This window comes from Henckelia pumila, chromosome 1 (genome assembly GCF_033568475.1).
Source record: "Henckelia pumila isolate YLH828 chromosome 1, ASM3356847v2, whole genome shotgun sequence".
Taxonomy (NCBI): Eukaryota; Viridiplantae; Streptophyta; class Magnoliopsida; order Lamiales; family Gesneriaceae; genus Henckelia; species Henckelia pumila.
Window position 1 is genome coordinate 79,933,489 of NC_133120.1, and position 60,948 is coordinate 79,994,436.

A 60,948-nucleotide genomic window follows, 5' to 3' on the forward strand; every position below is an offset into this window, starting at 1 on the left:
ATACCCAGTGTGTTTGGAATCCAGGATTTCAATGGGATTTGATTAGATTCGAAATTACAAATATTATTTTAGTGTTTGGTAAAATAGGATTTCGAAATGAGATTGGTATTTGATGGGATTTTAATGAGATTTCATTTAATTAAATAAAAATTTTATGAAATTGGTCGGATTTAATGGGATTTAATAGGATTTGATTTTTAAAAATTATAATAAAATTTTTAAAATGAGTTTAGTTTAATTATTTTGAAAAATGAATCTATATATTTTAATTATTTTGAAAAATGAATCTAGTTTTACTAAGTTATAATAATTTATTGAGTGGGGGAAAATGACAAAGAAATGGTATTTTAGGATTATTAACTTATAAATAGCTATATTGAATAATTTTTAACAAAGAACACTATAAAAATAGCCAATTTACATGGGCTAGAATGAGTAGATTCTCATATTTATTTTAATAAACGATATTGGTCGGATTATTTTTTCGAAAACTAACCTCCCCAAACGTATATATATATATATATATATATATATATTTTTCCAAAAAAAAGTTCGACCAAAGTCATTTTGCTTACAGTATTTTATATTACTGATAGATATTAAATTTCCCTATCAGTGATGCTTTAGCGATGAAGCTCTTGTTACAACTTGCAATTAAAGTCTCACCAATATTCAATTAGTTTTCTCAACATTTATTTTGTGTCTTATAAAACAGAACTTGTATTGTGTGTATATGTTGGTAACATGAACATACGGAAATTCTGTGTTATATTGAATGTGTCAGCCCAAGAGTAAGGCTTAATTTGAAAGTGGGCTAAACGCCCAATAAGCCGCCGAGCAGTTGATTTGGGCAATTAATTTATGGTGTTGAAAGAATGATGTCGGGGAACAAGAACACGAGTGGACCGATCTTTGGAGGCCAATCACAAAATTATCAATCACTGATGTATAAATATAACTCAAGGATTTTGATTTTGATTTTGATTTGGATTTCGATCCCAATAGTTTTAGCAAATTTCTTATAAATATGTTGTTTGAATTCAAACCTACCTATTTGATTAGACTCCTTGATGTGTAAATACTGAGAGTTTTTTTTATTACTTATTTATTATTTTATTTATATTTATTTTTTTATATGATGCATGAACTTAAAAATTAGTTTGAACATGACTCTATCTCTTATACAGTATCAACTAAATATTCATAAAAATTCCCCGTCATCTTTATTATTTTTTATTGTTATTTTTCTAATTTTTGCAATAAACAGGTAGGAATCTGCCTAACTTCCGCCACAACAGGCGGCTTCCTAAAAAAAATAAAAAATACTGAGAGTTAAAGAAAAACTATATTAAAGTGAGCTGAATCTAGAGCATAAGCTTTTATTGTGCTATTGACAGGGTGGGAACAAGAATATATAAGAGGTGAAGCATAAATAAAATTAACTCTAAAATAATCAGGGTGATAAAAAAATATCGAATTTTCGATACCCCAAGGTTATCATACCAAAAAAATATCGAATTTTTGTTATACCGAAGATTTTGATATGGTAACTGTATGAATTTGAAAATTTGGGTATATACTGAAATATTGAAATAATATATAAAAATTTTAAAATATATTATATTTTTAAACAATAAATTTTTAAAAATATAAGATTTTTTTCGGTATAAAACAGTATATATCGACACCGTACCACAATCTCGATATACTGAAAGTTTTGGTACAATATTGATATAAAATTTTCTTATACAACAATTTTTGTTGCGATATGCGATTTTCGATACGGTGTATCCTCCTAAATGTAAATTTTACGCATCGAATGTATGGATACACAGTGTGGTAAACGCCAAAACAAAAACTTGAAGCTGAGAAATATGGATAACTGTATATATATGTGTATATACATAAAATTTAAATTATATATAGCTGTCAATTTGAGGTAAAAATTAACCGGTTTGATACTTATATATCATTTACGTGCATTATCTTCAAGACTTCAAGTAGCTAGGTTTATTTTCATGGACACAGTTGCATCCTATATTACTGAAAAATTTTCAGAGAAGTAGTGGGGAGATGATTACACTTGGAAACATGTGGATGCTAGAACGAAAAAATATATATATCTACTAAGACGAGTTTGTGATATAAAAAATAGAGGGCATGACAGAAAAACTATAAAATTGTATACAAGGGCGTTGCACACGTGGTGAGAATCTACCCACCAACTAGTAGTGTGAATTTGACTGTATGAGCTACATGAAAAAGAGTTTGGAGTGATTCTTCGTGGCAAAAGAATTCTAAGATTGCAAAAAAGAACAAAAACACCGAGCCAACCGGTGTAGGAACAAGTGTAGTAAATCATATCGGTGGTTCACGCTCATACGTTGAGCATGCCATTCAGATGGTAAGTGAAATACTTTTTGTACTTTAGAAATCTAATATAAGTTGGATTTTAAATGTTACGACCATTTTGCAGCAGAAGGATTTGAAACATGATATAACAAGTTATGAGATCTTCAAGCATACACACATAAAAATGATGAAACTTTCGTAGATTCTAAGTCACAAGCGTTTGATGTGCAACTATTTGATAAGTGCATTTTGTGTGCATTATTTTGTGATAGGGTTATGTCTATTTTGTGTGCATTCATATTGTTTTTATGTTTTTATGTGTTTTAGTGCATGCTTGTGTATTTCACTCATCGGGTTAATTTTGTAGGAAAATGAATTGTTGAAGAGTGAATTACAGAGCAGCTTTGTTCAAAAAATCAAATTTAATTTTAGAGAGATCCAAATCCGATCTCCACAGTTCAGAATGAAGTTCAAGATTTTTGAAGCTGCTGTCCAAATTTCAGCTCGATCCGACGGCTAGATCTTGAGATATGAATTTTTCAAAATCGTTGCTCGCAACAGAAATTTTGTACTGCACGCGCGCGAATAAGAGTTTTAGAACTCTGTTTTTTTGTTGTGCGCGCGCGCGAGTCCTATTCCGCACGCGCGCACGTGTTCCGGCATCAGATTTGTTCCGAAAAGTCCTTGTTTTGAAAGGAAATTAATTGGTAGGCGTTCCGGACCATATAAATAGAAGATATAACATATTTTTGAGGGTTCGGAAGTTCCAGAACGGAGACAACACAGAGGGAGGCGGCTACAGGCTTGGGAGAGAAGATTTCTCTTTTCTTTTCTTCTTCTTATTTTTATTTTTGAATTATTGTTTTTAATTATTGAGTAGTTTATTTTCAACCAAAACGGTGTGATTGGGCCGAACAAATTTATTTAGAAAACTTGGATGTTTGTTTGGGATTTTTCAGAGTTGATTTTATTTTATTGATTATCAGATTTATATTTGTCTTGTGAATAGTCTGATCAACTATTTGCTTGCATGTTAATTGATTCCAAGTCGACAGAGGAGGTATTGATTTTGGTCACTTTGATAATCATCATATTGTAAAACCGATTAGAAATAGAATTCGGTTTCAGTGTGCGGTTTGGGTGTAAACTGAATTTTCACAAATATTTAATGCATTCAAATTTGATTAGAATTACGAAAGATTAATCCGTCAATATTTGAATATGTTTGATTGTTCTAGAAATAGACCTTTGAACAAGATAGGAGAATTCCCGTGATCTAAGATTAAATCTGAGTCCTGAATCAACTACATGTTACATGATTTGTTTGGTACCTACGTGTGTCTTGGTTGTCTCGTTTTAATTATTTTTATCTTCAGTTATTTTAATTTTTTTTCTTTAGAAGTTTTTATTATAAATTCTTATTTTATTTAAATCAAATTACTTTTTATGATTTTGTCTAGATTAAGCTAAATAATTAATTCTTGAGAATTGACTGCACTTCCTGTGGAATCGATACTTGGACTCTCTGTCCGCTTTACTATTACTTGGCCTGGTGCGCTTTCCAATAGATTTTTATCAAACCGATTTAGCCAGTCACTATTAAAGTCCGCATTATCATTATATTATCTTTTTTAAATGTATTTCTCATATTCTATTGATTTATTTACTTTGTTTCATTTTTCAAGGATGAAATGCATGCGAGAATTCTGCAAGATTCACAACTTCTTGTTGAGGTGGGAAGCCAATTATCCCCTCACCAGATGTCATTGATAGTATGTATTTTGAAGCTACTGGTGGACTACAAAAGAATCATTTTCATGGCAGAGGATCTTATGTAACCTCAAGTCGCTATTGCTAAGGCTATTGCAGTTGCCAAGGCGGTAGTTGCCAATGCCGTCATAGCCAATGTCACTAATGCCGCTAAGGCCGTAAATGAGCTGACATAACAGAATACAATCTTATAATGTCGTCTTGTGTCACTGAAGGATTTAGTAAAAGATTTGGTTGCTGGCTTGAGATGTCACTCTTCATCAAACACCATACTAGTAGTTCCATTGGAAATATTTTGTTGGTAGGTCACTCTAATCATTTTGGTGCATTTCTTAGTGGTCATTCTATTGCATGGATTAAACTGAAATTAATTAGATTGAGTTGGGTGATTTGGTGCATGAGTTGAACTCAAATGTAAAATGCTTTTGGTTGACATTTGAACAAATATTTATCCATATATTTTGATGTTGTCACTTGAATATGGGTGCTTTTAATTTGTGGTTGAATGTGTTCTATATTTGATGTTGAATTGTGGTTGATTGTGTAAATTGAATTTTAATATTTTATTTATGAGTTCGGCAATTGGTATAAGAGAGAGAGAGAGGTGCATCACTATTAGTTACGGAAATCGGATTTCCGTAATAATTAGAGACGAAAGTAATATTATTGTCACTAAAACTAGTGATAAATTAAAATTTTTGTTACAAGTATTAATAAAAAAACATAAAAATTTTTCTGTGATTGAACAATTACACACAATATAATCGATTTTGAGAAAAAATCAGAGGTGAGATTTGAAGCTGCTGTACTAACCCATTGAAGAAAGCAACATCGACCCGAAATTGGCAACTATGTTAGGTTCTTTTATTTCGAAATCAAAGGCCATTTTGTTTACTGCCTTACAAGCGTACGAGACCATTTGAAATATAGCGTACGAAACCCGTTGCGAGATCGTCACTTACGAGGCTACGCATATTCACTTAATTACGAGGTTACACCTTACTGCTCTACGCTTACAAGACTACATATTACTGCTCAACTGTTAGGTTATAAACCCATGAGGTTTTCATCTCAAAAGGCTTGCCTATTGGGTGGGGTTACCTCAAGGGTTTATAACCAACTCTTATTATTTTAATTAGTATTTTAATGTGGGATATTGTAATATTGCCGACCCCTCGAGAAGCCGACGTCCGCGGTGCCCTACTCTAGACGACTTTCACTCACCCTTTTTGGCAGTAGCCCTTTCCTAGGTCGCTCATTCCGCACAACGACCCACTCTAGACGGCTTTCACTCACCTTTTTTTTTTATGGTACCCCTTTCCTAGATTACCCCTTCCGCTACGCCGAATCTCAACGAGAGCACCAATGTTAGGTTATAAACTCATGAGGTGTCCATCTCAAAAGGCTTGCCTATTGGGTGGGATTAACTCAATGGTTTATAATCAAATCTTTATTAGTTTAGTATTTCAATGTGAGATATTGTAACATTTTCAATGATAGAATGCCAATTCAAGATGACCGGTCTCCTATAGAATTAGAGAAGAGCAGAGAAGATAATAGAGAGAATTTAGAGAATAAGGAGAAGTTCTATTCGTATTCATGTTCTAAATGAGGTACATTGGTACAGTTGTATTTATACAGTTTATCTACCCACTTTTCTAACTACTAACTCCCTCTAACTTCTTTCTAACTTCCCCACATATGTCTAGTTATATTTGGTTTTACCTCTTGTATGTCGATTTCTCTTTTATGCCGCCTCCCCATTTCTTGTCGTATAATTACCCACACCATCAAGAAACACCTTGTCCTCAAGGTGGAAGTCTTGATATAATAAGATGAATGACGATCGATCTTCTCCTGCGGCCTCTTCCCATAGTAAGAGCTCTGGTGCTAGAGCTACTGAAGTTTCTGTCTAAAGGTGAATGGATGGGTCTAATTGCCTTGTGATTTCCCTTTGAAAAGCACCAACAATTTGTTATATGGATGTAATGCTTTTCTTCCACCATATCTTTTGATTAAGTCGATCTGAATTTGTCGCACACTGACCTCCAGAACATGCATTCGGAGCTTAGCTTGTTGTCCGACCCTTAGTTTCCATCGAATCAAGCTTGTATCATCTACCATAAAAAAAACCAGCATTCACTCAAACTTGTTCCCTATAGAGTAGAATGGTTTAGTTTTCACTAGTTTGGGATGACTATCCGATGAAGGCTTCGGCAAAAGTGATGGAAGATTTTGGCGTCTTGAATATGATATGTTCCCTCCTCTGTAAAGATCCTCCTGCTTTTTAAAACTGAACCTATGTTTCAAGTACACCTTCTTCTCAACCCATCATTTCCTAGAGATGTGTAACACATTTGGTGTCCCTTAAAATTTATGCGACAACGTTGGCGCAAGTGCATTAAAGTACGCAAACGAATCTCGTCGACGGGGTTCCATGACTAGTAATCCTTCTCCTTTGTCAACTGACACCACGTTCTTAAAATCCTCTGCATTAGATTCTTCCTCATGCTTCTCTTGGAGAAAGTGGGAATCTCTTCATACCATTCTAATGCATTTCCATCCAAATAATACGAAGCAATTATTAATCGTCGATGACCCGAGGTAGCATAATAATCAAAATACCTTTGCATTTGAGAAATCCATGCCGAAGGATTGTCCCCGCAGAATCTTTGTGCTTTGGGTTGCATTGATTTGAATGAACAGCGAGAATCAAACTATAAATTTGGTCTTTGTTGCTTCCATTGGAGTTGAATCGATGGATCAACAGGTTGTTGCGGTTGAATCTATGCTGTACAACAGTTATCATGAACAACTGCCGCATCAAGAATTTGAAATCCAAGCATGAGATCTGTTAATGAATTCCCAAGAACTGCGATTCTCTGATTTTGAGGAGCCCTCAACCGCGTCTGGTTTTCCTGTAGCAGAGTGAGCTTTCTCAAAATGTCATCAAATGTTGTTGTCCTTGATCCTTCAGCTATGCTCAACAAGAGAAATAAATCAACGAGAGCACCAATGATAGAATGTCAATTCGAGATGGTCAGTCTCCTATAGAACTAGAGAAGAGCAAAGAAGATAATAGAGAGAATTTAGAGAATGAGAAAGTTTTATTTGTATTCATGTTCTAAATGAGTTACATTGGTACAGTTGTATTTATACATTTTTTCTACCCACTTTTCTAACTACTAATTTCCTCTAACTTCTTTTTAACTTCCCCACATACGTCTAGTTATATTTAGTTTTCCCTCTTGTATATCGATTTCTCTTCTTTTACGTCGCCTCCCCATTTCTTGCCGTATCATCTACACTTACGAGGTTGCAGCTTACTAGCCTACGCTTAAGAGGTTGTAGTTCATTGGTCTACGCTTACGAACCAGTTTGGCTCAATATATCTTTTGGCTACGTAAATATATATATATATATATATATATTTATTTATTTATTGTGTAGGTAACATGAGCTGACGCCCATCTTGCGGGGTTCTTTTTTTTTAAAAAAAATATTAAGTGAACATCTGAATTTTTTAGACAGTATGTATGTATGTATGTATGTATGTATGTATGTATGTATGTAATCTATATATTAATCAGTGTTCTAAAATCCCCGCCTAGGCGCTGGGCAGCGACCCGCCGCCTCGACTAATGCCTGGGCGGCGCTCTGGGCTTCGCCTGATTAATTGGCCGCCTAGACGGCGCCTCAGCCGCCTAAGCGGCCTGGGCACCGCCTAGGCCACCTACTGCCTAGTCGGTTTACCCATTAATAAAAATTAAAAAAAAATTAATTTTTTTAATTAATTAAAAAAACTTAAAAGTAGATATTTTAATTTTTTGAAAGAATTTTACACAAAAACTGAAAAAACATAAGATATAATAATTATTTTCCATAGTGGAACTCATAAATATTCCAAAATTTTAATTTTTTTAGGCTAAAAAAAACCGCCTAGGCCCTGCCTAGGCGGGCTGCCTAGTCGGCTAGGCGCTAGATGGTGGGTCGCCGCCCGACTACCGTCTAGCGCTTTTAGAACATTGATATTAATAATTCTGTTCATTTTTGACGTTGATTCGATTAAATTAGGTAGACATGGGAAGTTCGACCCTACCCCATGGGTATTAGCCCATGGAATAGGTGGAAGCATTTTATTGGTTCAAATCATATGGACCCCACATAATTGAGTGTGGTCCACATGATTTGAAACAATTAGTGAGTGTCACCTACCCATGGGATAATACCCATGGGGTAGGGTCGAACTTCCCGGTAGACATTGAGTTGTGTGTTAGGAATCAACTTAATTAATTATATTTCCGTTTCTTGTTCTAATTTTTTGGTCAAATCAAGTTCGAAACTGATATTATCCTAACCAAATTGTGTGGGCAAATCAAGTTCGAAACTGATATTATCCTAACACACTTCCTAATCAACTTAAAAAATGAACGGTTCTTTGCATGTTATATTATCGACAATGGTCACACAATTCCATTTCAGAAATGATTTCACGGTTTGTTGGAAATTAATTTATTAGGTCTTTGGATAGGAAATAGCGTAGCAGCATCGTGAGAGTCCTCTTAGGCAGTGTTTGGACAATTGTAATCATCTTCTACACTTCCTCCTACATGTGTAAGTTAAGTAAATAAATAGATTATATCATATATTATTCAATTAATATTTCTTTCACATCTTACCTTTATTACAATAAAAAAATATGAAGTATTTATGGAAATATTGAAATATAATAAAAAATTGTACTTAAAATAAATTTTATTTAATTGAATGATATTCACATATATATATATATATATATATTACTGATAATGAAAATATTAAAATATTGGTTAAATAAATAATTAAACATATATATTCATATTCAAATATAGTAAAATAATTTCAAATGTATTGTGTAGCATCACACTTCCATTTATTGAATTAACTAGTTTTCTTTTAATCGAATTTTTTCTACATCCTAGGCACGTAAAAAATTTTCTAGTTAAAACAAACGTACGCTCCCACACAGACAGCATTATAAAAAGGTTGGTTAGCTTCCTCGTTTATTCTCCATTTTATGATCCAAAACTCAGAGCTTTGAATCCTTTGATCACTTCCATATATGGCCCGAACAACTCCAAATCACACGCAAACTGTCTTCGGTTGGGCCGCGCTTGATTCCTCTGGCAACGTAGTTCCTTACACCTTCAAACGCAGGTATCATAATTTTATCAAACAACGTGACTGGATTAGAAACTTTCCCAAACACTACCTGAATATGATCGTCTGCTTTCTCGAGATCTTGAAATCGTAAAATATAAAATCGGAGTTCAGCTTCATGTACATTGTCCAATAATTAGTGGTAATCTGGGAATTCATCATATTTACTGTTAGGTATCCACCTTGAGCTTGAGCCGATTAGCCATCCTCTATGTACCTATCACCTGCACAATTACAAACCAAAGCCAGTAGCAGAAAATAGACAAGAAAGAAAACCAAAGGAACAAACAGAAAAATAAATGGGAAGAAATCAGCGAGCTCGGGCTCAGATAACTAGAACCGTCTCTCTCAATAAACCAGCAAGCCAAGGCAAGACACACAAGGATTCCCACGACCCTGCTGTTCATGCTTGAACCCCCTACACAGTAAGAGAACACCCAACGACACCAGGGAGGAACGAGAGAGAGACTCACACAGAGCAACACAAGGCTCAAGGAGAAAACGAAGGACACAAGGTCACCTGAGTGGAAGATGGAACGCTCACGAATAAAGCCACGAAGGCACAAGTTCTTTTTGCGGCTGCTCAAGCTCTCCATCTCTCGATCTCACACTCTCTCTCTCTCGATCAATCCGCCGATTAGGTTTTGGGGAAGGCTATAAACAAGGGCCTTACTAATTGGGCTGGTGTTGTGAAAATTGCTCGCAAGCGTACGAGTGTCAAGTTTTAATATAGTGAATGAATCAAGTGTCGATCCCACAGGGAGTAAATTGAAAATAATCAGTGCTTGTAATTAAAATAGTCTAAAATTTATCTAGAAAATCAAACAAAGAGTTATGATTTCAACTTAAAATAAAATTCAGAACTTTTAGAAAAACTCACACACAACTTCCGAATAATATTAATGAGAGAAAAATGGTCTAAAGGTTTTGATTTCACCTGGTTTCGACAACAACTACTCCTAATTAAATTATTTTCTTGAATTCCATTCAATTAATAGCCAAGAACACTTAATTATATTATTTCCCTCTCCTGAGCAACAAATAATGTGTATCAACTAAGATTCAATTCCAATATCCCTATTAAAAATCTAGTCTTAGTGATATATGTAAAACGATATTCTCCTAAAGCTCCGTTAACGTTATACACTCTCCCGAGCTATATAAACAATTAACAGTGTAATTTCTAATGATCTTATTCAAAATCCCCTCTCCCGAGCATTGATTTGAAATAAGTATAATAATTCAATTAGTGATCAAGTAATTGGAAAAACAATCAAAGCTAGAAAAATAATTAATTTAGGAGAATTCAATCCAATAAAATTAACAATTCGTAAAAGCGTCTCAACCAGGCTACATCAAACCCCTAGACTACGAAAATTTAGTTCATGATCAAAAATAGATAAACACCAGTCATATTCAAAAGTCTAGACATCAATTCAATGATAACAAATTCGAAAGGAAGAAAACAAATCCGAATATTCGACGCCGTGTTCGGTCGACGATCTTCTCCTTTGTTCTTCAAATTCTTCACGTTGATGCACATAATTTTCTTCTCCAATTGTCACGATCAAGCTCTCTCAATTTGTGTTGTGTTGTCAGGCGGCTCTCTCCCTTTTATGTTGTGTTGAAATCTCTTTTATATGTATTCAAAGCCCGTCAAAGAAAGCCCGACAAATCGAGAGTTTTAAAGTTGCAAAAATCTGCCAATTTTTCGCACAGAGTGGCGCGGGCGCGCAATAGAGTGGCGAGGGCGTGCCTGAGCCTCGAATTTACACTTTTTTTCACGTCCAGGGACAGCGCGGGCGCGCCCTGCTCTCGCATGTCCAATTCTGAAACGCGCGACAATTTTTAAAAAATCATATCTTCCTAACTAACCGTCGGATTGAGCTGAAATTTTGACAGAAGCTTCAAAACATCTTAAACTTTATTATGAACAGTGAAGATCGGATTTTGATGTGTCAATAATTTCCAGTAATTTTCTGAAACGACCCTAACTACTAGACTAAAAATAATTTAAATGAAAATTTGCGGATTTTTAAAAATTTTTGCCATGACTTGTTTGCAAAGCAAACAAGCCATCTTAACCCAGTCAACAATTCAAATAAGAAAAGAAAAACTGACTTAAAAACTCAAGTGCGCTAATCATAAACATGCAATCCTAGTAACCACCTCCCGGCTACAGCATAAAGTAAACTAAGGCATTTAAAAGTTCGCAATAATCATAAACATGCATAGGTGTAGACATACTACAAATTCATCAACTGTAGCACAGGGAATGCACATCCTGGTTATAAATACTGAAAGTACTCAAATAACTCTTTATTATTACATAACAGAGTAATGTGCGGAAAAACATAAACATAAAGAAGCAACGGTCACTGGGCCTTGCACCGCCGATGGCCTCATCCCAGTAGATCATGCCCCTCCATCTCAACAACAGTCTCCTCACCTGCAAACATTCAAGTATAGTGAGTCTAAAGACTCAACAAGTATAAACAGTGTAATAACAAGGGTTTAAAATACGTGATGCAATAGCTCAACTTTAACTGTAATATGCATGAAACTAGAAGGTATAGAAAACATGCACTGATGAACTCACGCTATAAAAGACTTTCAACTTTCTTAACATCAACCTCATACTTTACTTAACCTCATGCATGACTGACTGACATCAACGTAAGACGAGTCAACTGAAATAATGAAACTTTAACTTTTAAACTTTTCTTTTCCTTTTCTTTTTCCTCATAGAAATCAGTTCCTTGATTTGTGACCCTCTGTTTCGATCATGATCATGGCTGCAGTGCACTATGCCGGCAAGACGACGAGATTTCTCCCGACGAACTTAACCCCTCTGTGGCAAGGAGACCGAGATAACTCCCGATCCCACATTGCCCCTCTGTGGCAAGGAGACCGAGATTACTCCCGATCCCACATTGCCCTCTGTGGCAAGGATAAACAAGATGTCTCTTGCTCCCTACCTAAACCTCTATAACCTCTTGGTGAGTAGACCGAGACATCCCCCGGCCTATCAACACCCCTCTTTGTCACAAACAAATCACTTCATTCAAAAACATTTACTTTCTTTTCCTTTTCATTCATTAAGACTCGACTCACACCTCTTTATAGCATGCAAAACAAGAAAACTTCCTTTCACTTTATGAAACTCAAGAACATGTCATATGCACACGAATAGGCAACCTTTAAGACATGAGACTCAACTAAAAAATGTGGGTGTAAGGTGGATGAGTGGCTGCTCCTAAGACAAAAGAAACACTTCACTCAACAATTTCCCTCAAAAACTTGACTTAGCCCAAGCAAGAGAACCGTAAGACCCTAAACTTTGTCATGCCTTAACCAAAACCCGTCCCGCTTGAACCGACACTTAACAAACACTTCAAATTACCCCTAGGAATAGGTGGTAACATCAAATGATCAAACGAGCTAATTGACAAGACAAGAAAATTGGACAGCCCCTTTTTACAAAGAAAAATCTGCACCTACACCTCCAACTTAAAAGACTCATAACTTGGTCCAAACTTATCCGAAATAAGCCCATTTTATACCGACACGACCACAACATCATGAACTTTACTATGGTACAGCCCTAACACTGCCCAGACCTCAGCCAAGACCTGCCCTGCCCCATGAACAGTACTGCCCTGCACACTCAACAACACCCAACTTACCTCTAACTCAAAAATTCAATCCCATTACCCTCTTTCCTCAACTTTTCTCCATACCAAACATCAATACACCTCAAATAACATCACTTAGGACTTTTTCCAAGCACTTGGACAACACCCAACCACACTTTCACCTCACATTTTGAAAACTTCAAATTTTAAGCATCAAAAGCCTCAAAATATTGGGTATCAATCAAGACTCATGCAAATCAATTAAATGCCTCAACATCATTTCAATTCCAGCCCTTACACATGCAAAACTTCAAAATTTAGGGCACCTCACTTCTGAATTTTCGAAATTATGCAAACCCAATCATAAAAATCCATGCCATAGCTTCTAAATTCATCATTTAATCACATAAACACAACTCAAATGCAATACTTAAAAAAAAAAAACAGCCCTACCTCCACTAAATCATGCAAAAACCGAACCCTACATACATATACATCATGCATTTCGAAATTTTGCAAAAGAAACTTAAGGGTGGGGATAGATATTGCTTGAATGAAAGCCCAAGAACAATTTATACTTGCCTCTACCAAATATCAACCAAAAACCAAAATAAAAGAGGGAAGGGGAGCTGAAACTTCAAGCTAAGCTCCTTGGAAAGCTTCTCCGGCGAGGTAGGCGGCGGTGGACGGCGGCGTCGGCGGCTGGAGGTGGAAGAGAGGGGCGGCCATGAGAGAAATCCAACAAGGGGAAGGGGGCGGCTCTTGTGTTTAAAATGGGGGCTAGGGTTTCTATTGTGTTGTGTACAAGATATATATATATATAAGAGTGTAGTGTTTTGTGTGTGTGTGTATGTATCTTGTACTATAAAGGTGCTAAAGGACTTGTAAAAGTGCTTTTGTACTATCACAACTTTTTACCTCAAAACTTTTGCACATTTAAAAAAAACTTCTAAGTTGAAAACTTTAACTCTAAAAATTTTAATTGAAATTACACTAGCCCGGATTTAATAAAATCCTATTCTATGAAAAGTTTAAGAAATAATCCAAGAAAATGATAAAATTGCTTTTTGACCCCTTAAAAGTTCAAAATTCACATTTTTGGCCAAAATCCCCTTTTTCCTCTAACTTAAAATCTTAAAAAACGAAAGTCTTGAAAATATACCACCGAAGCCCACCATCGTCGCCTGCCGGGATAGAAACTCACTAACTAAACAATTCAAGGCGTTTAATTCAAATAAGTCAAGCAATGCTATCTTTAACTGAAACTTAAACAATTAACTTCAAGAAATTAAAAATATAAATACTGAAAATAATTTTTAGGCATGATATTCAAATTTTAAAGGCTCTTGGTGCTACAATTCCTCCCTCCCTAATAAGGAATTTCGTCCTCGAAATTAAAACTTACCAAAAAGCTCCGGATAGCGACTCCTGATCTCTGACTCTGACTCCCACGTAGCTTCAGCCTCCGAATGGTTCAACCATCTCACTCTAACCATCGGAATAGACTTGTTACGGAGTCTCCTCTCTTGCCTCTCCAAGATCCTGTCTGGCCTCTCCTCGTAGGTCATGTGCGGTGAAAGCTGCAAAGACTCATAACTCAGCACATGAGAAGGAATTGAGATATACTTCCTCAGCATGGACATGTGGAAGACGTTGTGCACTCCTGCCAGATTAGGCGGCAAAGCTACTCGATAAGCTAACGTCCCCACTCTATCAAGAATCTCAAATGGTCCTACAAACCTCGGAGATAACTTTCCTTTCTTCCCAAACCTCATCACACCCTTCATGGGTGCAATACGGATAAAGACATGATCACCTACAGAAAACTCCAAATCTCTCCTCCTGTGATCTGCGTAGCTCTTCTGCCTACTCTGTGCAGTCCTCATCCTATCACGGATCTTAGCTACTACCTCGGTGGTCAACTGAACAATCTCCGGACCAAAGTCTGATCTCTCACCTATCTCATCCCACAACACTGGAGATCTACACTTCCTCCCATAAAGTGCCTCGTAGGGAGCCATGCCAATAGAAAACTGTTATTATACGCAAATTCCACTAGTGGTAGTCTCGACTCCCAACTATCTTGAAAGTCAATAGCACAAGCCCTCAAAAGGTCCTCCAAAATCTGAATCACCCTCTCCGACTGGCCATCGGTCTGCGGGTGGAAGGCGGTGCTAAAAAGTAGCTTCGTACCCAATGCGGAATGAAGACTCTTCCAAAAAGACGAAGTAAACCGTGGATCTCTTTTAGACACTATGGAGACTGGAATACCATGTAGTCTGACTATCTCCCGGATATACAACTCCGCTAACTGAGTCATCGTGAAAGTCATCTTCACCGGTAAAAAGTGCGCTGACTTAGTGAGACGGTCTACAATAACCTAAATAGCATTCGAACCTCTCACTGTCCTCGGAAATCCCACAACGAAGTCCATGGTGATATTCTCCCATTTCCACTCCGGAATAGGGAGAGGCTTAAGCAATCCGGCAGGTCTCTGATGCTCCGCCTTGACCTGCTGGCATGTCAGACACTCGGACACAAAACGAGCAATGTCACGCTTCATGCCTGGCCACCAATAAAGCTGCTGAAGATCCCGATACATCTTCGTACTACCGGGGTGGATTGAGTACGACGATGTATGTGCCTCTGCCATGATAGTAACTCGCAGAGAATCACCTGCGGGAACCCAAAATCTACCTCTGTACCTCACAATCCCATCTACCACAGCATACAAACCACTGCCTTTCTCCTCATCTCTCTGTCTCCACTTCCTGATCTACTCATCAACTGACTGCGCTGCACGGATACGATCAAAAAGTGTAGTCTGCACACTTAGTGAAGACAATCTGGGAGCTCTACCACTTGCATAAAACTCTAGACCATACCTCTGTATCTCAACATGCAACGGTCTAGACAATGACAAGGAGGTAATCACTGCAGTCTTCCTGCTCAAAGCATCTGCAACCACATTAGCTTTACCAGGGTGGTAGCTAATATTGCAGTCATAGTCCTTCACCAACTCTAACCACCTACGCTGCCTCATATTCAACTCCTTTTGGATGAAGAAGTACTTGAGGCTTTTGTGGTCTGTGAAGATCTGACTCTTCTCTCCGTAAAGATAGTGTCTCCAAATCTTAAGAGCAAACACTACCGCTGCCAACTCTAAGTCATGAGTAGGGTAGTTCTTCTCGTGCTCCTTCAATTGCCTAGAAGCATAGGCAATAACTCTGTTTCGCTGCATCAGAACTGCTCCCAATCCCAACTTGGAAGCATCAGTATACACCACAAAATCACCTTGCCCGGATGGCATGGTCAACACTGGCGCTGTCGTAAGAGCTTCCTTCAAAGTATCAAAGCTCTTTTGACACTCGGCACTCCAAACAAACTTGGCGTTCTTCTTAGTCAACGCTGTCATAGGCACAGCAATGGAGGAAAAACCCTTGATAAATTTTCGGTAATATCCGGCTAATCCAAGAAAACTGCGAATCTCAGACGCGCTCCTCGGTATAGACCACTCCTTCACTGCTTGAACCTTTGAAGGGTCTACTTCCACACCGCTCTTAGAAATAATATGACCCAAGAAAGCAACTTTCTCCAACCAGAATTCACACTTATCAAACTTGGCCAACAACTTGTGCTCTCGAAGCACCTCAAGAACGGTCCTCAAATGCTGTTCATGCTCCACTCTATCCTTCGAATAAATGAGGATGTCATCGATGAAAACAATGACAAAGCGGTCCAAGTAAGGCTGAAACACGCGGTTCATAAGATCCATGAAAACCGCGGGCGCGTTCGTCATCCCAAACGACATCACAAGGAACTCGTAATGACCGTAACGAGTCCTAAAAGCTGTCTTCGACACATCTGACTCCTTCACCTTCAATTGGTGATAACCTGAACAAAGATCAATCTTCGAAAAGACGGATGCACCTTGCAATTGATCGAAGAGGTCCTCGATCCTAGGTAATGGGTACTTGTTCTTCACAGTCACTCCGTTCAAACCTCGGTAGTCTATGCACAATCTTAGACTACCATCCTTCTTCTTAACGAAGAGAACTGGTGCGCCCCATGGGGAGAAACTAGGGCGTATGAATCCCTTGTCAAGCAACTCTTGAATCTGTTCTTTTAACTCCTTCATTTCGGTAGGAGCCAATCTGTACGGTGCCTTGGAGATAGGCACAGTACCGGGAATCAAATCTATAGAGAACTCCACTTCTCTATCGGGCGGAATTCCCACAACATCGCTAGGGAACACATCCTCAAACTCCCTGACGACAGCCACATCAGAAATAACTGGTCGCTCTGGCAGCTCTGTCAAAGATAAACTGGCTAGAAATGACTCGCACCCACTAAGTACAAGCCTCTGAGCTTGCATGGTAGAAATAACTCGAGTCTTCCTCAAGCTCTTAGCAGCCTCGAACCAAAACGGTTCCTCGCTCTTAGGCCTGACTAGCACTGATCTCTGCTGGAAGTCTATCATCACCGCATTCTTCGTCATCCAATCCATCCTAAGAATCAGGTCAAACTCTGGCAAAGGTAGCACTATGAGGTCTGCTACCACTGACTGACCCTGCAAAAACAATACAAGATCTCTCACCAAGCTCCTGGTGGATAGCTCTTCCCCTGAGGGGATAGTAACTGAGAATCCGACCTCCAATTCCTCGCTCTGAATGCCCCTCTCAAGGGCAAAAGACTTCGATATAAAGGAATGGGTAGCCCCTGAGTCTAATAAGGCTCTCGTCGCTACTCCTGCCACAACAATCCTACCTGCAAAGCAGCAGTTACAACGACGAAAAGGTTGAAGTTAAAACCACGAGTTCTACTTAGGCTCATTCTAATTCAACAATTCTCAAACAAGATACTATACATGCTAAACAGTCAAAGGTCCTAAGACATGCAACAAGTTACTAGAGTAAAACCTCAAACAAGCAAAGACTTAGAGTCGCATGCATCAACAATTCTTTAACTGCTCTAACCCAAAAGTTAAGATATTACCTGTGAGAAGAGTAGTGTCTGGGTCGGCCTGCTCGGCCTCCATCACGAACACTCTGCCCTGCACGGGCCTCCTCAGCTCTGGACAATGGGTAGAGATATGGCCTGGCTTCTTGCACTTGAAGCAAACTCCAGCATCCTTCAAACATCTCCCAAAGTGCGGGCGGTGGCAAACCTGGCAAATAGGCTTCTCCCCAGCATTGGGAGGAGCCTGTTTTTGGGTCTGACGCCGCTGTGGTGCCTGCTGTCCCTGCTGTCTCGGTGGTCCATGATACGGCTTCTTGCCGTGCTGCTGCTGCTGAGAGTGGCCCTGATGAGGGAAGGGCCTCTTGCCATGCGCCTCCGTGCTAATATCTCTCAGTGTCTGCTCGGACCTCAAGGCACGCCTCAGCGCTGAAGCATAATCAGCTGGCTCCGCCATAAGTACATCCCTACGGATGGCGGGTCGAAGCCCCACAAGAAAGTGCTCCAGCTTCTCCTTCTCGTCATCTCCAATCAAAGGCACAAAATGGCAGCCCCTCTCGAACTTCACCACAAACTGTGCCACCGACAAATCTCCCTGTCTCAAGCTCATAAACTCCGTCTTCAAACGGGCTCTCACATCAGTAGTAAAATACTTCTCAAAGAGCAGCTTCTTGAACTCAGTCCAAGGTAGAGTAGCTGGGTTCACAATCTTCTCCATTCCCTCCCACCAGAGGGCGGCATCATCCTGGAGGAGAAACACAGCACACCTCACTCTATCTGGATCTCCCAGCTGCATATAGCGAAAGATCACCTCCAGAGAACGGATCCAACCCTCCGCTATCAACGGATCAGTGGTGCCAGCGAAGTCCTTCGGATTCATCTTCCGGAATTGCTCATAAACAGTACCCACTCCAGCTCTAGGAGCATCCACATGACGCTCGAGAATGCGGGCCAATCCCGCTAGCACCTGTCCTCCTACATCCACCTACGGCGGTGGTAAAGGCGGCGGCGGTGGAGGAGGCGGCGGTGGAGGCGTAACTGCACGCTGATCACGACGACGAGCCATCTAAACGCATTGAGAAAATCCAACATTCAAATTTCATGCCTTAGAAAATATTTTTACTTCAAATTTAAATTTCTCAATAACTCAAGAAACTAATACATGAAAACTTAAACAGATAGAGACATTAAACTTAAATCTTACAGACTTTGAGGCGAGATCCCCTGAGTTTCAGCAACCGGCAGTAAGCTCAGCCCAAACCAAGACCGTGCTCTGATACCAACTGAAACGACCCTAACTACTAGACTAAAAATAATTTAAATGAAAATTTGCGGATTTTTAAAAAATTTTGCCATGACTTATTTGCAAAGCAAACAAGCCATCTTAACCCAGTCAACAATTCAAATAAGGAAAGAAAAACTGACTTAAAAACTCAAGTGCGCTAATCATAAACATGCAATCCTAGTAACCACCTCCCGGTTACAGCATAAAGTAAACTAAGGCATTTAAAAGTTCGCAATAATCATAAACATGCATAGGTGTAGACATACTACAAATTCATCAACTGTAGCACAGGAAATGCACATCCTGGCTATAAATACTGAAAGTACTCAAATAACTCTTTATTATTACATAACAGAGTAATGTGCGGAAAAACGTAAACATAAAGAAGCAACGGTCACTGGGCCTTGCACCGCCGATGGCCTCATCCCAGTAGATCATGCCCCTCCATCTCAACAACAGTCTCCTCACCTGCAAACATTCAAGCATAGTGAGTCTAAAGACTCAACAAGTATAAACAGTGTAATAACAAGGGTTTAAAATACATGATGCAATAGCTCAAATTTAACTGTAATATGCATGAAACTAGAAGGTATAGAAAACATGCACTGATGAACTCACGCTATAAAAGACTTTCAACTTTCTTAACATCAGCCTCATACTTTACTTAACCTCATGCATGACTGACTGACATCAACGTAAGACGAGTCAACTGAAATAATGAAACTTTAACTTTAAAACTTTTCTTTTCCTTTTCTTTTTCCTCATAGAAATCAGTTCCTTGATTTGTGACCCTCTGTTTCGATCATGATCATGGCTGCAGTGCACTATACCGGCAAGACGACGAGATTTCTCCCGACGAACTTAACCCCTCTGTGGCAAGGAGACCGAGATAACTCCCGATCCCACATTGCCCCTCTGTGGCAAGGAGACCGAGATTACTCCCGATCCCACATTGCCCTCTGTGGCAAGGATAAACAAGATGTCTCTTGCTCCCTACCTAAACCTCTATAACCTCTTGGTGAGTAGACCGAGGCATCCCCCGGCCTAGCAACACCCCTCTTTGTCACAAACAAATCACTTCATTCAAAAACATTTACTTTCTTTTCCTTTTCATTCATTAAGACTCGACTCACACCTCTTTATAGCATGCAAAACAAGAAAACTTCCTTTCACTTTATGAAACTCAAGAACATGTCATATGCACACGAATAGGCAACCTTTAAGACATGAGACTCAACTCAAAAATGTGGGTGTAAGGTGGATGAGTGGCTGCCCCTAAGACAAAAGAAACACTTCACTCAACAATTTCCCTCAAACTTGACTTAGCCCAAGCAAGAAAACCGTAAGACCCTAAACTTTGTCATGCCTTAACCAAAACCAGTCCCGCTTGAACCGACACTTAACAAACACTTCAAATTACCCCTAGGAATAGGTGGTAACATCAAATGATCAAACGAGCTAATTGACAAGACAAGAAAATTGGACAGCCCCTTTTTACAAAGAAAAATCTGCACCTACACCTCCAACTTAAAAGACTCATAACTTGGTCCAAACTTATCCGAAATAAGCCCATTTTATACCGACACGACCACAACATCATGAACTTTACTATGGTACAGCCCTAAAACTGCCCAGACCTCAGCCAAGACCTGCCCTGCCCCGTGAACAGTACTGCCCTGCACACTCAACAACACCCAACTTACCTCTAACTCAAAAATTCAATCCCATTACCCTCTTTCCTCAACTTTTCTCCATACCAAACATCAATACACCTCAAATAACATCACTTAGGACTTTTTCCAAGCACTTGGACAACACCCAACCACACTTTCACCTCATATTTTGAAAACTTCAAATTTTAAGCATCAAAAGCCTCAAAATATTGGGTAATCAATCAAGACTCATGCAAATCAATTAAATGCCTCAACATCATTTCAATTCCAGCCCTTACACATGCAAAACTTCAAAATTTAGGGCACCTCACTTCTGAATTTTCGAAATTATGCAAACCCAATCATAAAAATCCATGCCATAGCTTCTAAATTCATCATTTAATCACATAAACACAACTCAAATGCAATACTTAAAAAAAAACAGCCCTACCTCCACTAAATCATGCAAAAACCGAACCCTACATACATATACATCATGCATTTCAAAATTTTGCAAAAGAAACTTAAGGGTGGGGATAGATATTGCTTGAATGAAAGCCCAAGAACAATTTATACTTGCCTCTACCAAATATCAACCAAAAACCGAAATAAAAGAGGGAAGGGGAGCTGAAACTTCAAGCTAAGCTCCTTGGGAAGCTTCTCCGGCGAGGTAGGCGGCGGTGGACGGCGGCGTCGGCGGCTAGAGGTGGAAGAGAGGGGCGGCCATGGGAGAAATCCAACAAGGGGAAGGGAGCGGCTCTTGTGTTTAAAATGGGGGCTAGGGTTTCTATTGTGTTGTGTACAAGATATATATATATATATATATAAGAGTGTAGTGTTTTGTGTGTGTGTGTGTATGTATCTTGTACTATAAAGGTGCTAAAGGACTTGTAAAAGTGCTTTTGTACTATCACAACTTTTTACCTCAAAACTTTTGCACCTTTAAAAAAAACTTCTAAGTTGAAAACTTTAACTCTAAACATTTTAATTGAAATTACACTAGCCCGGATTTAATAAAATCCTATTCTATGAAAAGTTTAGGAAATAATCTAAGAAAATGATAAAATTGCTTTTTGACCCCTTAAAAGTTCAAAATTCACATTTTTGGCCAAAATCCCCTTTTTCCTCTAACTTAAAATCTTAAAAAATGAAAGTCTTGAAAATATACCACCGAAGCCCACCATCGTCGCCTGCCGGGATAGAAACTCACTAACTAAACAATTCAAGGCATTTAATTCAAATAAGTCAAGCAATGCTATCTTTAACTGAAACTTAAACAATTAACTTCAAGAAATTAAAAATATAATTACTGAAAATAATTTTTAGGCATGATATTCAAATTTTAAAAGCTCGGTGCTACATTTTCTGAATTTGATACTCTATAATGCATCCTTCCACTTCTTCTTGCTACTTTTCTCCAAATCCTTGCAACTCACAAAAACAAAAACAAATACGCATAATATCCACTCAATACATCACAAAAGCCAAGCCAAATCATATATAAATTAAGTGCATAAAATGCACTTATCAAATTCCCCCAAACTTAGACTTTTGTTAATTCCGAGCAAAACAATAATGAGCAATATAGTCGACCTCCGAATTTTTACATTCCAAGATTAAATAAACATGTAGGCTAATTTTCTCAAGAGTTCTCGTGTGTGTGTGATTTTGCCAATCTCATCTACCCACCCAACTTTCGATAAAATCATGCAATCCGTAAGCTTCATAAATTCATTAACTCAACTCTCAAGTTTCAAAATACTATCAACCAAGTTCAAATTTTATTTACACAGATCAAAAGGACTTTTTCGGTTAAATTTTAGGCTCAAGTATAATCAGCAGGAGATCTGTGTCCAGATATGTATCAATGGTAATCAAAGACTCGGGATTCAAGCAAAGGGAATGTATATTTTTCAATTTTTGCAGGATTATGAGTAGCTAAAATTTTTTATTTGCGTTGCCAGACATTAGTCTTGGCTTTCTTCTACTCCATACATCTCCATCTCTTTGCCTTGTATTTGGACTAGAATTTCAATCCATTTTTTTTCTTTTCAAGGCCTCCTCTCACCTTACTTTCTTTGCCATTACTTTTCTTTGAACTTTTTAGCTACTCAATTTGTTTAGGATTTTTCATGATTTATATTACTAACAAATGAATAATGGCTAAAAAGTCTCAACAAATTCAAAAATGCCTAAATCACTTCTGTGCTCTTAAAAATCTACCTGAGTTTCAAGTAAAAATCACAAGAGTTAAGAATCAAATCCTCTAATCCACATCACAAATCCACATAATTTCTCTAATTGCTAGGAGTATAAAAAATCTTGGAATTCGTGCATGTAAGTGAAAACTCAAGATTAAATAGCGCTAACATGAACTTTTCAGCACAAAAAATTATTTTCATCATAGGCAAATCACAATTACATATTATGTCTTCAACTCAATCTAACTCATGAAAATTTTCAAATTTCACACATCCCCCCAAACTTAAATTGTGTATTGTCCTCAATATACAGTAGTAAATCAAAACAAGGACACATACCTTGGGCACCGAGCGTAAGTACTCGGCACCATCTTAATCACTCAAAACTCTTCATCAGGGTTGGCTCCTAAACTTTTTCACCTACACAATTCAAAATCATTATTGATGTCTAGTTTTCTCATGATAAAAAAAAACAAAAACAACTAAAATTAACAAATAAAAATAAAGCAAATAAATAAAAAAAAAGCTTGGGTTGCCTCCCAAGAAACGCTTAGTTTATAGTCCATAGCCCGACTATACTCTGGTTCTAGCCCGGTTCAGTCTTGTTGGAGGTTTTTCCCTTTTCATTTACCCTCCAAACATACTCAACGATCCTCTTAAACTTTGATTTTTTTTTCTTCTTCTTCTTTGGAACCTTCGGATCATTCTCTCTTCGCAATTCTACTTTTCTCTCGACTTCATAGCAGCTCTCCATCTTCTTGATTGTTCAATGAGGAACACCTTCTCCGTGGATGGATTTTCAGCTTCCTTGAACACATTAAAAGTAACTTTCTCACCGTCTACACCCATCGTCAACACACCTTTTCTAACCTCTATCTTGGCGTCAGCAGTAGCCAAGAATGGTCGCCCCAAAATCAATGGCAAATTTTCGTCCTTCTCCATATCTAACACTACAAAATCCGCAGAAAAAATAAATTTATCTATTTTTACCAGAACATCCTCAATGATTCCAAGCGGATATGTGATAGATCTATCAGCTAGCTGCAACATGATTGTTGTGGGCTTCACCTCGCCAAGTCCTAAGCTCCTGAAAACAGATAAAGACATTAAGTTAATGCTAGCTCCTAAATCACAAAGTGCTTTATTAAAATTAGAAAAACAATAATGCAAGAAATCGTAGAACTCCCTGGATCCTTTAATTTTTGTGGTAGCTTCTTTTGCAGGATAGAACTGCACTTCTCAGTCAAATTCACCGTCTCAAACTCTTCCAACTTCCGCTTCTTTGACATCACTTCCTTCAAGAATTTAGCATAATTCGGCATTTTCTCCAAAGCATCAGCAAAGGGAATGTTGATATGAAGTTTCTTAAAAATCTCCAAGAATTTGGAGAATTGCTCATCTAAAACTTTCTTCTTGAACCTCTGTGGGTAGGAGGTGGAGGCTTGTACATTGGTTTCGAGTCAGGTTCAGGCTCCTTCTCTTTCTCCTCGACTTTTTCCTCAAATTTCTTCTCCGCAACAATAGGGATTTGGACTCCAACTTCTTTGCCACTCCTCAACTCGATGGCCTTACACTGTTCTATGGGATTCAACTCAGTATTGCTTGGGAATTGGCCGCGATTATTATCTTTCAGTGCGTTCGCCAACTTCCAAATGCTAGTCTCCATGGATTGCAATACAGTACCCATGTTGGCCATGTACGTCTCCAAGCTGTCAAGGTGAGACTCAGTTCTCGCCATTCTCTTACCTGATTCCTGCACAAAGGTACTAACAACGTCCTCCAAAGAAGGCTTACCATAACCATTATTTGTATTGTTAGCATATGAAAAATTTTCATTATTCCACAAACTAGGGTGATAAGTATTGGGAACAGGATTACCTCTGTAAGCTCCATAAGCTAGGTAGCCATTAAGATTGATATAATTAACTTCCTCTTGGGTATGTGATCCTTCAACTCCAGTTGAATCTGCAATATTAATCTTATTCAAAGAAGCTACCTGTGTAGTTAGTGCAGATAATTGAGCGGTGATGGATGTGAGAGGATCCACTGCATACACTCCAGCTGGCTTCTTTACTCCCATACGCTCAGATGACCATTGAAAGCTATTGACCGTCATCTGTTCCAGCATCTCGTAGGCCTTTACATGGTCCTTTGCAAAAATAGTACCTCAAGCCGCAGAATCCACATTCATCCTCGTAGGCGCATTCAGTCCGTTGTAAAACCACTCGATATATTCCTAATCTGCAAAATTGCGGTTAGGACAACGTCTAAGTAATTCTTTGTACCTTTCCCATGCCTAGTATAGCTGTTCAGAATCCATCTGCCTAAATGTGCTGATTTCTATCTTCAGTTGGGTGGATTTGGCAGGTGGAAAATATTTCGCAAGAAATTTTTCTGCCATCCCCTCCCAAGTAGTGATGCTTCCTAGCGGCAGCGATTGCAACCAACTTTTGGCTTGATCCCTGAGAGAAAATGGAAACAAGCGTAAGCGAATAATATCCTCAGACACACCATTTATTTTTACCGTATCGGTTATTTCTAAGAAGGTCCACAGGTGCAGGTGAGGATCAGCTGTAGTGCTTCCATTGAATTGGTTTGATTGCACCATGTTGATTAACGCCGGCTTCAGTTCAAAATTGTTGGCGTTAATGGTCCCTCGAGCGATTTCAGAATAGTGAGCATGGATCGTCGGTCTGAAGTGGTCTCTAATTGGCACCAGAGGAGCTTGTTGTGCTTCTTCTTCAGCCATGTTCCTTAATTCTTCTCTTCTAATTCTTCTTAAAGCACGTGCAATGCGCTCGATCTCCGGATCAAACAGTAGAGAATTCGCATTTTGAGATCGTCTTTTAGACTACAATTAAAAATAAGAAGAAATTAATTAGTAACTTAAAATAAAATAAAAAACTCTAAATTAAAATCTAGACTAATTGGTAACAAGACTAAAAAATAATCAAAATTTACTCCCCGGCAACGACGCCAAAAACTTGTTGTGAAAATTGCTCGCAAGCGTACGAGTGTCAAGTTTTAATATAGTGAATGAATCAAGTGTCGATCCCACAGGGAGTAAATTGAAAATAATCAGTGCTTGTAATTAAAATAGTCTAAACTTTATCTAGAAAATCAAACAAAGAGTTAGGATTTCAACTTAAAATAAAATTCAGAACTTTTAGAAAAACTCACACACAACTTCCGAATAATATTAATGAGAGAAAAATGGTCTAAAGGTTTTGATTTCATCTGGTTTCGACAAAAACTACTCCTAATTAAATTATTTTCATGAATTTCATTCAATTAATAGCCAAGAACACTTAATTATATTATTTCCCTCTCCCGAGCAACAAATAATGTGTATCAACTAAGATTCAATTCCAATATCCCTATTAAAAATCTAGTCTTAGTGATATGTGTAAAATGATGTTCTTCATAAAGCTCCGTTAACGTTATACACTCTCCCGAGCTATATAAACAATTAACAGTGTAATTTCTAATGATCCTATTCAAAATCCCCTCTTCCGAGCAATGATTTCAAATAAGTATAACAATTCAATTAGTGATCAAGTAATTGGAAAAACAATCAAAGCTAGAAAAACAATTAATTTAGGAGAATTCAATCCAATAAAATTAACAATTCGTAAAAGCGTCTCAACCAGGCTACATCAAACCCCTAGACTATGAAAATTTAGTTCATGATCAAAAATAGATAAACACCAGTCATATTCAAAAGTCTAGACATCAATTCAATGATAACAAATTCGAAAGGAAGAAAACAAATCCGAATATTCAACGTCGTGTCCGGTCGACGATCTTCTCCTTTGTTCTTCAAATTCTTCACGTTGATGCACAGATTTTTCTTTTCCAATTGTCACGATCAAGCTCTCTCAATTTGTGTTGTGTTGTCAGGCGGCTCTCTCCCTTTTATGTTGTGTTGAAATCTCTTTTATATGTCCTCGAAGCCCGTCAAAGAAAGCCCAACAAATCGAGAGTTTTAAGTTGCAAAAATCTGCCAATTTCTCGCACAGAGCGGCGCGAGCGCACAATAGAGTGGCGAGGGCCCGCCTGAGCCTCGAATTTACACTTTTTTTCGCGTCCAGGGATGGCGCGGGCGCGCCCTGCTCTCGCATGTCCAATTCTGCAACGCGTGACAATTTTCAAAAAATCATATCACCCTAACTAACCGTCGGATTGAGATAAAATTTTGACAGCAGCTTCAAAACATCTTAAAAATTATTATGAACGGTAGAGATTGGATTTTGATGTGTCAATAATTCCCAGTAAGTTTCTGAAGTTGATACTTCATAATGCATCCTTCCACTTCTTCTTGCTACTTTTCTCCAAATCCTTGCAACTCACAAAAACAACAACAAATACGCATAATATCAACTCGATACATCACAAAAGCCAAGCCAAATCATATATAAATTAAGTGCATAAAATGCACTTATCAGCTGGGAAAAAAGAATTAGTTGGGCCAAAGCCCAACAAATTTTCACCTTTTGGCCCAACGCCGGTTCACTGATTTTGGAGAGTCGCCTACAGTTATCATCATCGCCCACAACAAAAACACAAAGTCAGTATCAGTCGGAAGTATCAAAGTTTAAAATTTTCCAACACGATTTAAATTTTTCAGCAGATAAACACTTAGTTCCCATATCAGCAGGATTAAATTCAGACGGAATCTTTTCAAGATAGACAATACCTTTAGCAACCACATCATGAATGTAGTGGAATCTAACATCAATATGTTTAGTTCTATCATGAAAAACAAGATTCTTACACAGTTGGATGACAGATTGACTATCAGAAAATACAACAACTTCACCTTCAAGAAAAACCAATTTCAAAATGAGACCTTTTAACCTAATAGCTTCTTTTAATGCTTCAGTGACAGCTACATACTCAGATTCAGTGGTCAAAATGGCTACAATGTGTTTTAATTGAGATTTCCAGCTAATACAAGCACCACACAATGTAAACACATAAGAAGTTATAGATTTTCTATTGTTCCTATCATTCGCATAGTTAGAATCCACATATCCTACCAATTTAACACCATTTTCAGATCTGGAAAATTTTAAACCATGATTCACAGAGCCATTCAAATATCTCAACAGAAATTTGAGAGCTTCCCAATGGGAAACTCCAGGATCAGACATGTACCGACTCAAGAAACTCACAGAATATGCAATGTCAGGCCTTGTGCTAACCATTAAATACATGACAGAACCAATAACATTAGAATAAGGCATATTCTTCATGCATTTAATATCATGTTCAGTTTTAGGAGATTGCTCTTTACTTAGAACAAAATGACCAGCTAGAGGCACATTAACAGGTTTGGCATTTGACATGGAAAATTTACACAAAACTTTCTTAACATAAGTATTCTGATTCAATAAAATGATAGACCGCTTTCTATCCCTATAAATATTCATGCCAAGAATCCCTTTAGCATCTCCTAGGAATTTCATATCAAATTTAGCACTCAAGCAATTTTTGACATGCTCAACAGTTTTCACACAAGAACTAATCAATAGCATATCATCCACATAGATAAGCAAGAAAACTGGAACTTTAGCATTATGTTTGAAATACAAGAAATGGTCATAATTACTTCTAGTAAAACCCAAAGAGAGCATGCATTCATCAAACTTTTTATTCCATTGTCTAGGAGATTGCTTCAAGCCATACAAAGATTTCTTGAGCAAACAAACATGATCAGGATACTTAGAGTTCACAAAGCCTTCAGGTTGCCTCATAAAAATTTTCTCATTTAGTTCACCATGTAAAAAACCTGTTTTAACATCTAATTGTTTTAACTCCCAATCAAATTGAGCAACAAGGGCAAGCATAATTCTCACAGTAGTAAATATCACAACAGGAGAAAATATTTCGGTATAATCTATCCCTTCTTTTTTAGTAAAACCCTTAGCTACTAACCTAGCTTTAAATCTGACATATTCACACTCATTCTTGACCTTAAACAACCACTTACAATCCACAAAAGAACAATTTTCAGGTTTAAGCAGAAGAATCCAAGTATTGTTAACATGCAAAGAATTAATTTCTTCTTTCATCGCATTTAACCATTTCTCATAATTTTCAGATTTTAAAGCTTCGTCATACGACTTAGGTTCAACATTATCAATATATTCAAATACACTGAATGCATAAGAAGTCATGTGAAAGTTATCAAAGTGTTGTGGAGGCCTAATATTCCTTCTAGATCTATCTCTAGCTAATTGATAATCATTCAAGTCATTTTCATGCACATTTTCACTAGTTTTCTCATGCATATCAGAATCATTATTAGCATTATCAGACAGATTATCAAACACTTCATCCACAAAAGGCACAGTTTGCACATTTTCAGAAACAAGACTTGGACCAGGCAAATGCTCCACCTTGTTTGGAACAGTGGCAGCTTGGGGAATGGGTAAGGGAGCAGATAAACATGGAAAATCAGATTCATTAAAAACAACATCCCTACTGATTAACACTTTAAAACCAGCTTGATCCCTTAACCACAATCTATAACCCTTAACCCCATCAGGATAGCCAAGAAAAACACATTTTACTGATCTAGGTTCAAGTTTATCTTGTTCTGATGCACAAAAGCAGAACAACCAAAAACTTTCAAGTTTGACAAATCAGTTTGCATACCCGACCATACAAATTCTGGACATTTACCATTCAAAGGCACAGAAGGGGGTCTATTTATCAAATAAGTTGTTGTACAAACAGCTTCACCCCAGAACTTTTTTGAAAGTCCAGAACATGCAAGCATACACCTCACCCTTTCAAGTAAAGTTCTATTCATACGTTCAATAACACCATTTTGCTGAGGCGTATAAGGAACAGTCCTGTGTCTTTGAATACCAGATTCAGCACACAGGTTGTCAAACAATTTGTTACAAAATTCAAGACCATTATCGGTTCTTAGAATTTTAATTTTCTTACCAGTTTGATTTTCGATCAAGGTTTTCCAGTTTTTAAACTTTTCAAACACATCAGATTGTTTTTCAATAAAAACACCCAAACTTTCCTTGAAAAATCATCAATCACAGATAAGAAATATTGATTTCCACCATGCGTGGCACACTAGCAGGACCCCAAACATCAGCATGCAAATATTCAAGAATTTCAGAAGTGACATATTGTTTGGGACTTGGGAAGTGTGGAAACTTGACTCTAGATTATTTGCCTAGAACACATGCATCACAAAATGGCACACAAGACAATTTTTCAGTACCAAAATAATCATCTTTATGCAAAATTTCTAAACCTTTAGAACTCATGTGACCTAGTCTTTTGTACCACAAATCAGTTTTATCACTCAAGACAGCATTCACAAAGTTTTGCATACAAGATTCAGGTTCAGCATGGCAAACATACAAGTTTCTCAATTTTTCAGCTTTGAAAATCACCAAAGAACCTTTCAAGATTTTCATTACCCCATAACCCCATCTACCCTGTAGACCGTCATCTTCCAAAGCAACACAGGAAATCAAATTATGACATAAATCAGGAACATGCTAACAATTATCAAAGTCAACACATAACCTGAATCAAATTTCAAACATAATCACCAAGACCAGAAACTTGACACATCTTTTCATTAGTCATAGAAACAGACCCATGCTACACTTCTTTATAAGTAGAAAACCGATTTTTGAATGGAGACATGAGAAAAGTGCACGCAGAATCTGCAAGCCATTCATTTTCACACAAAGCACTTGAATGCACAGAATTCACAGTAGGCGCATCACATACTTCAGAAAACATCACCCATGTTTTCACTAGAAGAAGCCATATTAGCAATATCAGCATGCTGATTTTTGTAATTCTGGTTTTGTTTTTGTTTAGGCCTTGAACAATCTTTAATGTAATGACTTGTTTCACCACAATTAAAACATTTTCTGTTTTTAGGCCTCGATTGAGATCTTTGCTTACTCTTACCTCTATTTTTCATAGAATATTGGTTATGGTTGTTTGAGTGTCTTTGAAAACGAGTTTTAGACCTTCCCCTAACAAACATAGCCTCACCAGAATTATTACCACCCCTATTCATTTTCAAATCGATCTCTTTGCTTTTAAGACCATTCATAACAATTTTTAATGTTATATTATCTCTGTCATACTTAATAGCAGATTTAACATCACTGTAAGAATCAGGAATAGCATTCAAGAGAACAATAGGTGTGTAATCATCAATGTGTTTATCTCTTGTTTGCTTAATATCTTGAATTAGTTTGGTAAACACATCAATATTTTCATCAATGTCCTTGTTCAAATCGAGTTTGAAACGGAAAATTTTTTTCAAGTAAAAACAATTTACTCGGCAGTGAAGTCTTCGTATAGAGCTCTTCTAATTTTTCCCAAAGTTCTTTGGCCGATTTCAGTTTACCCACTTTTCTTAGCACAGAATCAGATAAATTCAATGTAATAGAGGAGTAAGCAAATTCATCCATTTCAGCTTTTTTCTCAGCCATTTCGGCAGCAGGATACGACAAATCTATTGCTTTGAAAACTTTTTGTTGTATTAAAATTCCTTTCATCTTCTGCTGCCAAATTGAGAAATCCGTTTTCCCATTAAAAGGTTCAAGATTAAAACCAGTGAATGACATTTTTTCACACAGAAACAGGACCACCAAATTTTCATGCAGAAAGGCAGTAAAGCACAGAGATTTCAGCAAACACAACGGAAGCAACAAGTAAGCACGAAATTCCTAGGTTTCTACCAGCACGTAATCCCAGTACCTAAACTGTGGCCAGCGGCTACTACAAATGAGATAAAAGAGGTTCAAGCCAATTTACCAGAGCGAAACTCTAAGTAAGAGTTTCGATCCCACGAACCAAAACGACACCCAAAGGCGACAAAGGGAAGCGGGCTGTCCAAGGCGGCGCGACTACTGTCCAGCGGCATCGAAAGTCCAAGCAGCTTGGCTGATGTTCAGCGGCGACGTGAGCTGCTTTCCAGGCTATTCCAGGCAGCGGCAGCGACAGCGACTCGGCAGTGGACCAGTGGCTCTGATACCACTGTTAGGTATCCACCTTGAGCTTGAGCCGATTATCCATCCTCTATGTAAATATCACCTGCACAATTACAAACCAAAGCCAGCAGCAGAAAACAGACAAGAAAGGAAACCAAAGGAACTAACAGAAAAATAAATGGTAAGAAATCAGCGAGCTCGGGCTCAGATAACTAGAACCGTCTCTCTCAATAAACCAGCAAGCCAAGGCAAGGCACACAAGGATTCCCACGACCCTGCTGTTCACGCTTGAACCCCCTACACAGTAGGAGAACACCCAACGACATCAGGGAGGAACGAGTGAGAGACTCACACAGAGCAACACAAGGCTCAAGGAGAAAACGAAGGACACAAGGTCACCTGAGAGGAAGATGGAACACTCACGAAGAGAGCCAAGAACACACAAGTTCTTTCTGCGGCTGCTCAAGCTCTCCCTCTCTCGATCTCACACTCTTTCTCTCTCGATCAATCTGCCGATTAGGTTTTGGGGAACGCTATAAACAAGGGCCTTATTAATTGGGCTGGGAAAAAAGAATTAGTTGGGCCAAAGACCAACATTTACAATTTTATAATCGATCGATAGGGAACAATCGCATGCTCATGCATAAATTAGATTAAAAACTTACCATTTATATAAACTGCTTAGAGAAAACGGGATTAATGACGTCACCATCAAGGTTCTTTATTGTGGAATATGTCACACCGATATCCACTATATCAAGAACGACTGGGGCATTACCATGTACCCTGTTGTTCCCGGGTAATTTTTTTATGTTCAACTCATCAAATTAAAGTAACATTTTTTTAATTAATGTAATGTGTACTAATAATAATATATGGTTGATAAAATCAGGCATGAAATTACTGGGATTATAACCAAAGTGGGGAGCAACGTGACCAATTTCAAGGTGGGAGATCGAGCGGGAGTGGGTTTCTTGACTGATACGTGCCTGGAATGCGAGTGTTGCAAGGAAGAACAAGAGAATTACTGCGACCAAGTTCAGTCCACATACAATGGCATTTTTTGGGATGGCTCCATCACTTATGGAGGCTACTCCGAGTTTCTTGTCGTAGATCACAGGTTAATTTCTGACTGAGACGTTTACTCGAATATGTGTCCGATGATTCAATTTTAATTTAGCTACGCGATGTCTATGTATACGAAGATACGTGGTACGAGTGCCGGAGGGCTTGCCGATGGATGCTGCGGCGCCCCTTTTGTGTGCTGGAATCACCGTGTATTGTTAGAGCTGTCAAACAGGCCAATCCATGGCGGGGCGGGCCGGCCCACCAAAAACCCACCTTTTGTCGGGTTGATGGCGGGCCGACCCACCATCCTAGCGGGCTGGAAATTCTCAACCCAACCCAACCCAATGAGGGTTGCGGGTTAGGCGGGCCGACCCGCGGGTTGGCTCATGACAAATAAAAATAAATAAATAATATTATAATTAATTATAAATATCATTTCATAAATAAATATTAATAGAAACATATTAATAAAAATTTTAATTATTGATTTCATATGTGTAAATTTTATATAAAGTAATTAATACAAAAAAAATTCACAACTTTTATTAAAAAAATACATATATTACAATAAAAATAAAAATAAATTATTAATTCTCCAGGCCCGCGGGCCAACCCGCGCGGGTCACGGGCCTAGGCGGGTTGGCCTATCTAGGCCCACCTTTTATTGGGTTGAAAAAATTTCAACCCAACCCACTTAAATTATGTGGCGGGTCGGGCCGACCCGACAGGCCTAACCCAAATTGACGACTCTATGTATTGTCCTTTGAAAGACAATAACTTGGTGGAGTCGAGTGGGAAAAGAGTAGGCATAGCTGGACTTGGTGGGCTTGGCCATGTTGCTGTCAAATTTGCAAAGGCTTTTGGCCATCATGTCACTGTCATTAGCACATTTCCCTCCAAGGAAACAAAGGCCAAGGAGAACTAGGTGCTGATGACTTCATTCTCAGGACCAATCCTAAACAAATGCTGGTTCGTTCCCGTACGCGCATATATATTAATTTTTAATTTTTAGTCTTGTATGTTGGCCTATTTTACCTTATTCGGTTGGTTTAGAGATCGATTGCAAGGCAAAAATAATCTTGCATAGTTGGGAGTAATCTAGAATATTACCTCTGCTGAATAATTTTTTTCTTTTAAATTTTGTGTACACATTTTACGGTTCGTTTTCACATCTCTATATTTTGGACAGGACAAGAAAAGGACCCTAGATTTTATTTTGGACACAATATCAGCCACACACTCCCTTGGACCAATTTTGGAGTTATTGAAAGTGAACGGGACTCTGGTGATTGTGGGTGCACCGGATAAGCCCATTGATCTTCCATCTATCCCATTGATTTTTGGTAAGCTTCCCAAACAAGTTATTGTTCTTATCCCCCAACTTTTACTTGTGTAAAGATTTTTTATTTTTATTTTTTATTTTTGATTTGGTTTTTTTTTTTTTTTTGGGTAGGGAAAAGAGTGGTGAAAGGCAGCTTGATAGGAAGCATTAAAGAAACACAAGAGATGATGGATTTATGTGCCAAGCACAACATAACATGTGACATTGAGGTTGTAACCAACCAAAAAATCAACGAAGCGTTGACTCGGCTCGCGAATAATGATGTTAAGTATCGTTTCGTGATCGATATAGCTGACGAATCTTCGAAGCTTTAGAAAGAATTTTATGGCTTATTATGTGAACTTCTTGTTATTCGAGTTTCGTAACTTTTCGTATTTTCAAAGTCGTTCATACTTTATATAATTCGGATTGAAGATCCTGATTATAATTGTAATATTTTATGGCACTGTTTGATAAGCTTGATTAAACCAAGATTGTTTAATTGTCCCATGTTTGACTCATTTTCAAGGCATTTGGATTGGGAAAATGATGGACTAAAACACTGTTCATGTAGGACATCTTTTCCGTTCATTTTCCGTTTGATTAAATTATAAAATCTACAGTACTAGGGATTGGGAAGAAAAAAATCAAAAAATGCCCTTCATTGTATTAAATAATAAAAAACCAAGAGGCTCACCACTAAACTTTCCATTCATCCCTCTCCTTTCGTTGTCGAGGACCATTGAATCACCTCTTCACAAATCAAGATCATTCATCCATTTTTTTCTCGTTGAACGCATTTCACAGCAAATCATTGTCCCAAATTAAAAATTAGCCGACGAAACATTTTGCAGACAGGAGATAGTCATTCACAAAATCTTTTATTCTCCAGATGACCTACGTTCCTTCAATGAGTTCGCATAGTAGGTTTCGATCTTATAGATATAATTTGTTCTCTATAGTTGAAAAAACAAAAAAAAAAAATCTACGCCTCAGAAATTCTTAGGTTTCGATCGCCGGTGAATGAGAGATATTCTCCACAAATTAATCAATTTATCCGATCTTTAATTTTTGCAGTAGGTAGGTGCGTTTGAGTTATGATATTATATATTAGGGTTTTATGCAAGGGTATTTTGGTCACAAATTAAATAATTACTAACTTATCTCATTTTTAAAAATCACACCAAACACAATATGCTACAATCCTTCTTTATCAACCACTTATCAATCAACTTATTAATCATTCAATTATCTCATCTCACATACCAATAAAATGTATATTGAGTTCTCTTAATTAGGTTTGAACTCAAATCATTATTAATTATATATTATCAATCATGTATCCAATAAAATATCGGTTTCAAAACACGAGATGATGGAATAGGGTTAATTATCTCCAATAATATTAATCTAACGGATAGATAGACACATGTAACAGAAACGAAGCAACCTTATCAAATTTAATTTCCTAAGGCAACGTTTGGTTCAAATGATGAGATTATTGAATGATTATTAAATAAATGATTAGAAAAATGATAGAAGAGGATTTGTTATGAATAATGATAAAGTGTGTTATGTTTGGTTTGATTTTTATGAATAAGATTAAGTAAGGAGAGTTTGATATTATGACCAAAATACCCTTGATTTTTTTTAATAAAATAAATAATTTTTTTAAAAAATTATAAAAATAAAAAATAATTTTAAAAAAGCGAAAAACCACGGTTTCATCCCTAACCTTGAGGCATGCTCGCTTCGGTACTTATGGTGTAACACCCGGTATTTTTAAATACGTAAATTCGCATGCATAATTAGGATATTTAATTAGTTAAATTTATGATTTATGGGTTAAATAATTATGTGAATTATTTGTGCATGATTTAATTTATTTTTAAGCATTTAACCCATAATTAGTGATTTTTATGATTTTTTTTAGTATTTTATTATTTAATCGCGTAGACGGGACCATGGACGGACGAGATGACGACTTTCCACCCAAATTATTTTAGGAACCTTTTTGGAGCCTTGAAATATTATTTTGAGTTTTATTATCCCAAAATTTTAAGTATTTAATTTTATTTAATTTTAGGGGTCATTTTTATCCAAAATTAGTCAAAACATTGACTTTTTAGTATTTTTAAAATTTCCCTAAAATTATATTTCGAGATTTTTAATTAGGTTATCAGATTTTAAGAGTTTAAGTTGTTTATTATTTATTTTTAAAAACCTCTTTATTTAATTAGTTAGCTTATATTTTAATTAAACCAAAAATTTAACCTATTCTACCCAAAACCCTAGCATTAGCCGACATCTCTCCTTCCTCCCAAGCAGCCGACACCCCATCATCATCTTCTTCATCGGTTCAAGGCACCTCCTAGACTCCATAACCATTTTTCTTCGAAGCTTCAAGTTTGCTCGTCGTCCCGTCGTCCCGGAAGTTGTCTCACGCTTGTTTATCTTCGTCCTTTGGTGAAAGGCATGTTTTTATCCATTTTTTTTAAAACTCATATCAGTATATGTATGCGTGTGGGTGTGTAACATCAGAATTTATATTTTTGACATCAAGCTTTTCGATTTTTCCTCCTTACTTGCTCTCGGTTTTGACATTAGTGTTGCATGCTCACGTTTCCCCTCTCCATGTTTGGTTCGGCTGTTGGCGAGTGTTCCAGAGGTGCCCTAGGGTGCCTAAGGGTCGAGCCATGGCAAGGCTTGGGGCTGAGAAGGGCTCGGCCGTGGGGTTTTTGTCATGGTTGGTGCAGACGGCGCAGAACTGGGGCTCGGATAGGAGGCTTCGGCCTTGGTGTTAGGGAGTGCATGGGGCTGGGGGACTGGTCAGGCTAGGTCCGCCCGGACGTGGGCTACGTCCGGGCGGCGGCGCCCCGGCCAGGGGCGGCCGGAGCTGGCCGGCAGCAGGCCAAGATGGCCTGCTGCTCACGGCCGAGAAGAATAGGGATTAGGGGCACGGGTCTAGGGTTTCAGATGGCATTCGGGTCGGGTCTTGGGTCCGGGTCGGGTCTAAAATAATATGGGTTAAGTTAAGTGGGTCCGGATCCGGGTTATTTTAATTGGGCTCGGGTATTTTTATTTTTAAGTTTTTAAGTTAATTAGGAGTTAAATAGACTAATTAAATTCCCAAAAATTTAATTAGTACCATTTAATTTATTTGGGTTACTTTAAATTATTTTGGGTTATTTTATTTATTTTTTGGGCTTTTAATAAATTTTATTTAAATTTTTAAGTTGGCCAGAAATTGTTATGGGCTTGGGAGCCCATGAAAATTATTGGGCCTGATATTGGGCTTTTGGGCCCATTGGGCCAGGGACAGTGTTATTGGGCCTAAGTTAGTTTTAATGGGCTTTGGTTGATTTATGGGCCAAGTCTTAAGTTAAGTTAATGGGATTGAGTGTAGGGCCAGCAGTCCAGAACCATCCATGAGAAAATTGCATGTGTCCTGATTATATATTTAATTATTTTTATGCATTTAAGTTATTTTAATATTTATATGTTAGTAAGAAAAATTAAATTAAATATATATGAAGGACACACAATTTATTTAAGTACATGCATTCATGAAATCAATTTTTATGTTATGATTTAATTTCTATGGTTGAGCAAATAAAAAATATTTTAGGTGGAAATTGAAGTAGTGTGGCCATTTATGTATGGGCAGTTTCTGCCATTTATGTATGGGCAGTTTTCTGCCATTTATGTATGGGTGGTTCGCCACCAGCCTCGTACGATGGTTTCTTAGACTGATCAGTCGCACTATGGGTCACACTTACGGATAGGACCATTCGATGTTCAGAAAATAAATGCTCAACAACTTATGTATGTATGATATTATGTATGTTATGTATGTTTACTTATGTAATTTATGTTATGAAATTTTTAAGCATGCTCATTCATGTATATGTATGTATTAGTATTAAATTGATTTAAATTATTTTAAACCCTTGTTAGTATGCATGTTGGGCCTCTAGGCTCACTACACTGATATGGTGCAGGTGAGTACGTAGAGGAACAGGTTACTCCTACCGGTGGTGAGGATGTATGAGCCGTGCTGCAGTAGCCCCGTGACCGTGACAGCTTCTGAGTCACCGTGCTGATGTCTTATGATACATTTTATTATTTTATTTGGGTTGAGGTGTTTGAAATATTTTATTAAATATTTTAGTGCATGCACATTTTTATTTATTTTATTTATGCAGTATATTTTTAATTCTAGGGTTGACTCAGTTTGTTTAATTATTTTTAAGAATGCATTTTATTTAAGTATTCAAATTGTTTATTTATTTAGTCATGAATTTATTTTTAGTATTTTTATTTGGTGCATGTATGTATGGGCATATATGTACTTATATTTATTTAGTAGTATAAAAAAAAAAAAAAAAAAATTTCCGCATATTTATTTATTAGAGAGTTAGGGTCTTTACAGTTGGTATCAGAGCACGGTCCTTGGAGGGGTCACTACTGCTATGCTAGCTCAGAAATCCACGCTACCGGTCTGTAAGTTTTAATGTTTATAGTATGATTTAAATTTCTAGAATTTAAGTTAGCCTTAATTTTTAAACACTTAGTTATGCAAGGCGATTTACGTAAATAAATATGTGGTGGTGCAGAATGCCTCCCAGACCAGTGAACCGACGTGGGGGACCTCCACCTCCACCTCCACCTCCACCTCCACCGCCACCTCAGCAGCACCCCATGACAGCACTGGAGCAGGCCAGTGCCACGATGAGGGCGGGTATCACTGCCTTGCTGGAGCAGCAGGCTGCCCGTCCCAGACTGTCCCACGAGGAGGACGTCGCAGAGAGGTTCCAGAAGAAGGGGCCTAAGGAGTTTTTGGGGACCACCGATCCGTTGGTGGCGGAGGGATGGATTCGCTCACTTGAGTCCATCTTTGACTACATGGGGATCACAGACGCCGACAGGGTGAGCTGTGCTACATATATGATGCGAGGCGATGCAGCCTCATGGTGGGAGGGTGCAGTTAGAGGAGTTCATCTACCGACTCTGACATGGGTTGAGTTCAGGCGTATCTTCTACGCCAAGTATTTCACTGAGGACGTGCGCAGCCGCATGATCCGAGAGTTCATGAGTCTCCGCCAGGGGGACAGATCTGTAGTGGAGTACATCAGCCAGTTTGAGAGGGGCTGCCGTTTCGTGCCCATGATTGCTGAGAGTCCGCAGGAGAAGCTGCGACAGTTTGTTGAGGGCCTGAAGGCAGAGATCAGGCACGATGTACGCATGGCAGACGTTTTTACATATGAGTCTGCAGTCAGCCGGGCTTTGCGTTCGGAGGAGGGTCGGAGAGCGATCCAGAGGGAGCAACAGCAGGGTAAGAGGCAGTTTGTTCAGACTGGGTATCAGCGACCTTCTTCGCAGCCACCTGCGAAGAAGCAGTCTACAGGGCCATCTAAGGGCCCGAATCAGCAGAGGCCTCAGGGGAAGCCACAGCAGCAGACTAGGGGCGGGGCCCCTACTCCAGGGAGATATCCAGTGTGTCCGAAGTGCCAGAAGATGCATTCCGGGCAGTGTCTTTTGGGAGCAGGAGTCTGCTATCGCTGCAAGGAGCCAGGGCATCAGATTGCCAACTGCCCGCAGAGGCAGAATGTCAGTGGGCGAGTTTATGTTATGCAGGCTGAGGAGGCAGATCCAGATACCTCCTTGATCACCGGTATACTTAACCCCTAGAACTTTTTCAATTCTTTGCTTTTGTTTAATTGCAATTATAACTGAATGCCTGTTACATGAGTTTAATTATCAGCATGCTAGAATAAGAATTTTGTTTCTTTGTGATTAGAATTAGGGATCTTAGTGTTTTAACCTTGGGAGCATAGCGGTATGAATTGTTGGGAATCTTCTGCATGCAGGGAGAATTCTAGTTGGAGGCAACTCCACGTTTGCGTTGCTAGATTCAGGAGCCACGCATTCGTTTGTCTCCCGGGATTTTATCAGACGGATAGGCATTTCACCAGAGGTTGTAGACAGTGGTTACGATGTTACCATGCCATCCGGACAGATTATCACTACCACTAGTGTCATCAGGGATCTGGCATTGGAGCTGCAGGGACACTCCATTCGAGCAGATCTAGTGGTTCTTCCATTGACCGGGTTTGACATGATTTTGGGTATGGACTGGCTATCAGTTAATGGAGCTTCGATTGATTTCCGACGTAGGACAGTATCAGTGAAGCCAGCAGGAGGTGAGATGTTTATTTTCTTTGCATCTCAGTCTAGCAGTATTCCTCAGATGATATCACTTGTTCGTGCGAGGAAACTGTTGCGCAATGGATGTCAGGGATTTCTTGCTAGTGTGGTCACTACCTCCGATGTGTCTAGCAGGTCTTTATCAGATATAGAGGTGGTACGTGACTATCCAGATGTTTTTCCTGACGATGTTGCAGGAGTTCCACCAGTGAGGGAGGTGGAGTTCAGTATTGAGTTGTTGCCGGATACTGTGCCTATCTCTAAGGCACCGTATCGACTTGCTCCTACAGAGATGAGAGAGTTGAAGGAGCAGATTCAGGAGTTGTTGGAGAAGGGCTTTGTTCGTCCTAGTTTTTCTCCATGGGGAGCTCCAGTGTTGTTTGTGAAGAAGAAGGACGGCAGCATGAGATTGTGCATTGACTACCGAGAGCTCAACAGAGTCACAGTGAAGAATAAGTATCCGCTACCGAGGATAGAGGATTTATTCGATCAGTTGCAGGGAGCTTCGGTATTCTCCAAGATCGATCTGCGATCTGGTTACCATCAGTTGAGAGTCAGAGATTCAGACGTGTCTAAGACTGCCTTTAGGACACGGTATGGACACTATGAGTTTTTAGTGATGCCCTTTGGGTTAACCAATGCTCCAGCAGTGTTTATGGATCTTATGCATCGTGTTTTCCAGCCATATCTAGATCAGTTTGTCATTGTATTCATTGATGACATATTGATCTACTCGAGGAGCATTGAGGAGCACACCCAGCATTTGCATACAGCCTTGCGGACTTTGAGGGAGCATCGACTGTTTGCAAAGTTCAGTAAATGTGAGTTTTGGTTGGAGCAGGTGGCGTTTCTAGGCCACATTATTTCTAGAGATGGGATTGCAGTGGATCAGTCCAAGGTGCAGGCAGTGAGGGATTGGGGGATTCCAAAGAATGCTTCGGAGATTCGTAGCTTCTTGGGTTTAGCAGGATACTATAGGAAGTTCATCAAGGGTTTTTCCTCTATTGCAGTACCCTTGACTTCCTTGACCAAGAAGAACGCGAAGTATAGTTGGAGTCCAGATTGTCAGAGGAGCTTTGATCAGCTGAAGGATGCGCTTACTTCAGCACCTGTATTAGCTATGACAGTGCCACATGAGGAGTTAGTGGTGTACACCGACGCGTCCAAGCTGGGTTTGGGCGCAGTACTTATGCAGTGTGGCAGAGTTATCGCATATGCGTCGCGACAGTTGAAGATTCATGAGCAGAACTATCCGACGCATGATTTGGAGCTTGCAGCAGTGGTATTTGCGTTAAAAATTTGGAGGCACTATCTTTACGGCGAGAAGTGCAAGATTTTCACCGACCACAAGAGCCTCAAGTACTTCTTCACCCAGAAGGAGTTGAACATGAGGCAGCGCAGATGGCTTGAGCTTGTGAAGGACTATGATTGTGACATTAGCTACCATCCGGGTAAGGCTAATGTAGTGGCAGATGCTTTGAGTCGGAAGTCGTCAGTGGTATCATGTTTGACTGTGCAGTTACCACTACAGACCGAGATTCAGAGATTTGGTTTGGAGTGCTATCCGAGCGGCCATGCACCGAGCTTGTCAGTGTTGGCGGTGCAGCCAGTTTTGAGAGATCGGATTAGAGAGGGACAGTCCACTGATGAGGAGTTACAGCGATGGAGACAGAGAGATGAGGCTAGAGGTAATCTCTTGTATACAGTGGAGGATGGCATCGTTCAGTACCGTGGTAGGATGTGGGTACCGAACGTCGACCAGTTGCGAGCGGAGATTTTGACAGAGGCTCACGCATCTCCGTACTCCATTCACCCCGGAAGTACGAAGATGTACAAAGACTTGCAGCTATTGTATTGGTGGCCTGGTATGAAGAGTGACATCGGGAGAGTGGTGTCAGAGTGCTTGACTTGTCAGCAAGTCAAAGCAGAGCATCAGCGTCCAGCAGGACTTCTTAGACCTCTTCCCATTCCGGAATGGAAATGGGAGAATATTACGATGGACTTTGTGGTTGGCTTGCCGAGGAGTGCCAGAGGTTGCACAGCGATTTGGGTGATTGTGGATAGACTCACCAAGTCAGCTCATTTCTTGCCGGTGAGGACTAACTATACTTTGACACAGTATGCAGAGCTTTACATTAGAGAGATTGTTAGACTGCATGGCATACCAGTGTCTATTGTGTCAGACAGAGATCCGAGATTCACATCTGCGTTTTGGAAGAGTCTGCACACGGCTATGGGGACTAGGCTTCTGTTCAGTACAGCATTTCATCCCCAGACAGATGGTCAGTCTGAGAGAGTGATCCAGGTTCTCGAGGATCTTCTGAGAGCTTGTGTCATTGATTTTCGGGGCTCTTGGGAGACTAGACTGCCATTGGTGGAGTTTACCTATAACAACAGCTTTCAGTCGTCTATAGGTATGGCTCCATATGCAGCACTTTATGGGAGGAGATGCAGATCTCCGGTGCATTGGGATGAGGTTGGTGAGCGGATTTTGTTGGGTCCGGAGATTGTGCAGCAGACAGCTGACATCGTGACGCAGATTCGAGAGAGGATGAGGACTGCGCAGAGTCGGCAGAAGAGTTATGCAGATGTCAGACGACGCGATTTGGAGTTCGCAGTAGGTGATCACGTATTCTTGAAGGTGTCACCTATGAAGGGAGTAGCGCGTTTTGGACGGAGAGGCAAGCTTAATCCGAGATATATAGGGCCATTCGAGATCTTGGAGCGAGTTGGCACGTTGGCCTATCGTTTAGCTCTACCTCCAGGGCTAGCGGCAGTGCACAACGTGTTCCATGTATCCATGCTTCGGAGATATGTCTCCAACCCGTCGCATGTATTGGATTTTGAGCCCTTACAGTTGCCACCAGATCTTGTTTACGAGGAAAGACCAGTGCGGATTTTGGCTAGAGAGGAGCGGAGGCTTAGGACGCGGGTCATACCGATGGTCAGAGTCCAGTGGCTGAATCACTCGGAGGAGGAAGCTACTTGGGAGACCGAGGAGGATATGAGGACTCGCTACCCGGAGTTGTTCGGGTAAGTACTTTAATTTCGAGGACGAAATTCAATTTAAGGGGGGGAGAATTGTAACACCCGGTATTTTTAAATACGTAAATTCGCATGCATAATTAGGATATTTAATTAGTTAAATTTATGATTTATGGGTTAAATAATTATGTGAATTATTTGTGCATGATTTAATTTATTTTTAAGCATTTAACCCATAATTAGTGATTTTTATGATTTTTTTTAGTATTTTATTATTTAATCGCGTAGACGGGACCATGGACGGACGAGATGACGACTTTCCACCCAAATTATTTTAGGAACCTTTTTGGAGCCTTGAAATATTATTTTGAGTTTTATTATCCCAAAATTTTAAGTATTTAATTTTATTTAATTTTAGGGGTCATTTTTATCCAAAATTAGTCAAAACATTGACTTTTTAGTATTTTTAAAATTTCCCTAAAATTATATTTCGAGATTTTTAATTAGGTTATCAGATTTTAAGAGTTTAAGTTGTTTATTATTTATTTTTTAAAACCTCTTTATTTAATTAGTTAGCTTATATTTTAATTAAACCAAAAATTTAACCTATTCTACCCAAAACCCTAGCATTAGCCGACATCTCTCCTTCCTCCCAAGCAGCCGACACCCCATCATCATCTTCTTCATCGGTTCAAGGCACCTCCTAGACTCCATAACCATTTTTCTTCGAAGCTTCAAGTTTGCTCGTCGTCCCGTCGTCCCGGAAGTTGTCTCACGCTTGTTTATCTTCGTCCTTTGGTGAAAGGCATGTTTTTATCCATTTTTTTTAAAACTCATATCAGTATATGTATGCGTGTGGGTGTGTAACATCAGAATTTATATTTTTGACATCAAGCTTTTCGATTTTTCCTCCTTACTTGCTCTCGGTTTTGACATTAGTGTTGCATGCTCACGTTTCCCCTCTCCATGTTTGGTTCGGCTGTTGGCGAGTGTTCCAGAGGTGCCCTAGGGTGCCTAAGGGTCGAGCCATGGCAAGGCTTGGGGCTGAGAAGGGCTCGGCCGTGGGGTTTTTGTCATGGTTGGTGCAGACGGCGCAGAACTGGGGCTCGGATAGGAGGCTTCGGCCTTGGTGTTAGGGAGTGCATGGGGCTGGGGGACTGGTCAGGCTAGGTCCGCCCGGACGTGGGCTACGTCCGGGCGGCGGCGCCCCGGCCAGGGGCGGCCGGAGCTGGCCGGCAGCAGGCCAAGATGGCCTGCTGCTCACGGCCGAGAAGAATAGGGATTAGGGGCACGGGTCTAGGGTTTCAGATGGCATTCGGGTCGGGTCTTGGGTCCGGGTCGGGTCTAAAATAATATGGGTTAAGTTAAGTGGGTCCGGATCCGGGTTATTTTAATTGGGCTCGGGTATTTTTATTTTTAAGTTTTTAAGTTAATTAGGAGTTAAATAGACTAATTAAATTCCCAAAAATTTAATTAGTACCATTTAATTTATTTGGGTTACTTTAAATTATTTTGGGTTATTTTATTTATTTTTTGGGCTTTTAATAAATTTTATTTAAATTTTTAAGTTGGCCAGAAATTGTTATGGGCTTGGGAGCCCATGAAAATTATTGGGCCTGATATTGGGCTTTTGGGCCCATTGGGCCAGGGACAGTGTTATTGGGCCTAAGTTAGTTTTAATGGGCTTTGGTTGATTTATGGGCCAAGTCTTAAGTTAAGTTAATGGGATTGAGTGTAGGGCCAGCAGTCCAGAACCATCCATGAGAAAATTGCATGTGTCCTGATTATATATTTAATTATTTTTATGCATTTAAGTTATTTTAATATTTATATGTTAGTAAGAAAAATTAAATTAAATATATATGAAGGACACACAATTTATTTAAGTACATGCATTCATGAAATCAATTTTTATGTTATGATTTAATTTCTATGGTTGAGCAAATAAAAAATATTTTAGGTGGAAATTGAAGTAGTGTGGCCATTTATGTATGGGCAGTTTCTGCCATTTATGTATGGGCAGTTTTCTGCCATTTATGTATGGGTGGTTCGCCACCAGCCTCGTACGATGGTTTCTTAGACTGATCAGTCGCACTATGGGTCACACTTACGGATAGGACCATTCGATGTTCAGAAAATAAATGCTCAACAACTTATGTATGTATGATATTATGTATGTTATGTATGTTTACTTATGTAATTTATGTTATGAAATTTTTAAGCATGCTCATTCATGTATATGTATGTATTAGTATTAAATTGATTTAAATTATTTTAAACCCTTGTTAGTATGCATGTTGGGCCTCTAGGCTCACTACACTGATATGGTGCAGGTGAGTACGTAGAGGAACAGGTTACTCCTACCGGTGGTGAGGATGTATGAGCCGTGCTGCAGTAGCCCCGTGACCGTGACAGCTTCTGAGTCACCGTGCTGATGTCTTATGATACATTTTATTATTTTATTTGGGTTGAGGTGTTTGAAATATTTTATTAAATATTTTAGTGCATGCACATTTTTATTTATTTTATTTATGCAGTATATTTTTAATTCTAGGGTTGACTCAGTTTGTTTAATTATTTTTAAGAATGCATTTTATTTAAGTATTCAAATTGTTTATTTATTTAGTCATGAATTTATTTTTAGTATTTTTATTTGGTGCATGTATGTATGGGCATATATGTACTTATATTTATTTAGTAGTATAAAAAAAAAAAAAAAAAATTTCCGCATATTTATTTATTAGAGAGTTAGGGTCTTTACATATGGTGTTTGCAAAAATCACATATACAAATTAAATGTAAGCAATAATCATAGTTATGAAGGAAGATCCGAAGTGTTCCCATATAATCTTCTCTCAAGCCAAAGAATTTTAACTCGAGGCTAATTAAAGTGAGAAACAATTAGGTTTTTTTTGCAATTTCTGAACAATCTTCTCGATTGTCAAAAAAAATTTAATTAGCTTTCAAAAACTATCCCCTTTGATGTTTCTTTGATTATCATAACGATTTGGCAACGTATGCTCGATCTTTGAAGCATGTAGTGTTGACACCATAGATTCCGCGCACTGGGGAAGGGAAGATGAGCAGGAAATGGTGGATTTTTTTTGTTTGGGCTGACAAAAGGTATTTCTGGAACAAGAAGAGTGATTAATATATGGATTGTTAATACATGGGGTTTACTAAGGGTTTATTTTCCTTACTTTTGTACCACCTTGTCCTTTCAACAAGAGATTGGCTTGGTTTATTAAAAAATGTACCAAAAGAAGGTTTAGCCCCAAAAACACCACATAAACCTACTCAATCATTCATACCAAACACATCTAAATGAAAAATAATAGTAATTTTTTTAATCTGAGAAATGGTTGTTATATTTAGTATTTAGGTAATGTTTAATAAAAATTCTAGGAAGCACTGATATTTATCAGCTTTTCTTTAATAAGATTTTCAAATTTTGTTTACGAAAAATTAAAAAGTGTTTTTTAATAACAAAATAAATAAATAAATAAATAAATAAATAACAATACCTTAATCCCAAACTTCTACGCAGCCTTGAGATCTTAACAACATATAGACTTTTATTCATGCATTAATATGTTAGAAATTAAGTATCCCTATCATCCATCAATCGTTTTGAACCAAGCTCGCGGTGCTTTAGTCGTGAAGCTCTTGGTACAATTAAAGTCTCACCAATATTCAATTATTTTTTCAACTATCGACATTTATTGTGATTTGTGTGTGTATATTGGTAATCTGAACATAGGAAAATTCTATATGCACATTGAACGTGTGAAACCAAAATATATATTTGCATCCCAAGTAACGCCCAAGAGTGGGTAACGTAGTCCTTTAAAAAAAAAAAAAGTGGGTAACGTAGTTTGTAAATTATTGCGTTAGTCTGGAGATTTATCCAATGCGCACAAAAAAAAATGACTAAAAAAATGAGTTTTTAAAAGTTGGAATTAAACTACATCAAAAGTACATTGTAACAACTTACAAGTTAATTTCCACCCGTTGGAAAAAAAAAAACAGAAATGAAAACCATTTTCACTATTCGGACAATCACTTTCGCATCAAAATAAATAAAATTAAAAAGATTGATTTTACGACATCGACTTATTTTTCCTCGAGCATCAATCAAATGACTCCGATCCACCCGTGTAATATTATAATCCGACTTCAAGAAATCGGAACACTCAACTCCCCACATTCGAAATCAGCCATCTTCACCATAGTCACCGCAAAATAATTACTCAAAAACTTCTTCCTCAAGTAGCTAATCACCTTCCCTTCATTTTGTTGAACCAAACCAAACAAATAAGCAATGCTAACGAGACTAAAACATCTCCACCTCCTTTCTTTGACATACTTCCCCAACCCCTTCTCCATTCTCGCGAATTCATCGTCTTTTGCTTGCTCATGTCCTTCTGGTTTCGTCAACAAAGCCTCACCAAGGCACCTAGCAAGAACGACGCCCCCTTCCAAAGCGGAACACCCGCCTTGCCCCAAATCCGGTGTCATAGGATGAAACGCGTCCCCGGCTACACAAACGTTGTTCTTCACAACATGTCCTAGTAAAATGTTCCAAGGTAGTCTGAGTTTTAGAGGAGCATAGTTGATGAAGCCTAGCTCTGTTCTCCCTACTACGTCGGATACTTGCATCGGTGCACTTCGAACGTTGGCCACCACGAATTGCTTCATCTCCGCCGGGGTTGGTTCGTCTCCTTCATCTGTAGTCAACAAAATACCAAATCCCAGTATGTCAAAATCTAATCTTTCAGACTAGAAACGCGAAGAAAGCACACGTACAAGAAGACGCGTTTACGCACGTTTGAAGATGGTTGGATCGAAAGTGCATGCCCAATACACACTCTTATTACTGCAAGGAATCAGGCCATATCGCACGCCTCCCTCCAAATGCACGTGGATTTTCGGCTCGTACCCGTGCGGGTTCGGGTAGTTTACGAAGCCTCTTATTGATGATCTCCCACAGCTAACTGCATTCTGAAGCCCCAACCACTTTGCTACAATGGAATGCACTCCATCACACCCGATCAACACCTGAGTTTGGGATGAAAATTAACATCAAGAATTCTTGTTTTTTTGCCAAGTTTTTGTGTGCCAATACGAATGACATGATTTGTAAGGACATATATACATCTCGAAGATACATGCCTTAGTTTTTATAACCGATCCATCGGCAAGATGAACCAATTTGAACTTGCCAGATTCTTCAATCAAAGCAACTTTGGAAGAGAATCGGATGGTTCCCTCCGGCAATTCACCCGCCAAGGTTTCTAGTAAATCTTTCCTTCTCACGCATCGGTTTTCAAAATTGCTGTAAAAATAAAGGTTATTGGAATTCAATTCCAAAACATATATTTGGATTCTAAGCGTAATTTATAACGACCAAAAAGAATAGGATTTCGCTTTGTGGAACAACTACGTACACATCAATGACCTACAACTTATGGATGAGAAATTTGATTCTCCGTACCAGCATGTCGGTCATGTGAGTACATTGCGGCTCGGAGTACTCATGTCATAACAAAAAAATTTAAAATCTTTGGATTCTAGATATATTTTACGTATATACAAGTTCGATGATCTTAATGTGCAGAGTCTCGTGGTACAGTGACACAAACTTCCCTACGAGAAAACGAAAAAAAATCCACACCCTCACCTCGACACATCAATATTAAAACATCCAAATCAACCACTAAAATGATTATACAATTCCAAAACAACTTAATAGCAGTGAAACTCACAATTTGACATTTGCCTCAGAGGATCTCTGAGAAGTAGGCTGGTTGGTATTGGCAGAAGCAAGTTGATATCTGCATCCAAACAATTCAAGATATATATAAGTCAAATTTATTTATTTTACATTCTAACAAAAAAAATAAAATAAAAACAAGAGACAGACCCTTGAATTTGAACAGATCTACTTCTGAGCAAATCTCCAATCCCAAGAGCATCCAGCGCCCTCCACGCATTTGTCCACATAGTCAGCGCAAACCCAGTAATCCTTAAATTCTCCGACGATTCCAACACCAGGCTCCGTATCCCCAATCTTCAATAACCATTTCATTAATTAGCTAGTACCCCACAAAAAAAAAAAAAAACCAAGGAAAAACAGTATATATATATATATATATATATATATATATATATATATTAGCCATTGGAATTTGAACCTGTGAAGTCCCAAGGCAGTGGCCAGACCAGAAATGCCAGCCCCAACTACAACTATTTCTTCACACGCGGTCGGCTCCATTAGATTGATCTTGTCCGAAATATTTGCTGTGAGATATTTTTCAGATGAAGTTGTGTCAAATATATAAATTAGCTAAATTTATAGAGTCAGTAGAGAAGTTAAGCTCCAGTTCTTGAGAATTCGTAGCAACATCAAATATGTGACTATATATTATTTTCCACTCTGTGTCCACTTATGGAAATTATATGGATATGGGAGGAATATTTTTTTTATTTTAAAACTAATTTGTGACAAAATTTAGGAAAACACTTTGGTGTACGCATGACTGCTTTGACTCAGAAAACTTGGCCGCCGGTTGAATACTAAAATGTTATGATGAGCCGCCGGCTGAGAATTCCTGATATATTTACCTGAAACTCCTCCATAATTTATACAGCATCTTATATTATTAAGGTAACGTTTGCAACTTCTAAAAATAAGTGATTATGGATATTCTCTTTACAAATTTATGAAAGAAATCTTCATAATCATTTATTTTTAAAGGTTACAAATACTATCTAAATACTACTTGCAACATCGGGCACGCACATTGCATGTGTTGTTAAATATGAATATTTATTATTGTTGTTGTTATTTTATTTTTATTTTTAACATATTTAAATTTATATTTCAAAATGGGTGCAGGAAAATGGAGAAAAACATTGACACACAAAAGTTTAAATAGACATTTTTGTTTTTTTTTTCCTCTTTCAAATCCCCACGAATGTGCACTTTTGTACTTTATAATAATATTCAATTTCAAAAATTGCAAATTCCGTCTACTTTGGCATATTAATTTCATTTCTTGACATTGTTTTTTCATGTGATTCTTTATATTTTTTTTTACATTTAGCTAAAAAAATATTATAAATAATTATGCATCGCGTGCATAAAATCTATAGTATTTAATTAAACACAAAAACTTCTATAAAACTATTTTACAAGTCAATTTATAGATATATTTTCTTATTTGGGTTACCCATAAAAAATGTTATTTTTTATGTCAAAATTATTACTTTTTACTATAAATATGAGCAGGAAGATAAAGATCTGTGAGATCGTCCCACAAAAGACATATTCTTAATTAAAAATTTGCACTCTGTGCTAACTAATATTCAATTAATTTATTGAAAGCTAAATGAAACCTACAATTATATCACCGTATATAAAATATTGATAATAATGTTAAACAATATAGGATAATATCTTATTTGTTTTTAATTTTTTTTATTACTAAATATTCTTTATATTAACGTTAAATTTTGAATATTTAAATAATCATATCAATCTTAAAAATAATATAAAAAATTAATTAGTATAAAAAAATTTATGCTTGTACATATATGGAGTGCAAGAGCACTAATCTTCACAAAGGCGAAGCATCTTTTTTTTTTAATTGCATCGAATATCGAAATTACATCATATTGCAACACTAAAGAGTGAAATTTGCCCGCACAACCGAAGGAACTTGAGCATGGACTCGAGACGTGCTTGTCTTGAGTTAAGAAATTACCTAAATCTACCTAAATAAATTAGGAAATCTACCCGCAGTCAGCAAGAATCGAATATGCCTCAGTCTTGACCACTAGACCAAGACCTCATTGGCCGACGAAGCATCTTTTGAAAAATGATTGGTTCATTGTAATGTCATTTTGCAATATTCCTGTAAAGCCCTCATTTTTTATTTTTTTTTTGTCTTTCTTAAAAAAATAGGTGTCTGGGGCTTGGGCCAATATATTAACTCGTGAACCGAATTACTCCTCCTTGCATAAATTTTATTAGATTTAATTATCTTTCATGTATTACTCACTATTACTATTACATTACACACATTATGTGTGTACTTAAAATCATTTTCCCTTAGAATAATTTATTAAATTACTTTGACAGATTAAAAATCATATCATATATTGAAAACGGTAAATGTAGCAAAGCAGCTTAAAATTTTGGGAACCTTGGGACTTCTGTGTATAATTATTGATTTTTAATATTGGAGCTGCTCAAGTTTGACCATGATCAAGTTTGTCTACCTCCATAGTGACGAAAAAAAGGAAGTGAAATAGTCCCTTTTTCTTGACTGAAATAATAATAATAATTGTTAGTTTCAAAATAAAATAGTCTCTTACTATTATAATTAATTAAATATTATTTAATGATATAACATTTTAATCATCTCACTGAATAATTGTCTACTACTCCTATAATTATTATTATTTTTAAAGCCATCACGTACTATTACCGGAAACGATTTAATTACATTTGAACGCACATGTTTTGACTGCTGCAAACATATTATCCCAATTATTATTTCACTTTCTTGAAAAATTGAGTGTGACTGTGTGACACGAATTTTTTTGAAAAAATGATTAATGTTCGAGTTTATGCACTTTTTTGAGTTCGAAATCGAACGGCTAATTGAGTTCATAAGGTTATATTAATTTTAAATGTTTTAGATTATTATTGCATTTCATGAATCCATAATACATCTTTACTGTCGATCTAAATATGTAGTTTATAATTAATTATGCATCACAAATATATGTTAATGGGTACATGTAGGATAACTAATATTATGACTTATGTAATTATGAATCGATCGGCTTTTAAAATATCCAAAAAATATAACTATATTCATTTCATTTCACTATAAATAATCTCAAGAAAGTTTACCACCAAAACTTTATAATTTTAACAAAAAATTTCAATGATTTGTATATCAATTTATTAAATTCTAACATTTAAAAAAAACTAAAAAGCACAAAACCGCTTGCAAAATGTATTATTGTTACATGACTATTACAATTTAATTCGATTTGTTTTAGAAAACAAAAATAATTATACGTTAAGGGTATTTTTTCTTAGTAATATGGATAAAAGATATATAAAACATCTTTACTATGTCTTTACTATATTTTAATATATCTAAATCTTTTAGAAAAGATTATATTTGGTAATTTAATGAATGTCAAAATTGATCTTTACCAATCTATCAAGATATTTAATTATCACATTCTCTTCTCATATTATCTCATTTTCCTAAGAATAAAAAATTATATTTAAATTCAAATTACAAAAATAAATTTTAATTTAAAATAATATATATTATGCACATATGTGGATGTGCTCTGTGTATTAAAATAAATAAGTAACAATACCAATAAAAATAAATTAATTAATCTATACTATATTATAATACTTGAAAGGTATATAATAACTGTATTTGGTATGACAAGTTGACACCATGTTTTTTTTCTCATTTTACCCTCACTTTAACTCTTTTCTCACGTTTTATCCTCATCTCCCTATTTCATTCTCTCTCCCACCTTTCCACGTCTCCATAACAATTTTTAGTAGAAAAGAATTGGATCGTCCAATTCAGAAAGCCAAAATATCAAGCAAAGATAGGAAGTTTCTTCTCCAATGCAAGGGTGTGTTGCTATCTCTTCCATATCTCAATCAGGTTTTATGCTTCATTATAGTGAATTTCTTAGATTTCTTATCATCTATCTAATTTTTTTTTACAATTGGTACTATCACATTTTATTAGTTACACACGCATAGCGTGTGCCACAGTAGCTAGTTAAAATAAAAGCTGGACAGCATGTACGAGCTTCAATGTAGATGTGCCAAATACGAGCAAAAAGTTAGGTTATTTATTTTTCCGAAGGCAAGAACAAGAAATTTATGAATGAGTTGAATGACATCTTTGTAAATTTCTACGGTAGAAATAGAGATTAACAAACCCGAAAAGAGACGAATTTGTTTTCATCCTTAGATGCTCATGCACTATTAATTACGATTGACAAACCCGAAGAGCGATGGATCTACTTAGATGTAACTATTTTCAAAAACGAAGAGCGATGGATCTACTTTCATCCTGAGATGAGGTGGTCACAAACAAGAAAACAAACAGTGCAAGATGTTCGGTCTCATTTAATGTCTCTTTTTTTGTATTTTACGTGCATAGGTCAATAACATATTTGTTAAATTTTGTCAAGTGTACTGTAACACATTAAATAAACCAAGATTTGAAACAAAAATGCTGCAATCACGTATGTGGTTCAAGTTAGTTATTACACATAGCATTATAAGATATCTGCTACCTGAAAAAATATAATAAATAAAGAAAGCAAACAAGAAACATGGAAATGGAGCAGATCGCATGAGGCCCATTGACTACTACAGTGTCCACAGACAGCCACCATGGTTGGAAAACTAAGCCCCTCCAGCATCAGCATGGACCGGTTCGTTATATCTGAATCCTCGACCCCTGCCACGAAAGCCCCTCCCTCTCCCCCTACCCCGACCTGCAGAAAAAGAAACCCCACCGGACACAGTGAATAACTGTACTAATGGAGCTGGTAATGGAAAATGGAATCGAGATGATAACAAAAGATTGTCCACAGAAATTTAAGGGGAATGGATAATTTTGTCTCCAATCCTTTGTGCGTCTGTGTGTAATCAAAACATCTATTATATAGGGGCAGAACAAGTGCCGGAGCCAATAACTAGAGTATTTGGTTAAAAAATTCCTCTCCACTCGCTCAAAACAAAAAATTCAAATAAACATGTGGTTAAGAACATATCTTAACGAACCAGACCTCGTGGTGCTTCTCGATTGTAGCCTTCAGCATCATTCTGAGGCTCCATCGAAGGATTATCAAAACCTTCCCTCGCTTTGTCACCGAAATTGCGACCTCTTCCTCTTCCTCGTCCTGCACCCCTGGCATAGCCACGATTCCGTTCGTAGCCTTCATCTTCATACTCAGCAGGTGCAAAGCCATTTCCTGCAACTGGCATAAAACAGATGAGTTGTAAACCCAAAAAATGCAACTGCTCAAGTTCCACCAATAGATTATACTACTGCAGTGACAGTCAGAATCCCAACATTTCAGATAAATCTAGCTTTTTTTGAAAAAATTATCATCAATATTAAGATCAGATGGACCTCTGGGCCTCCCTCTTCCTCTACCAAATCTTCCTCTTCCACGTCCTCGTCCTGAAGGTGAACCCTCTGTACAGTTAAACATGTCAAAACATATGCTTCTCCCAAGCATAAGAAGAACGAGGACATGAATAAGAAAACATAATACCACCTCCGTCATAGTTGAGCTCTGCAAACACCTTCACCTGGTCAGCTGGTATTGGAGGTTGATACCTAATGCACAAAACGCCCAAAAATTTAGCAACAGAGAAATATCTAAGGTTCAGAAACTGAATACAGTCAACACAGAGACATACTTCAAATCTTTTGAGAAGATGATCATAATGTATTTTCCCCAAGTAATTGAGACACCAATGCATGATGAATTCAAATTTTCTTAAGAAGGGCAAGAGTAATAAAAGAGTAAATGCTATGATTTTCATTAGTTATACATGGAATTGCAAACGCAAAAGATCAAGCAAGCATTACAGAGGAATGTTGGAAACAACTTACCCAAGATTTGTCTTATCCAACTCCTTTTTTGAGAGAGTAATTGTGATCATTGACACTTTCCTTGTGGTTTCCAGGCTGCAGCAATGACCAAAAGTCGTGAAGACCAGATACGCAGTCACATTCAAGAAATTTTCCGGTATAAAATTTATTAAATTCAAAATGTCAACATGATTCCCTCACAATTTGGAAAACCCTTACATTTGGAGGCCTTCCTCGAGGGGTTCCCAGGTGTCAGTAATGTCGATGGATTGAATTGCTGTAATTTGGTGAAGACCAACAATTCTTCTCTGAACTATGCAATAACAAAGATGTTAAGATAGCACTCGAAAGTTTTTTTTAAAAATGACACAGAAAATAACTATAAGAAAAACTGAACCTTGACCAGTTCCACCATTGTTACAGTTTTGTTGATAGCTCTACCCATTGCTTTAAACACTATTTCATCTCGATCCTTTTCCTACATTGAGTGAATTGGAGATATGACGTGGTATTCGGAGGAATGTTCAAAATAATAGTTCACGGAATATATAACATTTCCCTTAAATTAAAATAGAATGAGTTAATAAAGCAGAACTCATGAAATTATGTACTAATAGCTCAACTGTAAGTCTATCATGTTGTCAGAGAATGAATGTCCATGATGTGAGACATTTCAACACACTGGACACATCAACCAAAAAACAAAAAATATTTTACACAATATATTCAGAAACCTTCACTATCACTATAAATCAAGGAGTATCCAACCAATGTAGAAAAACATCTGCACTGCACAATTCCATACCAATACGAAGTCAATGTGAAGTTGTGAACATCATAAGCAGAAGTTCAAAATTCACTTTTAAGAAATTTCTCCGAACAAAGTCCCTGGAACAGTAGAAGTGCAAAAACAAAAAGTGCTGCGGCGTATCCGAACCAAACAATTGACATTCAGCCCATTAAATGATGAAATAATCACTATAATTTAAATTTTTTTTTAAAAAAAAAAACATGCCTGTTGCAGCGTCTCCAAACCAAACAATTGACATTCAGCCCATTAAATGATGAAATAATCCTATAATTTTAAATTAAAAAAAGCCTAAAAACAATAAAAACAAGCTAGATGATACCAAAGTCAACAGTAATCAAAACAATCATACCCAAAATTAGAACAAAAATGAAGTGAAAAATCCCGTCAGCATACAACAAGAACAAAAGTAACGTCTTTCAATCTTTACAAACAAACAACTGCTATACTTCAGCTCCGAAATTTGCAAACGCATGTGTACCTGAAGCAGAGTCATGGCATAAGTGATGTAGTTACGCATCCTGCCTTGACTTGTAATCCTAATCTCGTTCTCATCAATTGGTGTCTCCACCCTCGCCTTCTCCACCTTCTGGTACCGATCCATGCTCTGCCAAAACAAAACAAAAACAAAAACAAAAAACAAGAATCACACGATAATCAGAATGAAACAGAAAGCAGGAAATAAATTGCACCTAACAGGAAACACCAATAGAAAAACTAAAAGCATACCTCGATTAATTAGTTAATCAATGACAAAAAGGAGAAGTAGATCTGGATACAGATAAAATTCATGCAATTTTACAGAAAATTCAACAACAATAGAAGAATTACGTTTGGGGTTTGTGCGCGAAATGATAAATGATAGTACGCTCCACGAAGGGAAAGCCCTCTTCTCCGGCTAAGTTTCTTCGTTACGGCCCGACTGATTTCTGTTGTGTTTCCCTAATTTAAAGCCCGGTTCAGTTTTGGGTTTAGTCGGTTGGACCGGTGACCGTTAATTTGGACCTGGACAAACTGATCCCATTTTCTTGAAGAGGTAGTTAGGTTTTAAGGACGTGTTTGGCAAACAATGGGATCAATGTCAACCTTTAAAATTGGCAGCAAATAAATCAGAACCTTTACAAACCTTTCTTTCAAAAAAAATTTACAAACCTTGATCGATAATTTGATGTTATATTATATTTTTATATATGTGTTAATTTCAAATGATATATTATAATAAAATTAAAAATATAATTACTTATATTTTTTAAGAATACTACGACTATTATTACATGATTTTTTATAATCTATACATATTTATTAAGTAAGAAGACCTTAGAAAAACTAACATGGTCTCTTGGTACGACACTCTAATTTTAAAATTTCAAATTATTTGAAAAAAAGAGTGAGAAATAACTAATATAACCCATTCGGCATGACCTATTCGTAAATAAGACATCCCAAAAACCTGTACAACACAACCAGCAATATATACTCGAAAATAGAGTCACAACTCCAATTTACAAACCTATAGCCGCACTGGCCAGGACTAAACACATGCAGAGCCGGCAAGGCTCGATCACACAAATAACAATTCAAAACAAGGTCCAAAACTATTTATACAGATACACAGGGCATCACCCCGGTAAATATAAAACTCGCTAAACTGATATATATATATATATACATATATCTGGGAACTCGACTCCACGCTCGCCTCACTGGGTACCACTAGATGACGCTCCACCAGATGCGTCAAATCCCCCTGGATAACCTGCTATGGAATCACAAACAACCACAACATAAAAAGAAAACAGGGGTCGGACCCCAGTACGACGAACTATAAAAATTACGACAAATATAACTGACATAAATAAAATCAAGTACAATGCAATGTAATGCGTGACAGGTATCAATGAAATAAGGGATACCAAAAGGAGTCCAAATAATCGTATCACAATAAACTCAGTGGCCACCCGTGCCAGGAACGCAGCAGACCTCGAATCATCACTGCTAATCCATACACGTAGCATCGGAGGGTGACAGGAGCGACCCGTCCAGCCTCATGCTGTCATCAGGAGTGTCGTATGTAGCATCGAGAGCACAGTTGCTACCCGCTCGGTCTCGTGCTAACTCAGGAGTGCAATAAATAATGTCACTCGCTCCATCGATGACTCAATACATCTCAAGAGATCAATATCAATATCAATCAAAGGAGTCAAGGCTCAACGTGCTATGAAAAATTAGTAAAATGAGTGAATGCAATCATATAATCCACATAAGCACATAAAACACATTATCACTCATTACAAAATACTTAATATCATTACATGCCATTATAGGCGTCGTAATATAAACAGCTCATACGTACCTCAACCAATTCTTAATTTACCATAGAAATTATCCCAAATATTTCTCGGATATTCCAATCCCAAATTTTAAGAATCTGTAATTCCAGAAAAATTTCTCATAAATCCTAAAATTCATATTTAATATTAAAACATCCTATTAATGACCAAATATCGAATATACGACTCTAAAAGTCGAATTACCTAAATATAAATAATCAGAAATTTCGAAATAATGCTAGAATAATTTCTGAAAAATAGCCAATACCTCCAATCGAGTCCGATATAATACCTACAACCAATAATAAATCAAATATTAATTATCGGAAGTCGATTGAATCAAAATTCCCAAAATTCGAAACACTAATCTCGAAATCTACGTCTAATCAACCGAAACAACAACCCTCTACACTCCGGCGGCGATCGGTGACGGCGAACGGCGGTGAACGACGGCGGCTGGTGCGACGGGTTTCCGGAAATCTCAATAAAAATATGAAATATAGGTACCGAAAGATAGCTCTCGTCGAGAGGATTTCAGAACTATATTTACTTTTGAAATCCGGCCAAAAACGAAGGAGATACGGAGATTTGAAGCGATAGGAAAATTTGAAGAAAAGAAACAAAAGAAATGAAGAAGAAGACGCGAGACGCGATACAGGCGGATGGAGGAGAGAGAAATATTCTGAATATATATATCCATATCTATTTAATTAGATATGTATTGCTTTAATGTGTGTCTTATTTTATTCATTCGGGGTTCAAACTTGACCCGGTTCGAGTTATTTCAACTCCTGTGTGCTCTATTAATAACATATTCATTTTAATATCGTCTATAAACCGATATTTATAAATACATATTTTTAACACACAAATTAATTAATATATTAATATCGGGTCCTTACATTTCTCCCCCTCTTAAAACAAGATTTCGTCCTCGAAATCAAACACACATCAAACTTATACACATAGTCAAGCATCTATCACTGATAGTACATAGAGAAATCAGAGTACATGGCATAATTCATGACATTGTCAAACAAATGAGGCCATTCTTGACGCATTCGAGACTCCAATTCCCATGTAGCTTCTTCTCTCCCATGTCTACTCCATTCCACCATAACCAAAGGAATCGTCTTGTTCCTCAGTTGCTTTTCTTTACGATCAAGAATCTGCACTGGATACTCAACATAGCTAAGGGAACTATCCAACTCCACATCATCAGCCCTCAAGATATGAGAAGGATCTGGTTCATACTTCCGCAGCATAGATACGTGAAATACATCATGTATCGCAGACAAACTCTGCGGCAAGTTCAAACGATACGCTAAAATACCAATCTTCTCAACAATCTCGTATGGACCGATATAACGAGGAGCTAATTTCCCTTTACGCCCAAATCTCATAGTACCACGAAATGGTGATACTTTCAAGAAAACAAAATCGCCAACCTGAAATTCTAAAGGTCTATGTCTGTTATTAGCATAGCTGGCTTGACGATCCTGGGCTGCTTTCATTCTTTTCCTGATCAGTTCAACTTTTTCTTTCATCTCTTGAATAAACTCTGGTCCTGACAACTGTCGTTCTCCTACTTCTTCCCAACAGATCGGAGATCTACATTTTCTGCCATACAAGGCTTCAAATGGTGTCATTCCGATAGATACTTAGTAACTGTTATTGTAAGAGAATTCCACCAAAGCTAAAGATTCTTGCCAACCACCACTAAAATCCATCACAACAGCTCGTAATAAATCTTCAAGTGTCTGAATAGTCCTTTCATATTGACCATCTGTCTGTGGATGATAGGCAGTACTCGTGGCCAATTTAGAATCCAAAGCTGATTGCAAACTAGACCAAAACTTAGAAGTAAATCTGGGATCACGGTCTGATACTATAGTAACTGGCACACCATGAAATCGCACTATCTGATCAATGTACATTTTCGCCATTTTTGTATATGTCCAAGTACGATCATATGGAATAAAATGGGCAGATTTAGACAATCTATCCACAATAACCCAAATGGCATCACAACCACGATTAGATCGAGGTAGGTGTGTCACGAAATCCATAGTAATGTGTTCTCAATTCCACTGTGGTACTTCAAGACTAAGTAACATACCACCTGGTCTCATTCTTTCAGCTTTAACTTGTTGACACGTCAAACACTTAGCCACAAAATCAGAAATATCATTCTTCATACCTTCCCACCAGTAATGGGATTTCAAGATATGATACATCTTTCTAATTCCAGGATGTACACTATGTCGACTACAATGAGCTTCTCGTAGTATATTGTCTTTCAAATCTATCAAATTCGGAACCACAAGTCTACCATTATAACGCAAACATCCATCAAAAGCAACAAGAAATTTCCCTGACTGACCAGCTGGAGTTAATTCTTTCAAATGATGAATATATGGATCAGTCTTTTGTGCTGCTTTGATTTTTGAAATTATTCGTGGTTCAACTTGAATAGATGAAACTATAAAATGATTACCTTTAGCTCGATAAGTCCATCCT

The 60,948-nt window shown here is 37.7% G+C and overlaps 2 protein-coding genes and 1 pseudogene across 3 annotated transcripts; 1 reads left to right on the forward strand and 2 right to left on the reverse strand.

Annotated features, from left to right (window-relative positions):
* Positions 1–9,107: 9,107 nt before the first annotated feature.
* LOC140875010 (probable cinnamyl alcohol dehydrogenase 6) lies at positions 9,108–34,830 on the forward strand (annotated as a pseudogene).
* A 12,749-nt stretch (positions 34,831–47,579) lies between these two features.
* On the reverse strand, positions 47,580–50,012 carry LOC140875768 (monooxygenase 2-like). Its single transcript, XM_073279554.1, has 6 exons — positions 49,816–50,012; positions 49,545–49,691; positions 49,387–49,455; positions 48,794–48,956; positions 48,448–48,679; positions 47,580–48,348 (listed from the first exon to the last, which is right to left on the reverse strand). The coding sequence occupies exons 1-6, from the start codon at positions 49,893–49,895 to the stop codon at positions 47,798–47,800; spliced, it is 1,242 nt and encodes a 413-aa protein (XP_073135655.1). The 5' UTR covers positions 49,896–50,012; the 3' UTR covers positions 47,580–47,797.
* A 3,867-nt stretch (positions 50,013–53,879) lies between these two features.
* LOC140875362 (uncharacterized) lies at positions 53,880–57,073 on the reverse strand. Of its 2 annotated transcripts, none has more exons than XM_073279029.1 (9): positions 56,930–57,073; positions 56,580–56,705; positions 55,688–55,768; positions 55,510–55,598; positions 55,312–55,386; positions 54,971–55,032; positions 54,823–54,888; positions 54,476–54,661; positions 53,880–54,181 (listed from the first exon to the last, which is right to left on the reverse strand). In XM_073279029.1, exons 2-9 carry the CDS (start codon positions 56,700–56,702, stop codon positions 54,090–54,092), a joined length of 774 nt encoding a protein of 257 aa, XP_073135130.1. In that variant the 5' UTR covers positions 56,703–56,705; positions 56,930–57,073; the 3' UTR covers positions 53,880–54,089. The 2 variants fall into 2 exon arrangements, with proteins under 2 accessions (XP_073135130.1, XP_073135129.1); XM_073279028.1 differs by having other exon boundaries at positions 54,476–54,667.
* Positions 57,074–60,948: the final 3,875 nt, after the last annotated feature.

Coding starts and splice junctions, on each gene's coding strand:
- LOC140875768 (XM_073279554.1), bottom strand. CDS start 49,895: ATGGAGCCGACCGCGTGTGAAGAAATAGTTGTAGTTGGGGCTGGCATT. Junction 48,680..48,793: donor GATCGGTTATAAAAACTAAG/GCATGTATCTTC, acceptor TCCCAAACTCAG/GTGTTGATCGGGTGTGATGG. Junction 48,349..48,447: donor CGATCCAACCATCTTCAAAC/GTGCGTAAACGC, acceptor TGTTGACTACAG/ATGAAGGAGACGAACCAACC.
- LOC140875362 (XM_073279028.1), bottom strand. CDS start 56,702: ATGGATCGGTACCAGAAGGTGGAGAAGGCGAGGGTGGAGACACCAATT. Junction 55,033..55,311: donor TTGGATAAGACAAATCTTGG/GTAAGTTGTTTC, acceptor TTTGTGCATTAG/GTATCAACCTCCAATACCAG. Junction 54,182..54,475: donor CAATCGAGAAGCACCACGAG/GTCTGGTTCGTT, acceptor CTTTTTCTGCAG/GTCGGGGTAGGGGGAGAGGG.